A 72,089-nucleotide genomic window follows, 5' to 3' on the forward strand; every position below is an offset into this window, starting at 1 on the left:
AGGAAAAAAAGGTTAGACTTTACTTTATTGCCCAGATTCTATTTTTATCTCCAGGAATTTTTCATGGGCTTTGCCGGTGGCAAACTCCTCCTCTGCCTTTTGTCCCGTTCCTCATTCTTGGGGCGCTGAGGGTGCAGACCCCTCTTCTGTAAATGCTTCGTGCTGAGTTGGGAGTCCTCATACCTGGCGGGGAGGGGCAGAACTTCTCCTCAGCAGCCTCCAGGTGAGGTTGATTGTCCCCAGGGCTCCTGCCTCACTGTTCGTCCGCCTGAGCACCAGCATTGGAAGTGTTATAAATTCTAACGACCTTTAAGGGTCCAGGAAAGAGATGTGCAGAGACGCTAGAGTGGCGGTTTTACCCCGGCCCCACATTTGTTCGGCCACCTTAGGCTGACGGTTTCTGCCAGCCTAGATGCTCTGACCCGTAGTCTGTGCTTTCTTCATTTAGGCCACTGAATTAACTTAAAAACAGAACCAGGTGTCAGAGCCCTGCCTGGTCAACTCACAGACAGTCCAAGGCCGGTGGTGATCCAGGACCATGATGGCCACTGAGTCAACGGACTTTTGAAGTAGCTAGGAGTCCAGCCAGTCTCATTGGCCACCATCACCGTGGTGTCTGGTGGCTTTCCTATGGTGACAGCGTGATATACAGTTCCCCCGCCAAGCTTATTAGCTCCCCTCTGGATGCAGTAAGTCCTGCAAGCAGTAGTCTGCTCTTTTGGGGCACACTCTTGTTGTTTTCCGGAAGAGAAGCTCCAGGTCGAGTGATGCTCACACGAGTCGTCATGGGGGCCCCCAGTTGTCTCTCTGGAGGTTGGAGCTTGAGGGCCTCCTCACTCGAGGTCAGCGTGCCCACGGAGCGACCCCTGCAACTTCAAGGCAAGGTAGGTGGTTAGGATCACCACGTGGGGTCCTTTTCCCTTAGCAGGCAGCTGACCTTGCGGGCTGCTGATTTACAGGTTTTTAGATACCACCAGTATCCTGGCTGGATGGGGCGGCGGGCCCAGCTCTTGGTTACCGTAGTTTCTTCTACCTGGAGGGCATTCTTGAGTTGTTCCATTTCAAGTGGTCCGAGTTTTTGCACTAATACTCCAAGGGCAATTCACCTTCTACCGGGAATGTAAAGGTCAAAGGGTTTAGCTAAATTTGGGAGGGCCAGGGCCAGGGCCTGAATTAACTGCTCATTCCATTCTTGAAAGGCCGCTTCTGGATTCTATTCAAAAGGATCATCATCTTTTCCTTTCAATGTTTCATATAGAGGCCCAGCTATTAGACTGCAGTTAGGGATCCAGATGCAGCAATCCCCGGCCTCTCCAGGAACCCTTAAGCTGTCTTCTTGTTTTAGGAAGGGTAAGGCTGCAAATGGTTTCTTCCCTTTCCTGAGATGCACTTCATCGACCTTCTGTGAGAATGAAGCCCAGGCAGGTCACCTTAGTCTGTGATATTTGAGCCTTTTTCTTGGACACCTTCTATCCTTTATTGGCTGCGTAGTTCAGAGACCTCCTTAGTAGGGCTGGTGATCAGAATGTTGTCTGCATATTGAAGGAGGGTTTCCTTCTCCAGAGGTAGATCTTTTAGGTCTTTAGCTAAAGTTTCCCTGAAGATGGTGGGGGAATTTTTGAACCCTTGTGGTAGGACGGCCCAGCAGTATTCTTTTTGTTGTATGTTGAGTCCTGCCAGTCAAAAGCTAAAGTTTCTTGTGACTCTAGGACTAATGGAATACAGAAGAAGGCATCTTTTAAGTCTAATACAGAATAACAGGTGCAAGTGGAGAGTCAAATGACAAGCATTGTGTAGGAATTAGGAACTACTCGATATATATCCTCGGTGGCTTCACGGACTGTCCTGATGTCCTTTACCAGGTAACCAGCAGCCCACAGGCTCTCGTGGTCAGTCCCCTCCTAGGATATGGAGCTCAACTGGGCTGGCACCCAGCAGCCCATGGGGCTCTCATGGGCAGGGCCCTTCCAGGATACGGAGCTCGCCTGAGCAGGTACCCCAGCAGGGGTGGGAACACAGGAACCATGCACATAGCCTTCATTGCAGAGCACCCCCAGCTCACCTGTTGGTCAGAGCTGACCCAGAGCACCGCAGAGCAGGGCTTGAACTAACAAAACAGCAGCTCCAACAGGTCTGTGACCCTGGGTTTCACTCTGTGTGGCCTCACTCCGCCTGGTCTTCCAGAGGCTTCCACTGCAGCTGGGGCACCAGGCCTATGTCTCCACCCACCACCCCTCCTCTGCTTGACTCCTGGCTTCTTCTCATTAGGAGAGGGTTTTCTTGAATTGTCTCCCACTCATGGACCAGATAAAATGATTAGAAAACAAGCCAGAGCTGCAGCCCCTTGTCTATCCTGACTCTCAGAACTTGTTCCTTCGACCTGGCCAGTGCAGCAAGGCCCATTTTCTGCAACTATGAGCCCTTGATGGGTGAGGATTGGCTGACCTGGCGGGCCAGCCCTCCCCAGGTGTGCCTGGGTTGAGGTCAATATAAAGACCCCCCCCTAGGCAGCCAGATCCCCTGCAGCTGTGCCTGACGCCATATTCTCTGTCCCGTCAGCAGTCTGTGGGCTGGGCTGGTGGGAGGGAGTGAGGGACCACGGCTTTGTGGGTGGCCCAGTGTGAGTGGGGCTCTCCTGGACTTTCTTCAGGAGTTGCCAGTCTGCCATCTGCTAAAGAAGACGATGTGTGGAGCTCCCCTTGTGGCGCAGTGGTTGAGAGTTCGCCTGCCGATGCAGGGGATACGGGTTCGTGCCCCGGTATGGGAAGATCCCACATGCCGCGGAGCGGCTGGGCCCGTGAGCCGTGGCCGCTAAGCCTGCGCGTCTGGAACCTGTGCTCCGCAACGAGAGAGGCCACAACAGTGAGAGGTCCACGTACCAAAAAAAAAAAAAAAGAAGACGGTGTGTTACCAATACCTGCCGTTGGAACTTCTCCCCGGGCAGAGGTGAGGAAGGAAAAAAGCAGTGGGGGCCAGGACAGGAGGGTTACCTCAGGCAGGGAAATGGAAAGCTTCCAGAAGAGCGCCCAGGGCCAGTACCATCCTGGCTGGCCTGCAGGCACCAACTTGGGCCTGCGTGCTGTCGCTGGTGTGACTCCAAGCCCTTTTCCTCTAGGTTTTAAAGTCTTTGCACACATTCAGGTGTTTTACCTGGGAAGGGTGGGAACAGTTTAGCAGCAGCTGGCCTGGGGCTCAGCTCACGTTTACTCAGAGACGCCTCCTCGCAGTCCCCCAGCTTTGCAATGAGAACGCTCCTTGCGGGGGTGCTGCTGGCTGCATGGGAGACGATTCCCCACCTCTGACCAACTTCAAAATTGTTTACCACTGGAGCAAGTGTCCTGATAGGGTTTTCGTCTTTATAACTGGTGGGTTCTGTTTTTTTTTTTTTTCTTTTTTTGGTTCAAGGTAGGTTTTATTCCTTTTTTTGTATTTATAGATATAAGCATAGAAATAATTCATATAAATATGTCTATGGGAAGAGAAGAACTTTTTCTTTCTATTTTTTTAAATTTTCAATCTTATTTTATTTATTTTTTTATACAGCAGGTTCTTATTAGTTATCTATTTTATACATATTAGTGTATATATGTCAATCCTAGTCTCCCTATTCATCCCACCCCCCCCAGCCACTTTCCCTGCTTGGTGTCCATACGTTTATTCTCTACATCTGTGTCTCTATTTCTGCCCTGCAAACCAGTTTATCTTACCATTTTTCTAGGTTCCACATATATGTGTTAATATACGATATTTGATTTTCTCTTTCTGAATTACTTCACTCTGTATGACAGTCTCTAGATCCATACACCTGTCTACAAATGACCCAATTTTGCTCCCTTTTATGGCTGAGTAATACTCCATTGTATATATGTACCACATCTTCTTTATCCATTCGTCTGTCGATGGGCATTTAGGTTGCTTCCATGACCTGGCTATTGTGAATAGTGCTGCAATGAACATTGCGGTGAATATATCTTTTTGAATTATGGTGTTCTCTGGGTATATGCGGGATTGCAGGGTCATATGGTAATTCTATTTTTAGTTTTTTAAAGAACCTCCATACTGTTCTCCATAGTGACTGTATCAATTTACATTCCCAACAACAGTGCAAGAGGGTTCCCTTTTCTACACACCCTCTCCAGAATTGACTGTTTGTAGATTTCCTTATGATGCCCATTCTAACTGGTGAGGTGATACCTCATTGTAGTTTTGATTTGCATTTCTCTAATAATTAGTGATGTTGAGCAGCTTTTCATGTGCTTCTTGGCCTCTGTATGTCTTCTTTGGAGAAATGTCTATTAAGGTCTTCTGCCCATTTTTGGATGGGGTTTTTGTTTTTTAATGTTGAGCTGCATGAGCTGTTTATATATTTTTGAGATTAATCCTTTGTCCGTTGATTCATTTGCACATATTTTTTCCCATTCTGAGGGTTGCCTTTTCATCTTGTTTATCTTTTCCTTTGCTGTGCAAAAGCTTTGAAGTTTCATTAGGTCCCATTTGTTTATTTTTGTTTTTATTTCCATTACTCTAGGAGGTGGATCAAGAAAGATCTTGCTGTGATTTATGTTAAAGAGTGTTCTTCCTATGTTTTCCTCTAAGAGTTTTATAGTGTCCAGTCTTACATTTAGGTCTCTAATCAATTTTGAGTTTATTTTTGTGTGTGGTGTTAGGGAGTGTTCTAATTTCATTCTTTTCCATGTAGCTGTCCAGTTTTCCCAGCACCACTTATTGAAGAGACTGTCTTTTCTCTATTGTATATCCTTGCCTCTTTTGTCATAGATTAACTGACCATAGGTGCATGGGTTTATCTCTGGGCTTCCTATCTTTTTCCATTGATCTATATTTCTGTTTTTGTGCCAGTACCATATTGTCTTGATTACTGTAGCTTTGTAGTATACTATGAAGTCAGGGAGTCTGATTCCTCCAGCTCTGCTTTTTTCCCCCAAGACTGCTTTGGTTATTTGGGGTCTTTTGTGTCTCCATACAAATTTTAAGATTTTTTTGTTCTAGTTCTGTAAAAAAATGCCATTGTTAATTTGATAGGGATTACACTGAATCTATAGATTGCTTTGGGTAGTACAGTCATTTTCACAATATTTATTCTTCCAATCCAAGAACATGGTATATCTCTCCATCTGTTGGTATCATTTTTACTTTCTTTCATCAGTGTGTTATAGTTTTCTGCATATAGGTCTTTTGTCTCCGTAGGTAGGTTATTCTAAGGTATTTTATTCTTTTTGTTGCAATGGTAAATGGGAGTGTTTCCTTAATTTCTCTTTCAGATTTTTCATCATTAGTATATAGGAATGCAGTAGATTTCTGTGCATTAATTTTGTATCCTGCAACTTTACCAAATTCATTGGTTAGTTCTAATAGTTTTCTAGTAGCATCTTTAGGATTCTCTATGTATGGTATCATGTCATCTGCTAACAGTGACAGTTTTACTTCTTCTTTTCCAATTATTATTCCTTTTATTTCTTTTTCTTCTCTGATTGCCACGTCTAGGACTTCCAAAACTATGTTGAATAATAGTGGGGAGAGTGGACTTCCTTGTCTTGTTCCTGATCTTAGAGGAAATGCTTTCAGTTTCTCACCATTGAGAATGATGTTTGCTGTGTGTTTGTCATATATGGCTTTTATCATGTTGAGGTAGGTTCCCTCTATGCCCACTTCCTGGAGAGTTTTTATCATAAATGGGTGTTGAATTTTGTCAAAAGCTTTTTCTGCATCTATTGAGATGATCATCTGGTTTTTCTTCTTCAATTTTTTAATATGGTGTATCACACTGAATGATTAGTGTATATTGAAGAATCCTTGCATACCTGGGATGAATCCTACTTGATCATGGTGTATGATCCTCTTAATGTGTTGTTGGATTCTATTTGCTGGTATTTTGTTGAGGATTTTTGCATCTATATTCATCAGTGATATTGGTCTGTAATTTTCTTTTTTTGTAGTATCTTTGTCTGGTTTTGGTATCAGGGTGATGGTGGCCTCATAGAATGAGTTTGGGAGTGTTCCTTCTTCTACAATTTTTTGGAATAGTTTGAGAAGGATGGGTCTTAGCTCTTCTCTAAATGCTTGATAGAATTCACCTATGAAGCCATCTGGTCCAGGTCTTTTGTTTGTTGGAATATTTTTAATCACAGTTTCAATTTCATTACTTGTGATTGGTCTCTTCATATTTTCTATTTCTTCATGGTTCAGTCTTGGAAGGTTATACCTTTCTAGGAATTTGTCCATTTCTTCCAGGTTGTCCATCTGATTGGCATAGCTTGAAGTAGTCTCTTAGGATGCTTTGTATTTCTGCAGTGTCTGTTGTAACTTCTCCTTTTTCATTTTTAACTTTATTGATTTGAGTCCTCTCCCTCTTTTTTCCTGATGAGTCTGGCTAATGGTTTATCAATTTTGTGTATCTTCTCAAAGAAGCAGCTTTTAGTTTTATTGACCTTTGCTATTGTTTTCTTTGTTTCTATTTCATTTATTTCTGCTCTGATTTTTATGATTTCTTTCCTTCTGCTAACTTTGGGTTCTTTTTTTTTTTGTTCTTTTTTCTCTAGTTTCCTTAGGTGTAAGGTTAGATTGTTTATTTGAGATTTTTCTTGTTTCTTGAGGTAGGCTTATAGAGCTATAAATTTCCCTCTTAGAACTGCTTTGGCTGCATCCCATAGGTTTTGGATCATTGTGTTTTCATTGTCATTTGTCTCTAGGTAGTTTTTGATTTCCACTTTGATTTCTTCAGTGATCTCTTGGTTATTTAGTAACATATTGTTTAGCCTCCATGTGTTTGTGTTTTTTACATTTTTTTCCCTGTAATTCATGCCTAATCTCATAGCATTGTGGTCTAAAAAGATGCTTGATATGATTTCAATTTTCTTAAATTTACTGAGGCTTGATTTGTTAGCCAAGATGTGATCTATCCTGGAGAATGTTCCGTGTGCAAGCATTTGAGAAGAAATGTAATCTGCTGTTTTTGGATGGAATTTCCTATAACTAGCAATTAACTCTATCTGGTCTGTTGTGTCTTTTAAAACTTCTGTTTCCTTATTTATTTTCATTTTGGATGATCCGTCCACTGGTGTAAGTGAGGTGTTAAATTCCCCCTCTATTATTGTGTTACTGTCAATTTCTTCTTTTATAGCTGTTAGCAGTTGCCTTATGTATTGAGATGCTCCTATGTTGGGTGCATATATATTTATTTATATTCGTTTTTTTATTTATTTTATTTTTTTAATTTTTATTTATTTTTATTTTTTATTCTTTTTTATTTATTTATATATTTATATTCTTGGATTGATCCCTTGATCATTATGTAGTGTCCTTCCTTGTCTCTTGTAACATTCTTTATTTTAAAGTCTATATTATCTGATATGAGTATTGCTACACCAGCTTTCTTTTGGTTTCCATTTGTATGGAATATCTTTTTCCATCCCCTCACTTTCAGTCTGTATATGTCCCTACATCTGAAGTGGTTCTCTTGTAGACCACATATATATGGGTCTTGTTTTTGTATCCATTCAGCAAGCCTGTGTCTTTTGGTTGGAGCATGTAATCCATTCACGTTTAAGGTAATATCGATATGTATGTTCCTATTACCATTTTCTTAATTGTTATGGGTTTGTTTTTGTAGGTCCTTTTCCTCTCTTGTGTTTCCCACTTAGAGAAGTTCTTTTAGCATTTGTTGTAGAGCTGGTTTGGTGGTGCTGAACTCTCTTAGCTTTTGCTTGTCTGTAAAGCTTTTGATTTCTCCGTCGAATCTGAATGAGATCCTTGCCAGGTAGAGTACTCTTGGTGTAGTTTCTTCCCTTTCATCACTTTAAATATACCATGCCACTCCCTTCTAGCTTGTAAAGTTTCTGCTGGGAAATCAGCTGTTCCCTTGTCTTTTATTTGTCATTTTTCCCTTGTTGCTTTCAGTAATTTTTCATTGTCTTTAAATTTTGTCCATTTGATTATTATGTGTCTCGGCATGTTTCTCCTTTGGCTTATCCTGCCTGGGACTCTCTGCACTTCCTGTAGTTTGGTGGCTGTTTCCTTTCCCATCTTAGGGAAGTTTTCGAAAATAATCTCTTCAAATATTTTCTCAGGTCCTTTCTCTTCTCTTTCTGGGAACTCTATAATGCGAATGTTGTTGCGTTTAATGTAGCCCCAGAGGTCTCTTAGGCTGTCTTCATTTCTTTTCATTCTATTTTCTTTTTTCTGTTCCATGGGAGCGAATTCCACCATTCTGTCTCCAGGTCACTTATCTGTTCTTCTGCCTCAGTTATTCTGCTATTGATTCCATCTAGTGTATTTTTCATTTCAGTTATTGTATTGTTCATGTCCATTTGTTTGTTCTTTAATTCTTCTAGGCGTTTCTTTTTTAATTCTTCAAGGTATTTGTTAAACATTTCTTGCATCTTCTTAATTTTTGTCCTCATTCTTTTTCCAAGGCCCTGGATCATTTTCACTATCATTGTTCTGAATTCTGAAAGGTTTCCCACTTTTGAATTTTTTGGTCATTTTCGACCCCAGGATTTTTTTTAAGGGCAGGTGTCGTTTACAGGCCTGCAAATATTGTTAATATTAAGTGACCATTAGCACTGGGTTTAAAGCTGCTATTGTGAGAAACGGCCACAAGGTGGCAGCCTTTCTCCATTCCCAAATCTGGTTACTAGGGCAGTAGACCTTTCCTGGAAGTTGTGTTTCTAGGTTGTAAATTAGAATGGAAATTGCCAGGGAAAACCTCCATAAGTTTATGTCTCAGTACTTCTTGTTCTAATTTATTTTTACTAATCAGGGTAATTATTAGAATATTATTTGTACTAAGTGTACACAATCTGTTTCATTTGTACATTTTATATATATATATATATATATATATATATATATTCATGGACAGATCCTCTTCTCATGTAAATTAATATACAGTGATCTGTACCCCTGCGTTGGTATATGGTCGGTCTTTTTGATATACGTATTTAATATGTATTGGTATAGGTTTGGTAACCCTAATCTTAATTTATCCATTACTCCCACCTTTCGTTTCAGATAACCAGAGTTTGTTTTCTGAGTCTGTGTCTTCTCTGTGGAAATAAGTTCATTTGTGTCAGTTGTTAGATAACACCTAGAAGTGATATCATAAGCTATTTGTCTTTTGCTTTCCGACTTACCTCATGTGTTGTGATTATCTCCAGGCTCATCTGTGGTGCCTCAAAGAGCAGTGCTTCATTGTTTTCCATGGTTAATATTCCATTGTGTACATGGACCACTTCTTCTTTGCCCATTCAACTGTTGATGGACATTTTGGTTGCTTCCACGTCTTGGCTTTTGTGAATATTGCTGCAGTGCACCTTTGCCAGCCTGTGTCTTCTTGACTCTGGTCTTAGGTGAAAGGCCAGCGGTGGACCTGCTGGATTGAATGGTACCTCAATTTTTACTTTGAAATGCAGTTCTTTTCTGTTCTCATTATTGGCTCTTACCACTTTACATCTCACCAGCAGTTAGAGTTCTCTAAAACCTCTTCAGCATTTATTGTTTGTAGACTTTTTGCTGGTGGTCATTCGCCTGGTGTGTGTTGAAACCTTTTCGTAGATTAGATTTGCATGAGTCTAATAATTCCTGATGTTGACCTTTTATCCATTTTCCTTTTTATTTTTTTAATCAGTGTGTAAAACTTACCTCTCATACGATCTTCTTGAAAATTTTCCTCTCTTTTGAGTTTTTTTCACTACTCCCTACCTCAGAACATTTTTTTGAGGGCAGGTGTCCTTTACAGCCCTGAGTCCTTGTGAATATTAAGTGACCATTAGCTGTGATTTAAAGGCGATCTTGTGGGAAACGGCCACAAGGTGGCAAAATTTCTACATTTACAACTCAGGGGAGTTGGGCAACAGAGTCTTCCTGGAAATTGTGTTAGCAGGCTGTGAATTAGAGTGGAATGTACGAAGGCAAACCCCCGACAGCTTATACCTCCTTACTTCTTGTTTGTTTTTTCAATTTCATTTTTATTTTTTATCAGAGCAAATTCGATAAAAATGTTGTGTATGTTCCAGGTGTACAGAATCTGTTTCATTATATCTATGTATTCATCTTTGGATCCTTTCCCATGGACGTTTTTACAGAGTGTTGAGTGGACCTCTCTTGATATTCCATATGTCTTTGGTGATTATATGTTTCATATGTATTAGTATAGTTCTGTCACCCCCATATCCTAATTTATCCATTCCTCCCCCCTTTCCATTTGGTTCAACATAATTTTGATTTGTTAATCCATGAGTGTCCTTTTCTTGGAAATAAGTTCATGGGTATCAATTTTTAGGTAACACCTATAAGTGATATCAAAGGATATCTTTCTTTCGGTTTCTTTCTTACTCCAAGTTGTATGATTATATCTAGGTCCTTCTGTGGTGGTGCAAACAGCACTGTTTCATGCTTTTCCATGGCTAATATTCCATTTTGTCCATGGACCAGTTCTTCTTGCTTCATTCATCTGTTGATGGATATTCTGGTTTCTGGTTGCCTCCAAGTCTTGGCTGTGGTAAATATTACTGCAGTGTAGGATTGCCAGCCTGTGTGTTTTGGATTCTGGTCTTCTCAGGTGATAGGCACAGCAGTGGGCCTACCAGATCATATGGTAGCTCAATTTTTACCTTGAAACTCACATTCATTCTGTTCTAACTACTGGCTGTTACCAGTTTACAACCCACCAGCAGCTAGAGGGTCCACAGTTCTCTAAAACCCCTTCATCATGTATTGTTTGTGTACTGTTTTGCTGATGATCATTCTGACTGTTGTGAGGTGAACGTTTTTATAGATTGGTTTTGCATGTCTTTATTAATTTCTGATGTTGAGCATTTTTCCATGCCCTTTTTTTGGTGAAAGAAAAAAAAAAAAGAAAGAAAAGACAAAATGTGTGTAAAATGTGCCTCTTGAAATGGTCTTTTTTAAAGGTTGCCCTCTTTTGAATTTTTTGGTCAATTTTCGACCCCAGAATTTTTTTGAGGGCAGGTGTCATTTACAGGCCTGCAGTTAAGTTGAATTTTAACTGACCATTAGCACTGGGTTTAAAACTGCTGTTGCAGGAAGGCCAAAATGCTTCAGGATTTCTCCATTCTCAAATCTGGTTACTAGGTCAACAGAGCCTTCCTGGAAGCTGTGTTCCAGGGTTGTAAGTTAGAATGGAATGAGCCAGGAAGAACCCCTATAATTGTATGCCTCATTACTTCTTGTTCGTTTTTTTAATATAATTTTTATTTTTACCACAGCAAATTTGATTATAATGTTTTGTTCTAGGTGTGCAAGATGTGTTTGTTTTACACCTATACATATATGTATTCATCTTGGGCTCCATTTGCCGTGTAGGTTATGACACAGTATTGAGTAGTCTTCTTTTGGAATTATGTAGGTCTTTGGTGATTATAAATTTCACATGTGTTTGTATATCTCCGTTAACCCTGATATCCTAATGTATCCAGTCTTCACACCTTTCAATTGGTTAACCATAAGTTTGTTTAATAAATCTGTGATTCCTGTTATCGGTGGAAATATCTTCATTGGTATCAATTTTTAGGTAACACCTATAATTGATATCAGTGGATATGTGTCTTTCACTTTCTGACTTACTTCCAGTTGTGAGACTACCTCCAGAGTCATTTATGGTTCTGCAAACTGCATTTTTTCATTTTTTTTCCATGCCTAATATTCCATCTGTACACGTACCTGTTCTTCTTTGTCCATTCATCTCTTGGTGGACTTTTTGGTTGTTTCCATGTCGTGGCTATTGTAATACTGCTGCAGTGCAGTTTTGCCTGCCTGTGTCTTTCCATGTCTGTCTTCCTAGGTTACCGGCCAAAGAGTGGTCCTGCGGGATCATATGGTATCTCAATGTTTACCTTTTAAAGGCAGCTCCGTTCTGATTTCATTAGCGGCACTTACCAGTTTACGAGCCACTTAAAGTTGAGAGTATGCATATCTTCACAACCTCTTCAGAATTTATTGTTTGTATATTTTTGCTGATGGTTATTCTGACCGGTGTGAGCTGATACCTTTTTGTGGCTGGATTTGCATATGTCTAATAATTCCTTATATTAAGCTTATAGCCATGTACGGTTTTTTTTGTTTGTTTTTTAAAGAGTGAGTACAGCTTACCTATTCAAATCGTTTCTTGAAGTATGTGCCATAGTTTGAATTTTTTTGGCCATTACCTCTCTCAACACATTTTGTTGACAGGTGTCATTTATAGCCCTGCAGTACTTGTGAATATGAAGTGACCTTTAGCACAGGTTTTAAAGCTGCTGTTGCGGCAGTCGGCCACAGGGCGGCAGCATTTCTACATTGCCTACTCTAGTTACTAGGGAAACAGTACCTTCTGGGAAGTAGTGTTCCTTGGTTGTAAATTAGAGTGGAATGTGCCCGGATAAACACACAAACCTTATGTCTCCTCAGTTATGTTTGTTTTTTATATTGAATGTATATTTTTTATCGGAGTAATACTCCATTGTGTACACGGACCACTTCTTCTTTGTGCTTTCATCTGTTGATGGACATTTTGGTTGTTCCAAGTCTTGGCTATGGTAAATAGTGCTGCAGTGTAGGATTGTCAGCCTGTGTCTTTTTGACTGTGGTCTTCTCAGGTGATAGGCCCAGTAGTTGGCCTCCCAGATCATATGGTAGCTCAATTTTTACCTTTAAACGCACCTCCTTTCTGTTCTCACTACTGGCTGTTACCATTTGACATCCCACTAGCAGCTAGAGGGTACACAGTTCCCTAAAACCCCTTGAGCACTTATTGTTTAGAGATATTTTGCTGATGATCATTCTGACTGTTGTCAGGTAAAAGTGTTTGTAGATTGTATTTGCATGTCTTTTTAAATTCTTGATGTTGAGCTTTTTCCATGGCCTCTTTTGTTAAACTAAAAAAAAAAAGAAAGAAAAGAAAAAATGTGAGTTAAATATGCCTCTTGAAATTGTCTTCTTGAAAGGTTTCCCTCTTTTGAATTTTTTCGTCGATATTTGAACAGAGGATTCTTTTTGAGGGCAGGTGTCATTTACAGAGCTGCAATTCTTGTGAATATTAAGTGACCCTTAGCATTGTGTTTTAAGCTGTTTTTGCAGGAGATGGTCACAAGGCTGTGTCATTTCTCCATTCCCAAATCTGGTTACTATGGCAAAAGAGCCTTCCTGGGTGTAATGTTCCAACTTGTAAATTAGAATGAAATGTGCCAGGAAAAAAACCTGTAAGTTTATGTCTCATTACTTCTTGTTGGTTTTCTTAATTTAATTTTTATTTGTTATCACAGCAAATTTGATTCCAATGTTTTGTTTGTTCTAGGTGTGTAAGATGTGGTTCTTTTACATGTAAACATATATCTATTCATCTTCGGATCCATTTTCCATGTGGGTTATGACATAATGTTGAGTACTCTTCTCTTGGTATTCCGTAGACCTTTGGTGCTTATATATTTCACATGTGTTGGTATATCTCTGTTTACCGCAATATCCTAATTTATCCAATCCTCACACCTTTCCATTTGGTTAACCATACGTTTGTTGATCGAATCTTTGATTGCCTTTCTCTGTGAAAAAATCTTCACTGGTATCAATTTTTAGGTAACACCATTAAGTGATACTATAGGATATGTGTCCTTCGCTTTCTGACTTCAAGTTGTGATTACCTCTAGACCCATCTATGGTGCTGCAAACAGCATTGTTTCATCTTTTTCCTTGGCTAGCATTCCATCTGTACATGTACCAGTTCTTCTTTTCCATTTATCTTTTGATGGACTTTTTGGTAGCTTCCATGTCTTGGCTATTGCAATACTGCTGCAGTGCAGTTTTCCTGCTTGTGTCTTTCTAATTGTCTTCTTAGCTCATAGGCCCAGGAGTTTGCCTGCTGAATCCTATGGTAACTCAATGTGTACCTATTAAAGGCACCTCCAGGGCTTCCCTGGTGGCGCAGTGGTTGAGAGTCTGCCTGCCGATGCAGGGGATACGGGTTCGTGCCCCGGTTCGGGAAGATCCCACATGCCGCGGAGCGGCTGGGCCCGTGAGTCATGGCCGCTGAGCCTGCGCGTCCGGAGCCTGTGCTCCACAATGGGGGAGGCCACAACAGTGAGAGGCCCGCATACCGCAAAAAAAAAAAAAAAAAAAAAAGGCACCTCCATTCTGTTTTCATTAGTGGCTCTTAACCAGTTTAGTCCCACTTAGAGATGAGGGTACGCATTTCTCCACATCCCCTTCAGCATTTATTGTTTGCAGAATTCTTGATGATGGTCAGTCTGACCGGTGTGAGCTGATATGTTTTTGTAGACTGGATTTGCATGTCTTTAATAATTCCTAATGATGAGCATTTTTCCATGCCTTTTTTTGTTGTTGTTAAAAAAAAGTGTGAGGAAAATATACGTCTTGAAATTGTCTTCTTGAAACCTTGCCCTCTTTTGAATTTTTTGGTCGATTTTCGACCCCAGAACTTTTTTTGAGGGCGCGTGTCACTTAACAGGCTTGCAATTGTTGTTAATATTTAGTGACCATTAGCACTGGGTTGAAAGCTGCTGTTGTGGGAAACGGCCACACGGCGGCAGCGTTTCTCCATTCCCAAATCTAGGGAATGAGAAACGGGCAGCAGAGCTGCCTGGAAGTCCTGTTCCTTGGTTGTAAATTAGAATGGAATGTGCCAGGGAAAAACCCCATAAGTTTATGTCTCAGTACATCTTCTTCCTTGTTATAAATTAACTTTTTTAATCAGAGTAATGATTAGAATATCATTTGTTCTAGGTGTACACAATCTGGTTCATTTGTACATTATATATATCTATTCATGTACAGATCCTCTTTCCACGCAAATTAATACGGAGTCTTCAGTAGACCTCCCTTGGTATATGGTCGGTCTTTTTGATATATGTATTTAATATGTATTGGAATACGGATGGCAACCCTAATCTTAATTTGTCCATTGCTCCCACCTTTCCTTTTAGATAACCATAGTTTGTTTTCTAAGTCTGTGAGTGTCTTTCTCTGTGGAAATAAGTTCATTTGTGTCAGTTGTTAGATAACACCTAGAAGCGATATCATAAGGTATTTGTCTTTTGCTTTCCGACTTACCTCATGTGTTGTGATTATCTCCAGGCTCATCTGTGGTGCCTCAAAGAGCAGTGCTTCATTGTTTTCCATGGCTAATATTCCATTGTGTACATGGACCACTTCTTCTTTGCCCATTCATCTGTTGATGGACGTTTTGGTTGCTTCCATGTCTTGACTTTTGTGCATATTGCTGCAGTGCACCTTTGCCAGCCTGTGTCTTCTCGACTCTGGTCAACTCAGGTGAAGGGCCCAGCGGTGGGCCTGCTGGATTGAATGGTACCTCAATTTTTACTTTGAAACGCAGTTCCTTTCTGTTCTCATTACTGGCTCTTAACCACTTTACATCTCACCAGCAGCCAGAGGGTACACAGTTCTCTAAAACCTCTTCAGCATTTACTGTTTGTAGACATTTTGCTGATGGTCATTCGACTGGTGTTTGTTGAAACCTTTTCATAGATTAGATTTGCATGAGTCTAATAATTCCTGCTGTTGACCTTTTATCCATTTTCTTTTTTTTTTAATCAGTGTGTAAAACTTACCTCTCATACGATCTTGAAAATTTTGCTCTCCTTTGAGTTTTTTTCGCCATTCCCTACCTCAGAACATTTTTGGGGGGCAGGTGGCCTTTATAGCCCTGAGTCCTTGTGAATATTAAGTGACCATTAGCTGTGGTTTAAAGCCACTCTTGTGAGAAACGGCCACAAGGTGGCAAAATTTCTACATTTACAACTCAGGGAGTTGGGCAACAGAGCCTTCCTGGAAATCGTGTTAGTAGGCTGTAAATTAGAGTGGAATGTACCAAGGCAACCCCCCAACAGCTTATTATCTCCTTACTTCTTGTTTGTTTTTTCAATTTCATTTTTATTTTTTATCAGAGCAAATTCGATAAAAATGTTGTGTATGTTCCAGGTGTACAGAATCTGTTTCATTATATCTATGTATTCATCTTTGGATCCTTTCCCATGGACGTTTTTACAGAGTGTTGAGTGGACCTCTCTTGATATTCCATATGTCTTTGGTGATTATATGTTTCATATGTATTAGTATAGTTCTGTCACCCCCATATCCTAATTTATCCATTCCTCCCCCCTTTCCATTTGGTTCAACATAATTTTGATTTGTTAATCCATGAGTGTCCTTTTCTTGGAAATAAGTTCATGGGTATCAATTTTTAGGTAACACCTATAAGTGATATCAAAGGATATCTTTCTTTCGGTTTCTTTCTTACTTCAAGTTGTATGATTATATCTAGGTCCTTCTGTGGTGGTGCAAACAGCACTGTTTCATGCTTTTCCATGGCTAATATTCCATTTTGTACATGGACCAGTTCTTCTTGCTTCGTTCATCTGTTGATGGATATTCTGGTTTCTGGTTGCCTCCAAGTCTTGGCTGTGGTAAATATTACTGCAGTGTAGGATTGCCAGCCTGTGTGTTTTGGATTCTGGTCTTCTCAGGTGATAGGCACAGCAGTGGGCCTACCAGATCATATGGTAGCTCAATTTTTACCTAGAAACTCACATTCATTCTGTTCTAACTACTGGCTGTTACCAGTTTACAACCCACCAGCAGCTAGAGGGTCCACAGTTCTCTAAAACCCCTTCATCATGTATTGTTTGTGTACTGTTTTGCTGATGATCATTCTGACTGTTGTGAGGTGAACGTTTTTATAGATTGGTTTTGCATGTCTTTATTAATTTCTGATGTTGAGCATTTTTCCATGCCCTTTTTTTGGTGAAAGAAAAAAAAAAAAGAAAGAAAAGACAAAATGTGTGTAAAATGTGCCTCTTGAAATGGTCTTTTTTAAAGGTTGCCCTCTTTTGAATTTTTTGGTCAATTTTCGACCCCAGAATTTTTTTGAGGGCAGGTGTCATTTACAGGCCTGCAGTTAAGTTGAATTTTAACTGACCATTAGCACTGGGTTTAAAACTGCTGTTGCAGGAAGGCCAAAATGCTTCAGGATTTCTCCATTCTCAAATCTGGTTACTAGGTCACCAGAGCCTTCCTGAAAGCTGTGTTCCAGGGTTGTAAGTTAGAATGGAATGAGCCAGGAAGAACCCCTATAATTGTATGCCTCATTACTTCTTGTTCGTTTTTTTAATATAATTTTTATTTTTACCACAGCAAATTTGATTATAATGTTTTGTTCTAGGTGTGCAAGATGTGTTTGTTTTACACCTATACATATATGTATTCATCTTGGGCTCCATTTGCCGTGTAGGTTATGACACAGTATTGAGTAGTCTTCTTTTGGAATTATGTAGGTCTTTGGTGATTATAAGTTTCACATGTGTTTGTATATCTCCGTTAACCCCGATATCCTAATGTATCCAGTCTTCACACCTTTCAATTGGTTAACCATAAGTTTGTTTAATAAATCTGTGATTCCTGTTATCGGTGGAAATATCTTCATTGGTATCAATTTTTAGGTAACACCTATAATTGATATCAGTGGATATGTGTCTTTCACTTTCTGACTTACTTCCAGTTGTGAGACTACCTCCAGAGTCATCTATGGTTCTGCAAACTGCATTGTTTCATTTTTTTTCCATGCCTAATATTCCATCTGTACACGTACCTGTTCTTCTTTGTCCATTCATCTCTTGGTGGACTTTTTGGTTGTTTCCATGTCGTGGCTATTGTAATACTGCTGCAGTGCAGTTTTGCCTGCCTGTGTCTTTCCATGTCTGTCTTCCTAGGTTACCGGCCAAAGAGTGGTCCTGCGGGATCATATGGTATCTCAATGTTTACCTTTTAAAGGCAGCTCCGTTCTGATTTCATTAGCGGCACTTACCAGTTTACGAGCCACTTAAAGTTGAGAGTATGCATATCTTCACAACCTCTTCAGAATTTATTGTTTGTATATTTTTGCTGATGGTTATTCTGACCGGTGTGAGCTGATACCTTTTTGTGGCTGGATTTGCATATGTCTAATAATTCCTTATATTAAGCTTATAGCCATGTAATTTTTTTGTTTTGTTTTTTAAAGAATGAGTACAGCTTACCTATTCAAATGGTTTCTTGAAGTATGTGCCATGTTTTGAATTTTTTTGGCCATTACCTCTCTCAACACATTTTGTTTTCCCGTGTCATTTATAGCCCTGCAGTCCTTATGAATATGAAGTGTCCTTTAGCGCAGGTTTTAAGGCTGCTGTTGTGGCAATCGGCCACAGGGCGGCAGCATTTCTACATTCCCCACTCTGGTTACTAAGGAAACAGTTTCTTCCTGGAAGTAGTGTTCCTTGGTTGTAAATTAGAGTGGAATGTGCCCGGATAAAGCCCCAAAGCTTATGTCTCCTAACTTATGTTTGTTATTTACATTTAATTTATATTTTTTATCGGAGTAATATTCCATTGTGTACATGGACCACTTCTTTGTGCTTTCATCTGTTGATGGACATTTTGGTTGTTCCAAGCCTTGACTATGGTAAATAGTGCTGCAGTGTAGGATTGTCATCTTGTGTCAGTAAAGATGTTAAATAACTAAATAAGACATTGCCAGAAAAAAACAAATCTGAGAAACAGTTTTTTCCCAGCTGAGTTGCCCTTTGGGAAATACTGAAGAGAATTCTGCAGGCTGAAATGAATTTAATTGAGACATTACCAACTAGCCATATAGAACAGGAAAGGGAAGCTTTATTTTATGTTAGTTTTTGTCTTTATGTAGTAGTTATAACTGTAATTTGTCTACTTTTTTGAAGTAGAGTTGATTTATAATGTTGCATTAGTTTCTAGTATACAGCAAAGTGATTCAGTTATACATATATATATATATTGTTTTTCATATTCTTTTCCATTATAGTTTATTACAAGATATTGAATATAGTTTCCTGTGGTACACAGTATGACCTTCTTGTTTATCTATTTTATATGTAGTAGTTTGTATATACTAATCTCAAACTCCTTATTTATCCCTCATCCCACCACTATTTTTTTAACTTGAATATAACTAACTGATAGCTTCATTCTGTCTTTGATTTGGATCATTAGACCTTCATTGTTATTTAATGACAGTATTATGGGACAAGAGGAAATGACTGCCAAGGGTATATCTCTAAATCAGCATTTGCTAATGAAAATAAAACACTGTCTTTTATTTTCTATCTTCTTTAATATCCTGGAGTATCACCTTTTATAAGAGAGTGGTTATTTTTTCAGGCAGGTGGCATGAATATGTCAGTCCATTCTGGAGTAGGTAACAGAGAAAGAAGGGTGGGAACTATAGTGAAATGAAGAGTGAGGTCCCACCTAAAGCTATCCCCATGCCATTTGTCAAACAAAACATGCCTTCTCGGTGGAATTTGACAAAAAAGCAGGCTAATGTGCTACTCGTATTCAATTCCTAGCCCTTTCATTAAATTACTCCTAATTATTATAGTGGCCAAGACCTTGGAATTTACTACACTTCTGAGGTATTATTTTCACTTTAGTTCTAAGATTATTTTCTGCCTCATGTTGTTAATATATTATGGTATAGCTCCTCTAGTTTTTATTCTCACATTTTCTTCCTTATTTCTGTTCCTAACTTTTTTCTTCCTGTCTTTCTTACTTTCCTGCTGTATCCTTCATTCTCACTCTTGGAATCAATGCAGTCAAGTCATGGTTGTCTAGAATGCAAGGTAGAGTTGGTTCTCTTTCAGTGTCACACTTCAGTGAAATGTCTAGAGTTCTCTTGTTTGCCTTTTAAGTACATTCACCTGCAGTTCAACTTTGGCTATAATTTTTATTTTTCTACATGTTGGTATCAATTGAATTAGGCTAATAGCAGACTATTCTGACCACAGCATTACTAAATATGTGTAGCAGGTGTGTGCATTGGAGCCCAGAAAAGTAGAAAAGAGTAAAAACATAGAACGGTATGAATAAGGAACTATCACTTTGAAATTAGATATAACTAAAGTTTGCATTTATAATTTGTCTGCTAAAATTCATTTAGCTTCTCATGCAAAAATCATGGCTCAGATTCTTCTGAGTCTTCTATGACAACCAAACAAAAAACTCTAGTCATTTTTCAAAAGGAATTAACTGATCTTCTGGATGACCAGTACTAGGTGTGTATCTCATGTTAAAGATGATAGCTGTCTGGTCTTTTACCCTCATTTAGACCTGCTATTGAAATATTTTCATGCCTTCTGTACCACAGAATTATTGCTGTGTAATATAGGATGCCGTAATCTGCCTGCTCTAGGGTGTTAGCAACAGCATAAGAGCAACCTCCTTGGTTTGTCTGTTTTCTGCTAGAGCATGTTGCATCATTACATTGTCAGCTAAGGATATTTCTTAACACATAGCCAAAAGCATATTTTTGCCCATCTCATTGCATTATAAATTAAATGTGTTATTTAGTTGGGGAGGTGAATCTTGTACCATCTGTAGCAACAGGGTGATGGGAATTTTAGTCCCACCCAGAATATTAGTGGTACAGGATTTTTGTCTGTGACATTAAAATTCAGCATCTTTACTAAACCTGACACGCTATGGCCCAAAAGAGGCAGTGAATATTAAATATCTCAAAGAATAGTATTACTACAACCCTTCTGGTGCCCAGAAGCTTTCTGTTTCTTTGCAACCACATAATTATGGCAACCAGTAAAATTTGATACTGAGAAAGGTTGCTTGTTATGACTGGCTCTCTCATCTCCAGATCTCTCAGACTGATACGTGAAATGAGTTTTGTTTCAAAGAGTTAGTGTCATATTAGAACAGACGTTATCAGTCACTTTACTCAGAAGCTTCCTCTCTTTTATCCAGAGAAACCAGAGGAAAATTGTCAGAATGACAATGATTGTCTATATTTAACTTAGAAGAGAACATGTTTTCTGTAAATGTAAATAATGGTCAGAATAATCTGGGATGTATTAGATTACAATTTAGAAGATCTAGAGTCACTTTTTCATCATATCTTTCATCTTGAAATCACTTTCATCATCTGTTCGAGAATTGTCAATGTGGAAAGGAATTATACTGATGAGGTACTGACATTGTAAGTTAGGCTGAGGAGGCCAATGAGCGAAGTCCTTAAGAATTTGGATTTGAATTTCAGCCCTGCCACTTAGAAGTTGTTGAAGTTTCTCTAAAACTATTTCCTCTTCCACCTAGGAATCATAATAGCCCCCCTCCCAGGGTTTTTTGTGAAACACAGGGAGAATGCACCAAAAATGATAAGCATAATGTCTGGCACATAGTAAGCTCTCAATAAATGGCAGTTGCTATTATTGCTAGAAACATGTATAATAAACTCCATGTAGCCAATGATCAGTTATCCCTGCAAAAATGAAATGCAGAATGCTTGGGCTACTGAATTACACCAAATTATTTAACAACACTATATAGAAAATCAAACAACTTTTCTTCAATAATAAGTGTACTACGTCCTTCATTCTTAAATTTTTAAAAAAAAATGTCCTGTTAGCTAAAAGAATTTCACTGGTCCAGTTTTCTTGTCTCCTTTCATTTCCTCTTGCCATCCTTTAATCAAGATACTCATAAGCTCTGACAGTCCAATGTCAGCCGAGATGAGGTGAAAGAAATACAAGGAAATAGCCTGAAGAGTCCATGAACTCAAAACTTGTCCCTGGATAATTAAGAAATGGAAATGAGCATATCTGAAGGATTTCGTTGTGGTTTTCTCTCATTACACTGTTGGAGAGAGTACAGATTTTTTCCCACTAGTGAGATTTTGCCATGGCTGAAGCTGATTTTTGCTATCATGATACCTGGAAACCTAATTCCTGGCTGGACTTTCTCTAAACACCCTTGTTAACATCTCAAACTATTTCCTCTGGAAAGAATGTAAAGCAGATTCAGGTGTTGTATGTATTTACAATTTGAAGGCCCAAACATTTTATTTCAATAGATTTTAAAGGAAAAAGAGAATTACAAACATGTTTTAAAGATCCATCCAAAAACCATTTATTTAGCACAGACTGCTCCAGACTCTGTGCTGGGGTTGGCATTGAGAACACAGCCATAGTGTCAGACCTCAGGGAGCACAGAGGACAATCAAGTGACAGCCCATAAATGCACTATTGCACACAGAGAAACAGAGCTTATAAAATGGGATATGCTCTGTGCTTCTTTCTAAATTAAAGGCAACATATTCAGAGGAGTAATTTTGAAAAAACTACACACACACACACACACACACACACACACACACATACATACATATATGAAGACCTTCAGTACTTTAGATAATTCTATGAAAGTTAAGAACAAACAAGCCATTATATTCCATTCTTCTTTCTCAATTTTTTTTACAAAGAAACTCAGAGAAATATTTTTGTTCTGCTGGTTTAGGAGAGGGTAATTGAATTTTAAGTACCTTTTTCTGCCAGCCTTAAAATCATATCTACCTATGAGAAAATGATTGTCCAATAATAAAAAAGAGAAAGAATGATAAAAGAAATTAGTCAAAACTTTAAGGAAATAAAGGTTTAGATTTTTTTTTTTTTTTAAGTTTTTGGCCGCACCCCCACGGCATGTGGGATGTTAGTTCCCCGACCAGGGACCGAACCCGCACCTCCTGCATTGGAAGGCAAAGTCTTAACCACTGGACCACTGGGGAAGTCCCTAGATTTTTGTTTGATAAGCACCATGTTCCATCTTGATTAATTGACTTTTTATTTTCCCTTATAAAAAACTTCTCTGATTATTACATATGGCTTAATTGTCCTAAAATAATGTCTTTATTGCAATCTTCCCATGAGGGATTGTAGTGTGTTTACCAGACACGGTAGGAAAGGAAAAGGAACTCCACTTATTTCTCAGCCTGGATTTCAGCTCACATTCAAGAATCCCTCTGCTTACCTGGCCACCTTCAACTCGTAAATCCACAGATTTTGATATGGCGATGAGCACTGTGGAGTTTTCAATTGTGTAAAGTGGGAACACAGCCCATTGACATCATGCCCAAGATGGTCAGTACGTGGTAGCTATCAAACAAGGGTTCTTGAAGGAAGAGCTTTGTGTGGCCATCTCTGCGTGTCAGGAAATTCAAGTGTACATTGCAAAGTGATTGCAAGTGATCCTTTACATTGCAAAGGATCTCATTGGCATTTACACAGGTCAACCAGGGCTGGTAGAAGCAGGATCAGGAGAAAGGTGTGTTTACCCTCGTTAACCCTAAAGGCAAAGGACTCAGACCTTGAGTCTTGAGAGAACTAGAGATTCAAACTTATTAGTAAGATTAAGATAACCTAGTAAAGTGAACATCTAGATTTTTCCCAACTAATTGGGGTTATATGTGAGTGTATCTGAGGAAAAGTAAATTTTTATAATAATTATCCTTAGTTGTTCCACAGCACTCTCTTAGTCTTAGGATATACCATTCAATATTTCCCTAGGCAACTCTAAAGCTGTCCTCATTTTTGATAGGTGTATATATACACATACTATAAATAATTTATGTTATATATATAAAACATATATTTAATTTGAATGCACAGTTTTTGACTGTAAAATAAAGAAGACAAACTAGACACGTCAGCTAATGAAACCTGCAATTAAGAAATTTTATGATAGGCCTAATCAAGTGAGTTCATATAGCCCATGTTTCAGAGCAAGAAATTAGTTTCCCTGTGTTTGAAACCTGGTCCTATGAATTAATAACTATGCAACCTTGCCAACATGCCTGAATTCCTCTGAGCTTCAGTTCTTATCAGCTATAAAATCGGATAATAAATAATACTGGACTCATAGAGTTGCTTTGAGGGTTAAATAATGTAAAACATGAAAAGCACTTAGAACTCTGCCTGTGAAAAAGCATTTCGTGAATGTTAGCTGTTATTATTTCAATGTGCTTACTTTTTAAAGTGCTTCTCATGACATAATGGTATGTCAGTACAATTAAGAGTTCTGCAGTTGTACGTTTTGATAGAGCATAATTCCTGGTGCAGAGTTGGCATTCAATAATTTTGCTACATATGGGTGAAAAATGACTAAAGTATGCATGTGAAATATAACAATTATTAATATTTATAAATTAAGAAAATATGTTGACTAATACATCTTTTTGAAGACATTTCAATAGTTCAGGCTATTTTAATATATACTGACATACATAGAATTTTAGTAAAAATACATGAGTTTGCATTTGACGTTAATTCCCATCTTCAATCTTATTTTAAAATTTTGTGCATTCAATTTTTCAGAATTTGAAAAAAATAACAATTTTACCACTGTTCACTGTATTATGAATCTTATCCCTAATATGTTTTTCCCATGATCTTACCACTTGGATAATTAAGTCCAAAACAGATAGAAACGTTAAAGCTCATACTGCACAATGTGTTTTTTTCTTAGTATACCTACTACAGGAATAGCCATGAATCCTACAGTAGCAACCAAAGTTGGCTATTAACTTAAAAGTGGTCATATCCATTCTTCTTATGTCATTAATTTAAAGAATCAAAATCATAAAGTATAAAGGGACATAATTTGCTAAAATAGTTTTGAATTTTGTTATAAAATATATTAGACTTACTGAAAATTATAGAAAATACTGTCACAAATACTTGTGTTCTTGCTATCCAATTTTACCAAATTGTAACATTTTGCTATATTGGCTTCAGATTTTAAAAAAATATATATATATATTACAGGTACCCCTGAAGTCCTCTGAAACCATTCCCCTGTCTTCCTGAGATAACCACAAAATAGAGTTTAACGTCTATAATTCCCAAGCTGTCTTATGATATTAATGTTTGTCATACATATATATACAAGTAGACATAAATAATTTACAGTATTATTTCATGTAATTTTAACTTTATATCATGATAACTTACTATGGGTTTTCTTCTGCAAATTATTTGCTCAAGATTTTTTTTTAAGATTTATCTGTCTTGATAAATGAAGGTGTATTTCATTTAATTTAACTGCTGCTTAAATTTCATTGAATAAATATATCATAATGTATTTATTATATTATTAACACACTATTAGAAACAATGTTGCAATGAATGTTCTTTGACAAATTCCTTTTGTACATGTGGGAGAATTTCTCTAAAGTAGAAGTGGAATTAAGTCAAAGGGGAATTTTCTGGGTACTTGAGTGCATAAACTTCACTAGACATAGACAAATTTACCTAAAAAGTATATGTACAAATGTATACTTTCTGTCCACAGTCTATGAAAGTTCCTGTGTCTTTGAATCATTGCCTATACATTTCCCCAGAATTATTTGCACTTTATGCCGAATGACAAAATTGTCAAATCCTACTCTCTTGTTCTGTACATTCAGATAGGTTGGTTACAAATGAGAATAGTGCTGCTTCATTTCTTAAATTGGATTCAGTTCACAGTGGCTGAAATGTGAGGTCTTAGGAGACATGAGCTCAGTGGTTCTCAGTGGTTCTCAGTGGTTCTCAATCTTGAAAATACTTTAAATTTACCTAGATCATTTTTAAAATTCTGATGCTCAAGCCTCACCCCAGACCTGTTAAGTAAGACTCTCCTTGGGGGTGAAGGGCAGGGGGATGTGGGTGCCATGCTAGTTGCCCCACCTACAACCCTTGGAACTCAGATCCCAGAGTGATCCTAATATGCAGTCAATGTTGGAAATTATTGCCCTTGTGTATGTCTGATAAGAAAGAGAATAAAGCCAGAGGGAGAAAAAAAGATACTTGGCAGTAGACACAACTCTAAAAGTGAGTGGTGAACTGGAGCTTGATTCTTAATAGTTTTATCTAGAATGAATAAGTAAATTAGCATCTGGGGAACAGTAGTAGGTATTCCAGAATTTGGCAATGCTTGAGACCAGGAATATAACAAGAGTTAGTCTGCCGACAGTTGAGAATAGAACTACAGGTCCAGGGTCAGGAAGCAGTACCTTTAGGGTAAGGCAGTTTATGAAGTCCAGGCACGTGAATGGACCCCAAACAAGTAGATTTTTTTTCTAGGCAGAAAATTTGGAAAAAGCCAGTGAGTGCTAGAGAAAAGCTTTGTCTATGTGGGCACCATTGGCTCATAGCAAATGGCAATAATTCCAACCCTATTAGCTGGTTGATGCCAGTTATAAATGTTTGGTCAGACTTAATTAGAATAAGTTTTGAAAATAAGTTATGCTTAAACGTGTAAGGTATAAGCTTCTAACTGGTGATCAGAGGGCATGGAAGAGTCAAGGATAAACTGAAATGCCCCAAGTTATAATGAATGAGGAAAAGTTTTGATTTGGTTCATCATTTGTAACATAAGCTATTGACATAAACCAAGAATTTGTATTTAATTAAGATTATTTCGTAACTAGATTAAGTATTCTACTTTACCAAGAGTGTCCAAATCTACTATAAATATAAGGTAACACGGGCTTCCCTGGTGGCGCAGTGGTTGAGAGTCCGCCTACCGATGCAGGGGACACGGGTTCGTGCCCCGGTCCGGGAGGATCCCACATGCCGCGAAGCGGCTGGGCCAGTGAGCCATGGCCGCTGAGCCTGCACGTCCGGAGCCTGTGCTCCGCAACGGGAGAGGCCGCAACAGTGAGAGGCCCGCGTACCGCAAAATAAATAAATAAATAAATAAGGTAACAAATGTTCATGGAATCTCAGCTATAGCAACAGCCATTTTTCATCCTTTCCTCAGTCAGTACAGTTATTTCAGTTTTCTATAGAAAAAAATGAATTGAAAGACCATTTGGCTTTGCTGACATGATCAATTGCAAAACTATTGGAAAGTTAAATATCAAATTATTTATAGGACATGAAGATATTGACGTTACTGTATAGTTCATGTAATTATCTCACACATTCAGGAGAGATTAAGATTTCTAAAATTGTATTCTAGTTAGAACACCTAAAAGCTTTTCTTTAAAAAAAAAATACCTTAGGGAAAGTAAAACTAAAGGCATCCAATATATTTTTAAATTGTCATTGTGCATTCAACTTAAAATACAGTTTAAGACATGAGTATGATGAGACGATTACAAGGTGATTCAAAACAAAATACCTTTAAAAGTCTGCATGCCCTTCAGGTTGACTGTGAAGTCATCGGTCAAGGTAAATAATCAGGGTAATTCTTTCTTTTTTTCCAATTCAGTGCTGAGTACAAGAGAAGGACTAAATATGTTCAGAAAAGTCTTAATCCTGAATGGAATCAAACAGTAATTTATAAAAATATCTCCATGGAACAGGTATGCAATGATTATTTTCTATATGACAGATTCAGGCTAATATAAAAATAGTGATGACAGAGTTATTGAAAGATTGTGATTCATATCAATTTTTCCATACAAACAAAAAAAAATATAGCCAGTAAAAGGAACTGGGTGCAGTTCGAAGATACAGTGAAAGAAAATGTGCACATTTTGACAAAACAGCTAAAAAATAAACAAAATGAATAAGACTAGTGGACATTTTCCACTGATTATTTCAAAATTAAATATTTCAATAGACTGGTCTCTATCATATTTTGAGGGAAAATATTTTCCAACTAGCTGTATTTTGACTTTCATAAACAAAGAAAAAATAAGATTCAGATGCACTGAAACGAATTACTCCTCCTGGCAACAATTTAGGGATCATCTCTTTTCTAAATTGAGGCTTCCTACGGATCTAGCATTGTGCAACTAAACTGTACGGAAGAAAGCATGAAGAAGACTAGTGTAAAGGATTGTCATAACAAATAGATGACTCTAAGCAGAATTGCATCAATGTGTTTCTGAAAATCTTCATGTCATAACTTTGTATCAATAATAGAAAATAACTGATGGTTTATAAAGATGAATTCAGAGAGAAAAGAATACAAATAGAATAGGAAGAAAACATCCATGAAAACAATTTACAAATGAGTTGTCTTTTAAAATGTGGTTTCTAATTTATCCTTTGGAAGATTTCTAATTTGACTATGAAATTGAAGCTGGATATAAATTATAATCTGGGTTCTTGAATTTAAAATCAGTTAAATTTCACCTGCAGAAATAAGACAGTGCTACTAATGTGTTTTGGCAATTTACTGAAACAAAAAACTATAATCCAAATACTTTGAATAACCTAGACATTTTTGCAACCTATGAATTTCATGTATTTAAAGAGTGTATGTAGATTCTGCTTGGTACTTTTAATAATGGGCAGGGGTAGAATAACAGGAAATAAGTAAAAATCACCCTTTTTTTTTGCAAAATAGTGAGGTATCTTATGATCAAATACTTGGTTGGACCACAAAATGATTGACAGTTTACATAATATTGAATGTAAGTATACAGTTTTATATAAACTTAAAGTATTTTTACATAAGCGGAAAGAGTTCAAGGAATGAAAATATAAATGAGTCTATTATATGAGTATGATGAAAATTTATGATGAGAAATGAGGTTAATGACATTCTGATTTGAACTGTAGCTCAAGAAGAAAACACTGGAGGTGACAGTCTGGGATTATGATAGATTTTCTTCCAATGATTTTCTTGGTGAGGTGAGCCTATGGTTTCCTTTTTTTATTTGCTTCATTATAAACCATCAATTAAATCTTTATGGAAAGCATATTTCTTAAGTGTATAAGATAACTGTTTCTGGATAAAATTCTTTGGTGGATAGAATTTATTTATGAATGACTCTTTGAATAGATGAATAGCAACTGGAGAAATAATTTTCACTTTACCACTTGATGTACTTTATAATTAATTTGCAAGATGAAATATTAATTGTTTTGATTGAAAGTTATATAATCGTGCTGTGAATCCAAATGATTATGTAAAAGATTTGAGATAAATTTATTGTAATATAAAATGAGCTGGATTTTTTTCAAATGCATTTTCAGGTTATTTAATTGCTATTCCTCATTGCACGTATGAATGACTTGATATGACATTTTACATTCTTATTTCTTTTAAGTGTCCCACAAAAAAATCTCAAAATATTTTAAGAAGCAAAACTAGAAGTAGGAGAAAACAGTAAAAACAATTTTTATAAATTCACAAGGAGTGTAACCTAATTATGAAATGTGTGGCAGGATGGTCAGATTCTGTGATATTTTTCATCTATCATATTCCAAAAATACATATTTTGTTTAGTGATTTTTGCTTAAAGCAGAAGTGATGAATTAATGTTAAAAAAATAAATCTCCAAAAATATATAACACCTAGAAAATACAATATCCTTTTGATAGAGACAATAGAAAACAGTTGAGTAGTCTAGGTGACATGAGGTCTTGTTTGGTTCCTACACTCTGTACCTCTTTCCCATCAAAACTAGATCATTTGAACTTCACCTGCAGGCTCCATGCGGTATAGCCACTTGGACTAATCTTGGTCTTAGGCAGGACTACTCTAGAGTATGGTTATATCTGATTTATTGTCCTATTTCAAAAAGCTGATTTATTGAAGTCCTTATAATTTATTGTTCTCATGAACCTAAAGCATATATCCATTGTGCGGTTTGATTTTTTAATATCTGCTCAAATTTAAGATGCCAACTACTGTAAAATGCACCATTTTTTATGTACCACTAAGAAAGAAAACATGTTGCCAATTAAACCATGACACAGCGCTTTCTTATTGTAAACTGTTGGTAATATCTCTGTTTCAAATGTGAACTAAAGTATGTTTTAAAATAGAGGGAATAAGTTAGTAATTGAAAATTAGCCATTCTTTTTCATTTTTTTCCCTCTTGTAACTAAAATCAAACAATCTGTAAAAAAAACACTAGCCCAGTTTAAGAATATAACGTGTCCATTTAACAAAAGAAGACTTTATTTCATAAAGAGATTGACTTGTGACTCTACCTTTTTGCATCATCTCCAAATAATTTAATTAATAGTCAGATGTCATACAGTTCGATTTAAGCAAACGTTTATACAGCGTCTGATATGCACAAGACATTCTCAGTATCATGGGTGAAGAAAAATGAGGAAGACCTCATCATCCTAAAGGTTATACTATATCCTTTGACTTATGTCCTTGAATAAATTTCAGATCACAGAAAAAAACAACAAACGAATTACAGCTTAATCCATACATTTTATTCACTTATTGCACTTTTTTTGAGGTATTGATTGATTTATCTAGCACATCTCACCTCGATAACATGCCTAGGTGATATCCTGTCAAAGAACAAACTGAAAGCATTGATCATGGCAAGTCCCGTTCCAGTCAAAGCAGCCAGCAGTCCCCAAAGCTGTCTGTCATCAAAAGTAGAAGCCATGGTATCTTCCCTGACCTATCCAAGGGTAGGAGATATTTCAAGTAGAAAAAAACTTTTGTCTGTTTGTTCACTCAGTATCTTCTTGAATATGAGTGCCTGTATATTTAATATCTTTTGAAAAGTATTATATTGGGAAATATTTAATATAATATCATGCAAAGATAATGGATATGGAATCAGGAGAAATGGGCTTTAGTCTCAGATCAGCTCATAATTAGGTTGATGCCTTTGTGATCTTCACCTCTCTGGTTCTCTGTTTTTCAACCTATAAAATGGAGGAGGTTGGGTTATATGAGCTATTGGGTCTTTTTCAGCTCTCAAAATCTAGGTTAATATGATTTTATAAAATACATTGGGGTATTTCATAAAGAAAACATAAAAATCCTCAACAGTTCATTGACTAGACATAATCATCATTACCATTTATGCATGTTTCTTCTGTTTAAATCCCTATTTTTTCATATGCATATTCTTACTCATAAATCATATCTGTAATATATGGACAAAACGGTTTTGCATTCTGCTTTTTAATTATATCAAAAACATTTTCCTCATGTCATCAAAACAATTGGTATGCTGAAAATTACTTAAACCTTTCCTAAATGGTGCATTCAAACTAATTCTATGATTTTTTTTTTAACTACTATTATTATTTTTAAATTGCAGCATCGTACATTGGGTTTTGCAACATGCACAGCTTTCCCATTGGAATGAGCTTTTCCTTTGGGAGGTTCAATAACCAGTTATCCTACAACACAACAGTAATCTTCATCATAAAATGAGTTACTGCCTGTATGAGGGAACCATGTAGTATGTTTCCAGGATATGCTGAGCTATTTATAAATGTTAAATAAAAATTTTTATATTGGATCTGAGTATTCCTTCCTTTTCGCCAATTCTCAGGAAATACAGCAAATTGAAAAGTGGTTCTTTACAATTTGGATTGGAAATGCAAGTGTTCTAGGAGATGAAAAACTGAGGTCACGTCCAGGAGGCCACTGAGTTGATACAATAAGCCACTGACTACAATAAGTGCTGTAGATTACTTATGAGTTGTATAGATCATTTCTGGATTCCACTTAGCCAGATCAACTCTGCACTAATTAACATTCTGGAAGATGATTGGTATAAAGACCTCTCTCTCTATGACTACCACAGTAAATGTGTGATCTTATATATACATTCTCTAAAATCACCTGAGATGATGATATAATAGCCTCCACTTCCATGTATCCCAGTGACTCACACACCTTCCTCCAGGAATTTTACTTAAAACTCCTCCTGCGGCAGTGTCAGCCTATTGTTTCTTACCTGGTCTCTACTAGAATTAGCAGAGTTGCTTGGTGAAACTATAAGTTAATATATTCATTTATATGAGACTACTTAGAATGTATTCATTCCTCTTCTCAAACCTCTCTTCTCCAGATTATAATCCTCTTGCCTTTTCTCCCAAAAATTGTCTCCCAAATGTTGAATCACACAGCTGTATGGTGAGCAGTTGAATAAACGCGCCAAAAAAGAAACAGAATTAACATAAATCTTAGGTGGTTTCAAATTATGTGAGACCCAGCTTGACAGGAGGAACGCTGGAGCAACTTCAACTCATGTTTTACCCTTTTGTAACCAGACATGCAGGTTCCCACCATTGAGAAATCCCATAGTAGTCCCGGTAGCTCGAAATCCTCATCCAAAGGCCATCTCCGCTCTCATGGACCATCTCGCGGTCAAAGCAAAACCAGCGTCACTCAGACCCACCTGGAAGATGCAGGGGCTGCTATAGCCGCTGCCAAAGCCGCCGTGCAACAACTCCGCCTTCAACCAAGTAAAAGACGAAAAAAATTCCTCAGCATGGCAACTTAATGTTCATCTGTTGCCTTTCTTTCCTGCTGTCCTTCCCCATTTGCTTTGTTTTGTGCTTTCCCTGCTCCCTCTGTTCTCTGTCCCTTTGTGTAGGAACAGTATCGATACATAAATATGCTGTCTCTCATTTAGTTCTTTTTTGTTTTAATTTACATAGAACGAAATAAAACTGGCTGTTTCTCCTTTGTCTCCACCATCCATCCAACCTGGCTCATAGTATTTGGTAGCTGTGTCTGTGATGTGTGCAGGCAAAACTATGTTGTGTGTCCTTTTTGTGTGCACTTAAATATCCTTTAGAATACAGGAATTATAAGCACAAGTGGCTGCCAGTTTTCCGGGCATTACACCAAAAAAAGGCACACACATAAGCATTTTGAGCAGACTAGCAATGAGAGTCTCACCTCTGAAAAATACTAAAAAATTTTAGGCAGAAGAGTCATGTAACCAACAGTCAAGTTCTAGAACCTAGGGGAAATGGAAAAAACATTTTATGCTTAAATTTTTTAATAAATTATGCATGTGAAATAATGAAGCTTTCCGTGTGAGAAACTTTCTAGTCTTTTGGAAAAAAAATCTAAAGAAAATAATGTTTCTTATATTCTCAAAAAAGTATGTAGTATTAATATATGTCTGAGCATATTCAGTGAGGCCATGTTACCTCATTAAGGAGCACAGTGGGGTCCATTCTGTTGGATCACACTTTGTATATGATACAAGAGAATTTATAGGGTTATTCTTTTTTCTAACCATTGGAAATCCTTTGGAAGTCACGATATCAATTAAAGCATAACAATTCACCCATCTTAACTGCTGTAATTTCAAATGATAGAATTATATAAGAACTTAATGAGTATAGAGACTTTAATAATGTAGGGGCACTGTTACTTCCAAGAGGCATCAGGCAAACAACGGAGATAGATGAATGTTCTCTCAATCTCTCAAAGTCATCATTTCCAAAGAAACAGCCAGTTTTAACCCCCTTTAGTGCTGTGCATGTTGTGTCATTTTGGCATTTGAAAACACAACTTACTTCAATAGAGCAAAAGATCACTTCTGTTTGCATGAATAACATTCAAGCTGGTTCCATCTAAGGATACATACTCTGGGTTTCCATTTCACCCACAGCAGCACATAAAAGCGGTCAGTCTAATCATGCCAGGAAGCAGCACAGACACAGCATAGCAGGAGTCCTCCCCATTCAAAGAACTCAGTCTGATAATCTGCCTCCACCAGCTAATGGCAACCAAGACCAAAGCCAGCTAGCCCTCAAGAAGGTGATGTCTGATGGACCAGTCAAGCCTGGAGGTGAGCAGAAATGCACTATTCAAAGCACACAGCAAGAACATCCCTCAAATTTAAAGCCCTCATCTTTTAATTTTTAGAGATTGTCTAATAAAGAATGTTTATCCACTTTTTAATGTGCTTTTGTGGGCATGGCATTTCAGGACTTCATCATCACTGTGTAAGTCCCAAGATCAGTCCCATAATGTATTGACTGCAGTGATTTGTATTTTTCTATGCACTGGGCATCTTTTGACTTTTGTTGGGAAATAGATTAACAGTATTCATATTGCAGAATGGAACACGTGCTTCTAACCTAATCTGTTCAAGCATGACTATAAATATATTGCACTATGATAAAAGTTTAAACTACTCACAATTCAAGTTAGCATACCAGTTGGAATGTAGATCAGTTTTTGTTGAATATTATTTCAAGTGTAACTTCAAAAAAAAATTCAGTGGATTTTGGAACTTCTCAGAGAAGGTAAAGGAAAAAAATGTTAATGCACTCATTCACATTTACATGGTGAAAGTTCTTTCTTGACCCTATGAACACATTTTTTCCACTCATGTTTCCGTAGTTGTCAAGTGTATCAGATGTGTTGGGCATGTGAATATCCAAGTGCCTGTGTAATAAAGTATCTTTATTTCATTCATAAACCACTGGGTTCTGATCCATTGTTATATGATGCAGCTTAAAATGAGTGTCAGTTTTTGCTTTCTCATTTGATTCCTTGCAATAGAGAATTTAAGGTTACTGCTTCATTGCTAGCGTGAGCTATAATGATAGAATATTGAGTTGCAGGACAAAGTTTCATGTCGGAAACATAAGATGGATGGGGAATTATTACCAAAGAAAAGTACCAGAGCTTACATAAACATGTCAATAAATAATGGGGTTGGGCTACTCTAGGCAATGCTTCCACTCTTCCTTTCTTGCACATCTGATCTACTTCACAATCTTCTCAGCTTACTGGATAGAGGAAGACAATTCCAATGAGTCTTGCTCCGGACAGGCACCTAGACTTGATTCTGTGGCTTTGTTAGGAAGGAAATCTAGTTAATATCTGTCCCTAACTTGACACCAACAATTTGTGGAATTTTCCCCAAGAAAGAATGCCACTCACTGCCAGTGACAGGGATCAAACCAGGGTGATTATAAAATCATCTTCATTGTAATTCAAATTTAAATTTAATTGATTTAAAAACATATATCAAAGAAAGGATTAAAAAAAACGATAGCAGTGTTTGCCCCCTTAAGTCCCTTCCAGCCCGAAAACACTTAATTCTATGATCCTGTACTTTCCACAAAACTAAAATTAAGACTTGTACTTTCCTATTGCATTTCTCTGTATTCTCAGAAAATTTTAAAATTTAATATGCTTTTGTCCCAACTAATCAGATATTCAGGAGCAATTGAGGATGTATGTGGCAGTACAAAGGGCAAACCACTGTCATGTTCCTTGAATTAGCAGGCAATTAAGGAAACAGCTTAAATATTAAGATAATTGTGGATATGCATTTACTGAGCCCAGTTTATAGACTATCACCAAAGCAGTTTCCCTTTTCTAGTTAGCCTTACTAGTACTGTCCAAGAGTACTTAAAATTCCACCTCTCACCTTTTTTTCCATCAAATAAGTTCAGTTGATTTCTTACTTCATTTTCTTACTGCAAATATTTCATAATTGTGAATGTCATAGTAGTCAAATGCTTCTCTTATTTCACTCTATTTTTAATTATCATGATTTAAGTATTCCTATGATACTTTGAGATTTCCTAGGTGTGGGTCTTAAAATTTGCAGCAAAATGCATTTAACTCCCTTTCTTTGAATAATGCTCTAATGGATACTCTTATACATTTAGAATAGTTCTTCACATTGTGCAAAGTGTTTCATCACCCATTTTCTCATTTTGTCACACCTAGTGGATGAAGGATTCGTTGCAGATATTTTCATTTTTGCTTTCTGAGTGAGCCATCAGAGAGTCGGGGTGTGTGGGTGGCGGCATGACTGATGAAGAACACATAGGTGGAAATTGTCAGAATCGGCAATCTAACCCTTGTTTATGACTGCACCTAATAAGCCTTTGCTTTTGAAATACATTGGCTCCTGAAATACAAACTCTCCTGATTTCACTAAAAACAATTGTCATTTATTTATTTGCTATTTGCACTCCAGTCCTTACAAATGATTAGAGGTTGCTAGAAATTATGGCAGAATACGATTTAGACTTGGTCTACCTACTTGATCCTCTTTTCTGAAGGCTGATAATTAAGCTGCCACAAACCAGGGAAGTAAAACCCTCCCACTGCACAAGCCAAGTGCAGCAGTAAGGAGGCTCTGTAGAGGAGGCTGTGTGTACATCTGCAGTCATTTCTATCAAGGGTGACGAAATTGTCCCTAAAGAGCTTTTCATATATATATGAAAAGCTTGTACTTTTCATATATATATATATATATATATATATATATTTTTTTTTTTTTTTTTGGCGAGCTTTTCAGCAGATTTCTGCTTGAAGTAGAAGAAAATATGGGTCAGGTGAGAATAATGGAGTAAGCCAGGAGGAACTTTTTCTCTCCCTCCAGGGTTTAGTTGCGTGCTAGGGAACCTGAAGGGAAGGATTTAGACAGTTTGTGCCAAATCATCCTGATACCTAAACAACTCTCTGTTTGTATTTAGAAATCCCTGGAAATGTTTTTTTCCAAGCCAGTTGGTTTGGTGGAATATAGGCCCGGCTGTTTTAGAAGGTAACGCCAACCAGGGAAAAGAGTTTCAAAATAGGTTGTTTTTTAAAACCATACCCAGACTAAAACAAATTGAAGTGTTTTTAAAACCTTGAAAATTAATTTAGTTGCTCTGGATATATTACATTTTATATATATATTAAGGGCATTTTAAAATTCCTGAGCTGTTTTTGTTTGATGCTGAGATTTTAGGTAAGCTTTAAGTTTAGAAACACTCATACAGGATGGATAGAAGTATCCCTCCACCCTGGACAATAAGATGAGAGCTTGGAGAGGTTAGTAAGAAGATCAATCATTGACTGAAGGCCCCTTGTTGTGGCCGAATTGTAGGAGAAGGTCCTGAAGCTACTTCCACAGACCGCTGCTGGAAACTCCACTTTCCGTAAGGCTCCTTTGCAGCACCTGTCAAAAGAGTTTCCTATCCATATTGCCGTGGTGAACTCTGACTAAGCCATCTCTCTGTGAGAGCTGCTGTCTTGGGCAAGTGGTATGGGTGGCTGGGTTGGGAAACAGGGCGGGCACTGGGAGTGGAGAGAAATGTTGGTTACAAAGGCAGTAGCTGATCAGTGGTCCATTCTGTTCTGACCCGAAGCAGATGGTCACTTTTGATCAGAAGGAATTTGGTGTTCTCTGTTTCTGGAAAGGAGAGGGTTCAAAAGGGAAAGAAATCAGAATGAGATCATTTGGAGGTGAAGTCTTCTGGAATGTGTGTAAGAGGTTAATAGAAACAGACTTAACATTCCTCGTTTCAATGTGTTTGTGCAAAGAAAAGAAAGGCAGCAGAGAAAAGCTTTAAAAAGGAAACTTTGGGTAGTTTAAAATAAAAAGAAAACAAACTGTAATGATGTGAACACAGCAAATAGCCAGCAAAAATCTGAGAGAATCAAATTGGATTTCAGCTGTCAAAGTTTTCTGCCTATTTCTCTGGGGGCAAGGGTTGTATTTCTTGGTTGTCTGTGAAAATCAAAGTGTTCTTCTAAAGTTTTGGGTTTTTAAGCGTTTCCATATTTTCTTAGAAGATTGGTTATGCATTTTAAAATCTTTCTATAGTCATTTAACATTCATTGCCAGAAATATCTCTGCTACACATGCGGAGGCACAGACAGTAAATATATAGCTCTGAACATACGATACTGTCTCTTGTTTATGCACCTTCCTTCCCAAAGGTGAATTCACTGACGTATCATCAGTGGATACTTTTGTTCTTTTCTAGTAGTAGCCATGAGTGTGTCAAGCCATCCACGTAAAGAATTACTGGTTCATACTGAGGACTTCTATGTGCATTTCATCTGACATGAATAGCAGGACCAACTGGCCTATCTAAGTATCAAACTTGGCTTCAGTATTGCTGTGCCTTTGTCACGTGATCTAACTATGGGCCTATATGATTGAGCGGGACTATTAATACATGATCCAAGAAGAGAAAGGCCTAATTTTTAACATGTCAAAGTCCCTTAAATGCTATTTATGACATGTCTTTAGCAAAGTTAAACTTACTTTTTTGATTTCAAATTATTTTATTTTAGGTGTAAACAAATTTATTTTCAAAAAGTTAATTTACCAAATTACCAGCAGAGAGCAGGACCCAGAGCAAATGAGACAGACAAGTAAACGCTGATGGAGGAAAGAAATGAGAAGCATGGAGCACGAGAAGGCTGATGGGGACGCAGTGCGGGACCATGGACAGAGGGTACAATCTGAGCTTGGGGCTGGGAACGTTATCACCTGGGCAGGAAGGATCCTGGAACTGGGTGAAATGCCACCTGGGGAGAGGTGGAGTAATGCCAAAGGCTAGTAGGTAGCTACTTAAAAACATTGCCTAATTCCAGATATCTATCCATGAATTACTTGATTTTCTTCCCACTTTTCATCCGAATGTACTACATTATGTAAAATCATGATATTTTACCCATTCTCTGTTGTGCAAGATAATCTTCGGGAGGGAGGGGGACATACGGGGATGGGATAGGATGAAAGGAATCTTTATGTATAATGAGTCAGAGTGTGAAAAATAGCCGTTTTTATTTTATTACTTTGTTGAGTCTGTAAATATATATTTTAATCATTGAGGTGACCAAAAAAACTTTCGGATTTCAAGTGAAAACATTTCAGCAATATTTTGATTGGGGTATTATGGTTTTCAGATGTATAAAGAGAAATAATGTAGATAGAACCGTAGCTTTATACCTCAATGTGTTTTAAAATACTGAAAGATAAAATTAATTAAATGATCATTTGAACAGAAACTAATCAAAATATTAATATTACAAATCAAACAAGAACAGATAAGTTTTTAAGAAGAAAATGCTTGATGAAAATCAGGAGGTAGGAATTCCCTGGTGTTCCAGTGGTTATGACTCCACACTCTCACTGCCAAGGGCCCGGGTTCAATCCCTGGTTGGGAAACTAAGATCCCACAAGCCTCAAAGTGCGGACAAAAAAAAAAAAAAAATTAAAACAAAAAGAAAAAGTCAGGAGGTAGGTCCCTATTTCTAAACATAAGAAAGACAATGAAATAAAATTTCTACTTCTACTTTATTTGTTCTTAAAAGAACACAGAAGCAAAATCTACTTTTCCTCATTAAGACATTTGAAACTAAAAACCACATTATTTTAAGTTCTATAGGTCACATTATTTTTTTCAGAGATCTTATAGCTTTTATTTTTATTTAAAAATTGTTTTTGAAGTATAGTTGATTTACAATGCTGTGTTAGTTTCTGGTATACAGCAAAGTGATTCAGTTATACATATAGGTCACATTATATTTTTATCTGACTCTTTAGGTAAAATGAGGTCGGAGTCTAGAGAGAGAAAATGTAATTTTTATACTACACAATTCAAATTTCTTTCTATATGGATATATATATACTTTCTATATATACTTTTAGTTTTCTGTAAAGCATTCTCATTGCTACTGACGTTTTTAAAGTAAATAACTACTTTGGCTCCATCCAACTATTAATGTACAAGAAAATTGAAGAGACTTAATGTAGAGAAAAGCCGTTTGGGAAAGAATTTGCATTGTTTTATGCCTGCCAAATTTCATTATCTGCTCTGGATTTCTGTGTAATATAGTTTTTTGTGGGGTTTTTTAGGCAAAATTAGAGCAGACAAGCAAATTTTTATGATACATATAATATTTAACTCAGACCTTATAATTCTAGAGTTGTGAAGTTCTGGGTGAAAGAAATTCTGAAGAAGCTTAGAGAAATTAAAAGGGTGATGATAATAATAATAAATCTTTCCAAGTAAGGCATTAGAACTTGATTTTTTTAGTGCAGAAAATAAAAAATAAAAGACAGCATAGAATGATTGTCATGTATATACTGGTTTAAGATGATTGTCAAAAAAAGCTGGTGCTAATTGTTTCTTTTTTTTTTTTTTCATTTTCACAGTTCATACCTCATTTTCATCACTGTAGATGTAGACCAGTAATTCTCAAAATGTGTCCATTGATCCCTAGGTGTCCCAGAGATCTTTGCAGGACTCTACAAGGTCAAAAAATTCTTAAGACTCTTAAGATGTTATTTTCCTTTTTTACTCTCATTCCTTCCTTAGTGTGCAGTGGACTTTTCCGACATTTCCATGAGATGTCATGACATCATTGCTTTGATGACTAATGGAATATGTATTTGTCAACTGCTTATGTTAAATTTTTCTTAATTTTGAATATGATAAATATTGATAGATATAACTCACATAAAGTGAAGTTCTTTAAGAAATTCAACAGTATTTAAGACTGGAAAAGGGGTCTTGAGACCAAAATATTGAAGAGTCACTGATTTATACCTGAGCACAATCGTAATTTTTCCAGTAGTCAATGATGTTGGATAATTAGAAATTTCTTATAAGATATAATTATCATATTTACCTCTAAATTTTCTATGCCTTTTATATCTTGTATTGCATTTTGGAACCCCTACTTTCTTTTCTTATTTAATGTTAATTTATAATTTAAGATTGAGAAATGATTTTTCATTTTATATTCTTATTTTAAATATTTTATTGGGCATGATTTTGATTAAGTTATGATTATATGTCCAATTTCATTATTTACATTTGCAGTTTGACTGGTAAGTTGTCTATCAACTTTAATCAAGTTGTTCCTAGCCTAAGGTAGAATGAGAGGGAGTATTATAAAGGTAGAACACATTTTATTTGTGTCCTTATTTTGGTGATAAAATTTATTGGAAAAACATTTATAAATTATTTGTTTCTTTAATCTTCTATTGTATTATCTATATTAGTGGTCCTATACATTGCAAATTCATTGTTGGCATAAATAACAATAGAAACTCTGAAGATCATCCCTTTGATTCAAATTTGAGGAAATGTTGTTTTCTTACCTCTTACCTAATCCTTGATCCTTAATTCCAAACATATAATTTATTGTGGTTTTAAATAATTAAAGCTAAAAAGGAAATTCTGAAAATATGTATTTATCATTTATAGAAAATATTATCTGAATTACCCATATTAGTTGCTCATCATTTATTCACATTCATACACACATTTTGTTTGTTTGTTTTGTTTTGTTTTACACATTTTTTTTAATGAATAGTATATTTTAGAAATTCTTCAAAGTGTTAGTGGTTCTTCAGTGGACACAATAGACAAAAATCACTGTCCCCATAAATCTCCCATCCTAGTAATATTTATCGAATAACTGATTAAAGATATGTGGGAAAAATTTGAAGAATGACAAAAGCATGAGTTTTGTCTGTCTTCAACTGAAATTGAAGTAGAACATTGCAGTTAGTCATTGACTTAAGTTTATATGCACAGACACCATCATGTTTAGAAATATTTGAAAATAGAATTATTTTGTTATTTGTTCTGGTATGGTACTCTCTCATAATCTTTACAGTTCACTGGGATATAACCAAGTATAGGAGGAGAGAAAGTGTTTGAAAATGATCTATTTGGAGAAGGTAGGAATATTAATGAAATTAATTAGAGATGTTGGATTCCATGGGACTGGACACGTGTTTACCAAATGATTGTCCAAATTCCTCTTTACTTTATGGCCATTGACTACATTTGAATGATATGAAAAATAATACTCAGTGTTTGTTGTAGCGTTAGCCATGTAAATCAGTATGCTATTATTAATTTGTATTTGTTTGCACTGGAAATGTCTCCTTTGGGCAGGATTTTTACATAAATCAAATTATTTGGATTCCGTTTAAAGATAACATCCTTGTTATCTTAGTATTCATGATCTAGGTGATCAGTTTCAGGATTATGTAAGAACATTTTTCAAAACTATTTTTATAATTACTTTCACTCAAACAGGACCGCTTGTTTTGCAAGCAAACTGTGAGAGACAATATTTCAATTTCAAAGGAGAATGAAATAAATATTGAAAAATTGAGTTGTCCTTGAAAAATTGAGGTAGATCTTGAGTATTTTTTTCTTTCAATTATGATTCTCCTTACTATTAATCTTTTAAAGGTAAAGATCTTTATTTTGTTATTTAAAGGTAAAGATCTTAATTGTGTTAACATTTTTTTAGTACAAAACCAAAACTGGGTCCTTGATAAACTCTTTTGTTCATTCTATTTATTTGGACATAGCTGGAATTATAAACTAAACTTATTAAAGATAAAATGAATTTACTTTCTTTATGATGTCTTAATCAAACTTTTATCCATTATTTACTGTGAAATTTTTGTCCCCACTTAAACTGTATTTATTTTAAGTGTCTTCTTCCAAAATAAGTTCTAAACCAAAAACCGCTTTAGAAAGGAAGATACACTTAAAAGGCAACATTATAGCATAAATGCAAGAACTATAGTACACTGAGCCATCACATATTGTATTTATGCAAGTAAAAAATCCTCTCTACCATGTTATTAAGCTAACTTTACTCTCATTTCAAATACGTGTTGTATTGAAGTTAATATATATGCTATTGCTTTTGTTCCCTAACGTGATCATTGATCCTATTATCTGTAAAGCTAGGGAGTGAATGGGAGACACCTGCAAAATGGTGATGCATTAGAGCAAAAAAGATTGAACTGATTATTAAAATGTCTTGAAAAAGTCAGTTGTAAGGCCAGTGTGGATGGAGAGGGAAGAGTGTGAACATGATTCAAAGCTTTACCACCTTTCCCAGGACATAGAAAATAGAGACATTGCATCTTCATCTCCCCCTCTGAAAGAAGCTACTATGTGAATAATATGGAACATCTTGAGGGACATATTTTGATTTTTATAAGTTTGTTATAACTTTCTGATATATATAATTATTTTTTCTGAGTGACCAAGCCCAGTGTTAGTGTTAATTTCATCCTCAATGACCCTGGGAGAGAGGTAATATGATCACCAATAGTTTTTCATTTAAAAAATATTTCAATGACATCCTTCCTTTCACTGACCCCACCCAAGGGTTTACAAAGGACTGATATATTGTAGAAATCAGAGTTGTCTATTTAACATACTTTTATTTGTGAAAACTTGTAATTTGGAGGTATGTGAACACTCCTAGAATAGTTGTATTGAAGCTACCTATGCCATTTTTCTAGTGTCTTCCTTTAAATTTTTCCAAATTGGATAATGAATATACTGAAGTAAATTCAGAAAAAAGTATGTTAAATTTCTAAAGTCCTTGTAAGATGCAACACCCCTTCTTAATACCTCTGGATGATAGTAAAAAACCTAAAAATGTTATTGCACATAATTCAAGGGGAAACCTACCAACAGTGCTGGTAACAGTGGAAACTAAAAGTTGACATTTTTCAGGGCTACATCCAAATCCAATCAACAAATGAGATAAAACTGCAAAATCTCTTTAGTAAATATAACAACTAAAACAATGGCAATAATAAAAGGTAGATAGATAGATAAATAGGAAGAGTGAAAGGTAAAGGAGATAAAGTAGAAAAGGTCACTAAAGTTAATACCAGCTAGATTAAAGTTAAACTAGCTAAAGAACCAAAAAAAAGCATGCTTTAATTATATAATTTCTAAAATAAACAGGTAGTTATTTCAGTTCCATCATTATACTGTTGGAATAAACAAAAGAATTATTGATTGATTTCTCTTAATTTCAAGCAGTTGATCCTAAAATCCTATATATTGTATCTATGAAGATAATACTAATACTACATCAACCAAGTAATTTGGGAAATTACAGGTTACCTACATAATAAATTACTCCTGAAATATTTGGAAATACCTTTGAGCTAGACCAAAGATATAAAACCAATGGAAGTGAGGCTTCATACATTCCAAGCACTGACTCCTAAGGTAGGCAACCTCTCTTAATTTGAGACAATTCAATATGATAGAAAAGTGGATGAGCGCTTTTTAGTTTTGATTTGTGACCTGGAACAAGTCACTTAAACTTTCCAGGGCTTAGTTTTTCTATAAGCAAGATGATGGTTCTGGAACAGGTTGTCTTTAGAGTCCTTACCAGCTTTTAATTTCCATGATTACACAATTACAAAATCATCTACAGTTCTGATCCGAGACTTTGCGCATGGTGCTGCCATCGTGTGGTAGGCACAGTAATAGTTCTGTATTTTTTAAGTATGTATATATAGTAGAGGGGGAAAATCAACAGAGCAAACGTTGAAAACAGATGTGCAGTCAAAGAGACACTACCAGGTTTAATTAAGGTTAGCCACAGAGGAGTAATAAAACAAAATGTTTTCTAACCACCTAGCAGCCACAGAAAATGAAGAGGTCAAAGAATAATTTAAAACAGATTGAATTGCCTCACAGAAAATAAAATTCGTTTACCTGAAATGCCCCCTCAATAACTGAGTCACAAAATTATTCAACATGCTAGTATTTATTCTTCTAGCATATAGGGACCCTCTCTGTAGGAGTGGACTTCTTCCATCACATATTTATATGATACATTCTTTTCTCTACTTGGTACTTAATAGTACAAATAAAAATTCAAAAAGAAAGTAGGCCCCCCAAAATGTAACACTTTAAGAAAATGGCTCCAAAAATGTTTTTCATTATTAAATAAATCTCAGTTCTAATGTAAAATAAATATTTTCATATGTAATACACAGGTGCATAATACATGATTTCTGAAATTCTGATTTCAAGATTTGGAAAAATAAAGCAGATAGAATATTTTTAAATTGTTAATTTTGAAATCATAAAATTATGGAAAGTCATATTTAGTTTTAGTGTTTTAAAATAATATTTTCTACAAGAACATAGAAAGAGAGACATTACACTGAAATATAAACCAGAGCTCACCACCTGTCTGTATACCAAGAGGTGCAATCAGCCTAAGTACTAGTATCTGTATTAGCACCATCTAGTGCCTCCCATGGAATGTTACCATACAAATTATTTTGTCACTTCAACTTAGAAATATATATATAATATTAATGGTCTGTTATGAATTTTTTTAATTCACAAGTCTATGCTCTCCCATGTTTCATGTATTATCATTAAATATTTCTTTCAGTCAAACCAGTTTTGAGGGAATTGGGATAACAGAACATCTGGTTGAGTGATCACATTTTTATATATAGTATGACAGATTAAAGTTAAATCTCTGATTTTAAAAGCTACTAAAAAAAAACTAGGTCACCCAAAATTTCATTGACAAAGAACGTGGGGTTAAAAAAAACCTGTATTGTGGTGTCCTTGATGAGATTTTTTTAATTTGTATCAACAGAACTGGATTAAAAATGAAAAATCTACTAAATCACTCAGATGTTTTAAGTTGTTTGATTAAAGGAAAGAATTATTAATATGTTATCATTATTATAATTTTACTATCAATTTATTAAATATTGCTTAAACATAGTCCCAGGATTAAGCTTTTAAGAAGGTTACCATGGAGCAAACATAGGTAGGTTCTGTTTCCAATAGCCACATGAATGTATCAACTACAATTAAAAATAGAAAGTGACAATTGCCATAAAAGACAAAACTTATGTTCTATGAGAGTCTAGGTATAGAAGTTCACTTCTGATTGTAAAGATGAGGGAAATGTATGAAGCAGGTTCTATCTGAGCTGAGCCTTTCCAGATGAGTATAATTTAGATATGAGAAAGTGACAGGGTCAGAGGAGGGTATAACAAAACTGGAAAGAAGAGGCTTGGCTAGAGCTCAGGAGAAAAAATGCCAAACCATAGGGATTCAGAGTGAGTGGTCTGAATGGGCTTCAATGAAGGGTATACAAAGGAAAATTGTGGGAGGTACATATGGAAAGGAGCAGATGATAAAGGACTTCGAGAGGCAAACTAAAGAATTTGACTGAAATCATGAGATGTCTTGAAATTGCATACGATCTGGCCTCCAATATTGAATCCTAAAAGTGCTTTAGTCATTAAGAAGTTTGCAGTAATACAGATTTAGTTCAGTTTAATTGATTTGATGGTTTCTTATGTGGGGGCTGATTCAATTAAAAGAAATTAGCAAATAGACATGTTGTTTCAAGTAACTGAAAAAGAACTTTTAAAATATTTGGACTCTTAGCACCAGCTTATCAAAACCTCAGCATTTCTGTATTTTAAATCTCATTTTATGCTATGTATATATAGCCCTGTACAGGGAAGATCTACTCTGCATTTTAGTTTAAGTCATTTTCAGAAACGAACTAAATGTCAGGCTATCTCTATACTTACATACCAGGTTAAGTATAAAAAATTCAATCATGCACCAGATGTTTTGAGATAATGCCAAATATCTAGACTCATTTGAATTATTCACCTAACCACCCAAAATTTCTTTAGATTCAACATTACATGTAATTTTGTTTTGCAAAGATGTTAAGGTAGACTAGACTTATTCTGAAATATGTATATGTTCCCTATATTTAGGTTTTTTTCTTGTAATATTTCTTATAAACTATTACTTGTCTGCGTTTAAAATATTGACAACACTTGCACAGGTTTTCCAAATGAAATTTCTATTCACCTAGGCAGTATGACAAAACTGGCTTTCCTTAAATTTATTTCTATCCTTGTTCCTTTTCTTTTACTATATTGTTTTATGTTCTGTTCACATTTCTCAAATTTCCCAGAAGAGGAATAGAGCTAGAAATTGCATCAGGTAAAATCAAAGTTTGCAAGAGAAAAGATTGGATATTTTGATATGTAAATAAGAAACATCATTTCTATAATGTGGATATTTTGATATATTGTGAGATTGCTCTGGGCTAAAAAAGTTTTAAATTAGTAAAGATAAATTGATTTTAAAATTAATGTCTATTAATTAAGGTTTGTCTTTGAAAATAGTATATTGAGATTTTCCAGTTGATGAAATTAAATTTTTACATTCAATATCATACTAAAAATTATTAACTATCTAGTAGGTGGATTATATAATGACAACCAAAAGCTATGATAGCTTTTCCTTGTTTACAATCAGTTGACTTACCTGACTCATTATGTGGTTGGTTATACAGTTTAATCTTCTTTATAATGTTCATAATTTTATATCAGTCATATTACCTTTACATTTTTTAACTTATCCTTTTAAAAGGTCTTTAACACTACATACATCAGCTGGGTTTCTTCTACGTACGTTGAAGAAAATATTAAACAAACATTATGACTATTATTCTTTTCCTGGAAATCTAGTCCTGTGAGTTACTCTTAGTTCACTGGTGACTGGCTATGTAACAGGATTCAGACCCTTTTCTACCTAGCTATTCCCAATTTATAGATACCTGATATATAACTGACTGATTATCAAACATTTCTTCCTTCTCTATTCTGGGAAAGGAATCCTACTATCACTGGAATAGATAGTATGAAAATTTCTGGTGGCTTTAGAGAAACTGCTAGTTCACAAATGGAAGGGAAGAAGTGAGGAAAAGCTAAAGCCTCTGCAAGACTTGATCCTGGCTAATCTGATGGAGAGTTTCCTGCCCTCAGATATTTCCCTCACAGTATCTATGCTTTTCACTTTATTTGGGTATATTGGTTAAAACTCCACCGGATTGTCATTGTGTTTTTATACATTTCCTTAAGAAAAATGTTGATAATTTAGAATCATTAAATGATTATCAACACTTTACCCAGTTGTGTGGATCTATCCAACTGCTTGAGAAACTCCTGAGTGAACAGGAGGAGAGTATTTATGGAGGAGAGAGACTCTTAAGTACTTTTGAAGCCTAGAATACATCTAAAATTAGAAGAGAATCAAAGTGAATTCATTGTCTGGGACTAGGTGCTCTGTTCAATGGGGAACAGCCATTGACAATAAAGTCCTGAAGAAGAGCTTGGGGGTACAGCAAATTAAATCACAAGACAAAGAAGAATGAGTTACTGAGTTCCTGTTTTATCTCACTCCTCATAATCACAGTCTTATGAGGAGGGCTTTACTGACCCCATTATTTTCAAATGAGGAAACTGAGACCACCTAGAGTTAACTTCAGCAGGAGTTGGGATTCAAAACCAGATCCGTGTGATCAGAGCTCATGCTCTTAAACTCTGACCACGTGGCAGAAGACAAAAATTTGCCTAGAGAATCTCCACCCCCACAAAAAAAGAGGAAACACTTGCCTTCTTTTCTTTTCTTTTTTTTTTTAGTTATTTCTGAGATATACATTTTAAAGTAATAGCTAAAATTATATTTTATAACATTATACTAGGACATATAAGATTTTTAGAAATTTCATGTAATGTCTGAAACATTTATATTAACATATTTCCATACAAATAACCCCAAGAAAGTTTAGTATTCGTTGTTTTTGTTTGTTTGTTTTATTATACTGCAGGTTCTTATTAGTCATCAATTTTATACACATCAGTGTATACATGTCAATCCCAATTGCCTACACTTGCCTTCTTTTCATTCCTTTTGCATCAGAATTTCCTCCCAAATCTCTAATCTAGAACTCTGCTAACAATAGTACCATTCTATTACTGCATAATTTATAACACAAATTCATAACTCTTCTATGGGAATATGGATTCTTATATACAAAACATCAAACTCATGGGTTATTTAAAACAAGCCCCAGTCATAAACTAGGACATGCCTAAGGGGAAACAAATATTTTCAAATTTAAAAACCAGCTGGAGGTAGTTGGTAGAGCTACATACAAACAAGTCCAGGATTTTCAGTCATTTCCTGAAATTATCTATTCTATTTTGTATCTTCACTTCTCAGGAGAAAAACAAATTACTGGTTATTAATATGGGAAATAATTAAGAAATTTTCACATATTCTGTCACTTCTATCTACCCAAGTCTTCCTCAGTTCCTTTCTCCATGAAATAGCCACAATTCTTATTTGTTTGCCATATCGTTATTGCAATACTGTATAAAGAAATAACAAGTAATAATAATACTATTTAACTCAGTCTAAAAATCTGACGGTTGATTCCTAGAAGTTAATTTTTTTTTCGTTATATCCAACAAAACCAATCAAGGGCTTTAGTGTTGCCACTGAGAGTTACTGGTTAAGGAAAAGAAAATGAAAGGCAGGTTAAGATGTGGAGTTCTCGCTAGAGCTGTTTCTTTACACACGTAAAAGAAGAAAACATATAAGTATGCATTCGGAGATCAATGGGAGGTTCATTGATTGACTGTAGTGTTGATTCTTCCCACACCATGCAGCCAAGCCCACCAATCATTGGCCTGAAGAAAACTCCTTGTCCACTGGCTCCTTGGGCAGCAGCTTTGGCAGTGGGTATAGCGTGGACAGTGAAGGAAGCAGCAGCACTGCAGGGGGCACTAATCTATTTCCTATTCCAAGGATGTAAGTGGTGGTTTGTTTTTTTTTTCCACTGGAAAATTAACAGCCTCATGAGTAAGCTTTTCTTAACATTGAAAAGGAAATAACTAGATAATTATCCAAGTCTGAGTCAGTGTCCCTGAAGGACTTTAACTGTTTATGCCTATGTAAAAAATAGACTGTTCAGGAAAGATTGGATTAATTTAGTGAATTCTAAGCATGAATGCTGGTCACCACCAGGACTACTTAATCAGTACATTCTGTATTTAATAGAAAAACTGCTAAAATAATAATAACCTAGCTATGCCTGAATCAAGTTCAGCAGCAGTAATACATGGATGCTTTAATCGCATAATGCATAGATTAATTGATGTTGAATCAGGAGATATTTAAACATATTTAAAGAACTCATATATCACATTTAAAATAACACATTGGGTTACTCATATAGACCTTTCAACTATAAATTCCTCTACCATTAAAATGGAAGATTTTGAAGTGGATCCATATTTTCTAGAACAAATAACAAGCAGTACATAGGTCCCCAAATAGATACTCTTGGAGTAAAGTTAATTTATAATACGTTAAGCCTCGAGAAAATCATATTGCCAATAAAATGCAAAACTAAAGCAGACTGTATTTAAAATGTGTTAGAATGGGTTTAGTCATATCAGTGGCAAAATCTAGCAGCATCCAAGATAAATCCAAGATAAATATGTTATCTCTATTCCAATATCAAAATCTAAACTTCCTGACTTTCTCCAGTAACTAGTTTTCTAAGTTTTCAAGAACACCATTGGGCCATGCAGCTCCAGGATCTAGCCCAGGGTGAGTCCAGCCTGCTGTCTGGTTTTGTAAGGTCTGTGAAGAACTAAAAATGGCTTTTGCATTTTTAAATGTTTCCCAAAAACCCAGAAGAATAGCATTTTGTGACACATGATAATTACATGAATTTGAAATTTAAGTGTCCATGTATTAAGTTTTATTGGAACACGGCCACACCAGTTTGCTTATGTGTTGCCTAATGTTGTCTGTGCTCTAAGGGCAGACTTGTGTAATTGCAACAGAGACCATTCAGATCATTCACTGTCTGGCCCTTTGCAAAGTAAGTTTGAAGATCCCTGGTCTGGGCCCTTGTTAGAGGGTCTTTTTCATTTTCTCTGTTAAGTGAAACCATCTCTGGGAGTGGAACTTCTATTTCTCTTTGTTTTAATATCACGGTTTTTTATGAATCTTTTCTTTTGATCCCCAGAATAATTCTAATATTTAGATAATGGCTCAAGTTTATAAAAGCAAAATAATGGGGAAAATGTATTTGCAAGGTGAAAAATATGTTTATTTTGTGATTTTCAGGTTACATTTTTCCTACTTAAATTGACTAATTATTGGATTATCTGTCTATTTTTTTTGAGACCTAGGCTGTGGATTTAATGGAGTTATTTGTATTTAATCAGTTCATTTATTATTAGCAGTTATTTCTAAAAGGAGTGTGATCTCATTAGTCCGCAGACTCTGATGATCCATTTTAACTGAAGAGAATTTCTACAAATTCATTACATTCCTCTCTCTCCAAGCTGTGAATATCATATAAATTTGTAAAGGTTTTGCACCACACATCACTTACTATCCTTCCAATTTATCTGTACCTTTCAAAATATATAATCTAACACTGATGATAAAGTTATAACTTTCAGAGCGTAAAATACATTATTTCCTCAATATCTGAATGTGTGAAGTGGAAGTAGATTGTTTTTTTTACATACAAACCACATTTCAATTTTGCTTTTTCCCATTTTTCTGTTTCTCTTGTAAATCAAAAGCCTTTAAAACTGCGTAGGAGGCTATTGTTTTTGCCATATGAGCACAAAGAGAATTCTCTTTTCTAAAGAATTACAGGATATAAGTAAAAAGCAGTATTTGGTGGTTCTTTTCTATCTCTTTGTATCTAACACAGTTTTGCTTGGGCTAGCATAGGTGTTTAATAACTATTTGGTGATTGTTTAACAAAGACAAATTATAACCTGTGCAGTCAGAATGTTCTGAGATGAAGATTATTTATTGGGAATTCAGAAAAATTGCATCCTTTATGACCCACAGTTACATTTCCTTTGTACTTCATTTAGCTTAACAGTGCTGCAAGTTTTCTGTATAATCTTAGAAATGCTCCTAATACACATTTTGGCTAAATACCAAATGTTTAAATCAGTTTTCATTAGAAGCAAATACTGCAGCTGAATAGCATCATTAAAATATGAAATGTAGGCCTCAAGATCAAATAAAACTTATCCAAAAAATTTTTATTACAATTACTAAAAATTATACTTATTTTGTTAAAGTTTGGGATAGTATAGGATAGTAATTTTTCAGTACTCTCACCTACTCAATTAGCACTACTAAAACGATCCTCACTTTCAATTGAGTTTGGCTCAGTAACAAGATGTGTTTTGGCCCGCTCTGCTTGTATAGTATACTGCTAAAGGTGAGATTGCTACTAAGTTATTAAGCTTTCTCCATGTCTAATTCTGGCAGACAAAGTCAATTTTTTAAATTTATCAACTCTTTGTCTTGAATCTCATTGAAGTAATTACACAAATTGAAGTTTTGTGCATTGTTTAATCAAGACTTTTTTGTATATATTCAGATGCAAACTATATATAATTATATATATATAATTTATAACATTTCTTCATGTACTTTATCCTTCACATAATCACTTAATAAAAATTTGTGTTTAAAACTTTGACCTAGAATTGTCATCTTGGAACAATGTAATGGCTTTCAAGATAAAATGGTTTTGGAATTTATATCAGTTCCTCTTTCATTATGTGCAGAACCATTTCAGTAGAATGATGAGAGGATCTTTAGAGCAGTTTTCAAGTAAGATCTAATTGGAGTCTTAAGAAATAAGTATGGTTACATTTTCAGCTGGTTGGTCAAACTAAATATTTTTGTGAGAGTGTGAATGAATTGTTAGTAAATACTGCTAAGTTTGAATTATTGTCTAGAAAGTATAGTATCAAGACATTCCTTTGTTCAAGCACCATTTTTAACACTTAAGAATTTTTATTCCATCTTTTTATTTTGTTTTTATTTATTTTTTTATTTTTTTTGCGGTACGCGGACCTCTCACTGTTGTGGTCTCTCCCATTGCGGAGTACAGGCTCCGGACTCGCAGGCTCAGCGGCTATGGCTCACGGGCCCAGCCGCTCTGTGGCATGTGGGATCTTCCCGTACAGGGGCACGAACCCGTGTCCCCTGCATCGGCAGGCAGACTCTCAACCACTGCGCCACCAGGGAAGCTCTATTCCATCTCTTTAGAACATCTTATATAACTACATATAAAGGCAACTTCCAAATCTTTTGTACACCATGTAGCTTTTTCTCTGAAGAAATAAGAAACGACCTATAATCTTTTGGCTGCTACATTATCAATATTCTGAACCCACAGTGCGCAAAGTATAATGAATTCTTCCTCTGTTTGGCCTTCCAAGAAGTTTAAGGCTGAAATTAAAAATGGTTCACAGCCTTTGGCTGAATTCTAAAGCTGTTATGTACATATCTACCTATTAATAATTTATATTTATTGAATATTATGATGTTTCAGACACTATGCTAAGCACTTACATACATTTTCCATGTGATTTTCCCATAACTAAATGGTAGCTCATGTTACTATCCTTAAATTACAAAAGAAGAAATAGTCTTCACCAGATTAAGAGATTTACCTTACATGACGTAGAGCATAAAGTAGCAAAGCCAGAAGCAGAAACCAAGCTGTATGACTTCAAAAGCCAATGTGCTACACACAGCTGAAAATACAGGAGGGATCTGAAAGAAATGATAATCCATGTAGTTACAATATTATATTTATAAATTATTCAATTCAAAATTTCCCTTCTCACCAAAGGATCTATACAACTCATCATAACAAAGTGTGAAGACATAAATAACCTTTCTCCTTCTTGAGTTAAAAATGGCAGAAAAAAATTAAACAATTCTAAAACAAAATTTGAAGATTTCATGATGTTCATGTCTTTCATAAATGAGTCTATGAATAGGACACTGAATTTTGAGGTACTATGTTTGGAGTAAATAGGAACGATAAACAAATTTCCACTTTAAAATTAACATGATATAGAGTGATTTTTTGTGTTTGTACATTTGCCATTCAAGTAATTTGTTGCAGGTCTGAATATATGTCATTCTATTTTTTCAAACTTAGACTCCTTATTTGCATTTAGGGTCATAACTGAATATATAAACTTTTATTTCCTTTTTAAACAGAGGAAAGGTGGGGCAGAATGGGCAAGAGCCTATAAAACAGCCAGGAGTAGGCATAGGACTAGCAGACACTGAAGGTAAGTTGCAGTTTACAATACACTGGATTTTGGTTGTATCTGTATGCTATCCTGTTTGCTTTGTTTTTGTTTTAATATGAATGTTAATTTCTAAGTACTAATACCAAAAGCACCAAGAAATAAGTCACCATTATCTGTATGATCTATTAAATTAGAATGACTTTGTCACTTCACTTAACATTCATATTTAACATTTAAGCACTTTGGGGTACTACAAATTTTAAACGGAAAGAAGAATGAGGATTACAGAATGAAACTTGAAGACTTTCTCAGGGAAAAAATATCTTGAAATTAAAAAAATGTTTTTGTTTAAAATACTGTACAAATAGAAAATCATGAAACCTCATTTAAGTCAAAGGCAAGCCTTAAAAATGTGGAACTAAGAAGAAACTAATGGTGTAAAAATCTTTTTATAGAAAAAATAATGACTGAACTAACTTCTAAAGTGAAAACTTAATTTGAAATTAAATTTTGTTTTATTAAGTAGTATTATAAATATATTACAAAATGCAAAAAAATTCCTTTTCTTCCACACATAATCAGTATCTCTAAGGTGCACAATGACTTATCCTTCATTTAAAAAAAATTTTCCTAATGTTTTGATAAGATCTGATAGCACTGGTATCCATCATGACTTAAACTCTCAAGAATTTTAACTATTCCAAGTACTTAACACTATTCTAAGTACTTTTCACATATTATCTCATTTAATTTTTACAGTTACCTATGAATATACTTGGTTTTACATGAAAAGAAACTGAAGTGCGAACATCACACAAGGTAAGAGCAAGTGATTGAATCCAGGAAAATGATGCCAAATCACAAGCTATTAAAAAGAATGATAAATGGCATGGTATCACATGGACATTTGATGGGGAAATAGGAAACCCAGATTTAAGGTTTTTAGCTCTTTTGTGGTGTGAAAGGTAATATTGAATTATGTAAATAAATTTTGCTTATTCCATGTGATGAGGTAATAGTCAAGAAATTTTCCTGGAAACATTTGTTGAATAAGCTTTCCTTTCCTCACTAATATGAAATACCATATCAATCATACTCAAAATTTTCAAGAATATTCATGGATGGTAATGAACTTTATGGAATATTTCGTTGACCTTTCAGTCTATTTGTATCTGTCAGTGCCAGTCTCATTGTTATTCTCACTTTTAGTTTTTTTTTCTAAATTAAACTATTTTTACCCATTTATTTTTTTAATATTAAGAAAAAAATCTTTAGTAGGGCCAGACATTATAAAACTCTTAGAGGAAAACATAGGCAGAACACTCTGTGACATAAATCACAGCAAGATCATTTTTGACCCACCTCATAGAGAAATGGAAATAAAAACAAAACACACGAATGGGACCTAATAAAACTTAAAAGCTTTTGCACAGCAAAGGAAACCATAAACAAATGAAAAGACAACCCTCAGAATGGGAGAAAATATTTGCAAATGAAGCAACTGACAAAAGATTAATCTTCAAAATTTACAAGCATCTCATGCAGCTCAATATCAAAAAAACAAACAACCCAATCCAAAAATGGGCAGAAGATCTAAAGAGACATTTTTCCAAAGAAGATATACAGATTGCCAACAAACACATGAAAGAATGCTCAACATTGCTAAACATTAGAGAAATGCAAATCAAAACTACAATGAGGGCTTCCTCATTTTCAAGGTCCTACATTTTCTAGTTTGTTTTGAAAAGATGATACATATATTTATTACAGTATTTCAAACTACTCTTCTTCCCAGAATAAATCTGATGTGATTCCTTGTATAGTAATGCCTCCCCTCTATGAAGGATGTCTTTTCTAGACCTTATTATGCTTTACTAAATGGCCTGAGTTTAAAATTCAGCGCTACTGATTTCTATTCCTGGATTATTCACTGGGAATTTAGTATTGAAAGCATATCCTAAAAATTGTCTGTTGTTGAAATAAAAAATAATTCTGGGTCTTTACTGTGAGCCAGATTCATCACTGGAGGTTATTAGTTGACCGCTAAAAATGAATTAAATGAATTAAATTTCTAGAATACATCTTGACTGTTTCTTAGCCTTAAGCACACATCAAAGAACTGGCAATTGCTAAATTTAAGCCCAGAATATTTTAGACTTTCAGGGATTAATATCTCTAATGGCAGTTTTTAATATTTTTTGAAAATGTCTTCTTTGCCTAGAAGTCCCCAAACTGCTTGCGTTGGGAGTTGGTGCTCTGATTTATTTATGGGAGAGAGGCTTTTGAATCAAGATAAGGACATTAAAACATAGCAAAGGGTAGTGAATGAATATAAACTAAGAATATTCTCTTAGCATAGTTGTAGAAAATTAACAAAACAAGACATATAAATATTACAGATATATAGTTTTACTTTGTTCTAAATGCGTTTACATTATCCGGTTCATTGTCACAAAGCAGCAGGGGATATAAATATAGAATAATGATTTCGATTTTAAAGTTATGGAAACAGAGACATAGAAAAATGACACCATTCACCCAGAGTCAACTAATTAAACAGTGTGGGTTAAAATCTACAGTTATGTAATCTAATATCAACTGACTCTTGCCTATTGTATTTTCCAAGATTTTTTAACATTAATGGTTACAGTGCTATTGCATGAAAAATAAATTTATAAAACTAGCTGCAACTATTGGAAAGAAAAATAACATTGTTGATGATTATGGCCAGTTAACTAAGATTAATATCAATTACATTATAGGTATTATGTGGCTTATAAAACCATTTTAAATCTTTTTCTATCTGATATTAAAAATGTCCATAAAATTACTGTACTCAAAACAGCAAGAGATATAAAGAAGATTCCGATATTCCTATAAACCTAGTTAAAATACATTACAGGCAAAGGAGGAAGGATAAGAATCCATACGATGTCTCAACAGCAATAATAGACACTTAAAAGAGGGTCATGTGTAATGCCCTTGAAATTCCAAGTGGAAGAGAGTATAAACTAAAATTCTATCCACAAACTATCCATTAAGTATAAGGGTTGAATAAAATCATTTTAGGATGTCTAGTTCTCAAAAAATTTTAGGTCTCTATGCTACCTATCTGGAAGTTACTTGAGGGTATGTTCCACCAACATAGAGAATAAACCACACTCAACACACACGGACCCCTCTCCCCCCACCCCCCCACACACAACTTGGGAACCAAGAGACAAGAATGGTAGAGAAAAGAAGAGTGGGACGTCAATGGTGAAATGAGGAGATTCTAAGGACAGTAGTCATGCAACAGGCAGAGAGAACACATGAGAAAATCTGATCAGACATTGTGAGTTCTAGCTGCAAGTGGATGACGAGTGAGGTGTTAGTGTGGGAAGGAAAAGAGGAATTGACAAGCGTCAGTATCTAGCCAAGTGAAAAATGGTCTTCAGAGGGGTTAAGTACTCTTGGAAATTTTGGGAAGAGTTAGGAATAGGTACATAGAAAGCAAAGCAAATTGTAAAACACAGTAATTAATAACTTGAGGATAAAACACAAAAGAAATCTTTAAGTAAAGAACTCCATGAAATACCCAATGGTCTCAGAAGTGAACAATATTAGTCACATTAATGTAAATTCCAAACATTAGTTTAATCAAGATTGTGACATAACTATATGTCAAGGAGGAGGAAGGCTAACTCTTCATCTACCAAAATTTAAATGTCAATAAATTATGAAGGCAACACAAAATTATTCTGAGAAATACGAATATAAAGAACCAAAGAAACATAAAAAGAGTTGACAGTAGATTTTTCTTGGCAATTTTATTAAGGGTTTGGGGAAATGAAGAGTTGGGCCAAGGGAGAATTGAGTTTTGAAAAAGAAGTCATAAAATTATGTAAAAGGATTCAACCTTTTGATATATGAGGAAATAAAAAATGAGGGATAATGATCAAACAGTGTTAAGAAGTATGAGAAAAAAGTGGCAGTTTGAAATAAATAATTTCCTATTATTACCCTAAATGATTATGAATATCCATTCTCTTAAAACTTTTTTAGTAATAGTTATTGCAACTAAGTACTCTCTTTAACATACTCATTAAAGATATTCTGATAGCACCAATGCTATACACAGGGAGCTTTTTCACTTTTAAGAAATTTAACTGTAACCAATAACAATAAAATACAAAATCTCTGGGGAAAAAATGCTATAGAATTCAAACTACCAAATAGTTTTAACCTTTTTTTCACTTCACTCAAAAGTCAAAATGAATCTTCTAAATGCCCAGCAATAAATAAATTTCAGAATTTTGGAAAATGCAAAATTCATTGAAGATAATTCATTTTTCTACCATTTAGATTATTAGTTACTTTCTCCAACTGAATCATTCTGATTTATTTTATCCAGAAAGTCATTTGGAAATTTATATAACTTTCTACAGGAAAAAAAAAAAAAAACCCTACATTTAAGTAAAAAAGAGTAGAACTGACCAAAAAACCCCCACAAAAACAGCATATTTCACAAAAGTAGCCCTTGCTCAACCAAGTAACACTTTCCCTAAAGGAACCAATTTTACAGGTAAGAAAGTAACCCAGACATGAGATAATACACTCTGAGGAAAGTTCACACTGCTTCCTTATTAAGTGACTGTTAGTCTCTAAAAAAATCAGTATATTCTACTATTTGCTTTGGGACAATACAGCTGTAGAAAAGAAGCATTAGCCTGTTTAAATCTTTTAAAAAATATGCTTTGCTATCTACTCAAGTCTTCTTTTGCATTTGAGTATTTTCCTGCACCAAGCAAATGCAATTTTAGACTGTTATCACAGAAGATGCTTCTTATCCATTAAATAACATACCACTGTGAGTTCTGTAATTTACATAACCCTCTGAAGCACAGACAACTATCACTGGTGTATGAAATACTAAGTAACAGTAACAGGGCTTTACCTTACATGTTTTATTGTGACATTGTTGCTATTGAATAAATAAATATATGTACATATACATATTATCCATTCTACTTGATGACTCATCCTCTCAAAAAACCCAACACATCCTCCTTAACAGCAATAACCACAGCAACATTACAACTGACATTTATTTGCTAAACAGTTTGCTGGGAACTTTAAAAATTTGGCAGCTCCATTCTTACAATAACCCTCTAAAATAGATACTATAATATTTATGATATTCCCAATGTCTAGCACTGAGACTTCTACAAAATACCCACACAATAAATATTTTTTGAATCAAGACATTAAGACTCCAAGAGACTAAAGGAAAAATCAAGCCTAGTAATACACCTGTGAAATTGAAGTGAATATTTACACAAAAAATATTTCGTAAGATGCTGTGGAAAACCCGAACGAACTTTTTGGCCAACCCAATGTATCAGATTTTAGTGTAGTTTTGTTTTGCTAGAGGATAGAATGGAAAGCTACAGCTCTTAACCTATAAACTCTTCCTCTTCCTATATTTTATAGTTCAAGTTTGGTTGCATTAGTCTTCCAATCACTTTCTCATTTCCTCACTTAGGCAATTGCCAAATTCTTGAAGATTTTACCTCTTAATTATTTTTTAAATGTCTTCCCTCTTTTCCATCCCAGTGACTGCCCAATTTTAGGTTTTCATCACAGCTCACCCAGAAAACTTCCTAGTTTCCTAATTGTCCTCTTAGCCTATAGTATCTTCTACAAAATCATCTTTGATGGCACTGTCTAATCTGGCTTTGTCACTCCTCAGTATAAAACATTTCTGGGGACCCCTATTGGCTACCTGACTCTAGCAAGCTTCTAATACAACAAGCCTCTCCTTCTACTTCTCCAGTTTATCTCCTGGCATGTTCCCTCTCCCAGTCTATATCCTGTTATATCAAAACTGCTTACATTTGTTCATGCTATTTTCTTTACTTAATATGATCACCACTTCTCAAACGATTTTATCTCGGAAGACATCTATTCATCCTTTGAGGCCCACTCCTCACCTTACCTCTTCCAAGAAGCTATCTGTGGCATGCACTCCCGCTGGCTCTGTTAGGGAAGTCTTCTCTTTGTACCCTCAGCGTCTGTATCATCGCATCAACCACATTGTATTGTAATGATCTTGTTAAGTTCTATCTCCTCACCAAACCGTGAGCTGAAATGACTGAGGTGAAGAGATGGAGGGTTAGAGAGATACATGGAAGCATTTCTTAGCTTATATCATTGAAGGTTTTTCTTTCCTCAAGGACAATTAAGAATAATTGCTTTCTTAAGCTAAAGGCAAAAATAAAACATTAAATACTACTGATGAAACATAAATTATTTGGTATGTAAAGACTTACAAAGGCATTAATAAAGTAATGCTTTCCAGTTTGTGTAGTGTGTGTGTGTGTGTGTGTGTGTGTGTGTGTGGCTGTGAAAAGTTGGAGTCAATATATGTGTCCATTGCTGAAAAATGCATAAATAAATCACATGATATGCAGGTAAGGGAATACTATGCAGCTGTCAGAAAAAAAATGACCTAGATATGCATATAAGAAAATCAGTAGGGCTTCCCTGGTGGCGCAGTGGTTGAGAGTCCTCCTGCCGATGCAGGGGACACAGGTTCGTGCCCCGGTTTGGGAGGATCCCACATGCCACGGAGCGTCTGGGCCCACGAGCCATGGCCGCTGAGACTGCACGTCCGGAGCCTGTGCTCCACAACGGGAGAGGCCACAATGGTGAGAGGCCCGCGTACCGCAAACAAACAAACAAAAAAAGAAAATCAGTAGATTTCAAAAACATAACTTTGAGTGGGAAGGAAATGAGTAACAAGAGATTTTTTTATTGAAGTATAGTTGATTTACAATGTTGTGTTAATTACTGCTGTACAGCAAAGTGATTGTTATACATATACATTCTACATTTTTTATATTCTTTTCCATTATGGTTTGTCATAGGATACTGAATATAGTTCTCTGTGCTATACAGTACAACCCTGTTGTTTATCCATTCTATATATAAACGCTTACAGCTGCCAACCCCAACCTCCCACTCCATCTCTTCACCAAACCTCTCCCCCTTGACAGTCACCAGTCTGTTCTCTATGTCTGTGATTCTGTTTCTGTTTCATAGATAGGTTCATTTGTGTCTTAGTTTAGAGTCCACATGTAAGTGATATCATATGGTATTTGTTTTTCTCTTTCTGACTTACTTCACTTAGTATGATAATCTACAGTTGTATCCTTGTTGCTGCAAATGGCATTATTTCATTCTTTTTTTATGGCTGAGTAGTATTCCATTGTATATATGTACCACATCTTTATCCATTCATCTGTTGATGTACATTTAGGTTGTTTCCATACCTTGGCTATTGTGAATAGTGCTGCTATGAATATAGGGGTGCATGTCTCTTTTTGAATTAGTTTCATCTGGATATATACCCAGGAGTGGAGTTGCTGGATCATGTGGTAATTCTATTTTTAGTTTTCTGAGGAGCTCCATACTGTTTTCCACAGAGACTGCACCAACTTACATTCGCACCAACAGTGTAGGAGGGTTCCCTTTTCTCCACAGCCTCTCCAGCATTTGTTATTTGTAGACTTTTTAATGATGGCCATTGACTGATGTGAAATGGTACTTCATTGTAGTTTTGATTTACATTTCTCTAGTAATTAGCGATGTTGAGCATCTTTTCATGTGCCTGTTGGCCATCTGTATTTCTTCTTTGGAGAAATCTCTTTAGTTCTTCTGCCCACTTTTCAGTTGGATTGCTTGTTCTTTTGTTGTTGAGTTGTATGAGCTGTTTGCATATTTTGGAAATTAAGGCCTTGTCAGTCTCATCATTTGCAAATATTTTCTCCCATTCTGTAGGTTGTCTTTTCATTTTGTTTATGGTTTCCTTTGCTGTGCAAAAGCTTGTAAGTTTGATTAGATTCCACTTGTTTACTTTTGTTTTTATGTCTATTGCCTTGGGAGACTGACCTAAGAAAACATTGATATTATTTGTGTCAGAGAATTTATTCCTAAGTATTTTATTTTGGGGGTTCTGATTTTAAAAGGCATTTTAAAAATATTTATTTATTTATTTATTTATATTTTACTTTTGGCTGCGTTGGGTCTTCGTTGCTGCATGTGGACTTTCTCTAGTTGCAGCAAAAGGGGGCTAGTCTTTGTTGCAGTGCATGGGCTTCTCATTGTGGTGGCTTCTCTTGTGGCAGAGCACAGGCTCTAGGCAAGCTGGCTTCAGTAGTTGCAGCGCATGAGCTCAGTAGTTGCAGCATGCGGGCTTAGTTGCTCTGTGACATGTGGGATCTTCCCGGACCAGGACTTGAACCCATGTCCCCTGTGTTGGCAGGCGGATTCTTAACCACAACACCACCCAGGAAGTTCAAAGGCATTGTTTTTTTACATTCCCTTTCTCATATTTCATTGTTGGTGTAAAGAAATGCAACTGATTTCTGTATGTTAATCTTGTGTCCTGCTACCTTGCTGAATTCATTTACAAGTTGTGGTAGTTTTTTTTGTTGTTGTTGTTTTTTTGTGGCACACGGGCCCCTCACTGCTGCGGCCCCTCCCGCTGTGGAGCACAGGCTCCGGACACACAGGCCTAGTGGCCACGGCTCACGGGCCCAGCCACTCCACGGCACATGCGATCCTTTTGGACCAGGGCACGAACCCATGTCCCCTGCATCAGCAGGCAGACTCTCAACCACTGCGCCACCAGGGAAGCCCAGTTGTGTTAGTTTTTGTGTGGAGTCTTTAGGGTTTTCTTTATGTGGTATCATATCATCGGCATAAAATGACAGTTTTACCTCTTCCCTTCCAATTTGAGTACCTTTATTTCTTTTTCTTGTCTGATTGCTGTGGCTAGGACTTCCAATACTATGTTGAGTAGAAGAGGTGAGAGTGGACATCCTTGTCTTGTTCCAGATTTTAGCGGGAAGGCTTTCAGCTTTTCACAATTGAGTATTATATTGGCTGTGAGTTTGTCATAAACAGCTTTTATTATCTTGAGATATTTCCCTCCATACCCACTTTGGTAAGAGTTTTTATCATGAATAGATGTTGAATTTTGTCAAATGCTTTTTCTGCATCTATTGTGAGAGGATCATGTAGTTTTTGGCTTTTCTTTTGTTTATGTGGTGTATCACATTGATTGATTTGTGTATGTTTAGCTATCCTTGTGAACTTAAGATGAATCCCACTTGGTCATGGTGTATGTTTTTTTTATGTGTTGTTTCATTCAGTTTGCTAATATTTTGTTGAGAATTTTTGCATCTATATTCATTAAAGATATTGGCCCATGATTTTCTTTTTTGGTGGTGTCTTTGGTTTTGGTATCAAGCTGATTGTGACTTCATAGAATGCCTTTGAGAGTGTTCTCTCCTCTTCAATTTTTTGGAAGAGTTTGAGAAGGATCCATATAAATTCTTCTTTGTTTGTTTGGTAAAATTCACCTGTGAAGCACTCTGGTCCTGGACTTTTGTTTGTAGAGAGTTTTTAAATTACAGATTCTATTTCTCTTCTAGGCTGTATGTTTCTAGAAACTTGTCCATTTCTTCTAGGTTGTCAAATTTGTTGGCATATAATTTGTCACAATCAAGAAAGAGGTTTATAGCACAATATTTTTCCATTAAAAATAAATAAATACAAAGTAATACTAGATTTTTTATAGCTACATCATTATGTAAATATTCATGTAAACAAATATATGGAAGTTGGATTGAAAGGATTATAGTAAATACACAAGATTGGGTGGCTGTTGTTGGGAGGGTGATGAGTTGAAGTTATTGGGATGAAAGGGAAAACTATAAAAATAATTAAATATCAAACAAAGAAGGATCCTGGCAGAGACAATGCTGATTGAATGCTTGTGGGCTATGAATTGAGGAGTGTGAGCAGCTCAAGTCTGGGCACCTGCAGCTAAAAAAATAGTTGGGAATAGTGTTTTCTGGGAAAGCTTCACTGAGACAGTTGTGTCCACACTGGAGGAGATGAAAGAGAGAGCCATGCGGATACCTGGGGGGAGAATTGTCCATGCAGAACAAAATGTTTTTAAGGAGAAATGAGCCCCACATATCCAATGAAAAGGGGGCTAGTGTGGCAAGGAAGAGCAGAGGTGAGGAGGTCAGAGGAGAAACAGGAGCCTAGGAGAACACAGCATGAACTTTGCCTCCTATTGAAAGTGGTGTGGGACATTGTTGGTGGGTTTTGAGCCAAGGAATGCAACAGTCTGACTTAAGTTTTAAAAGGTTCATCCCAACTACTCTTTTGAGACTATTCTGCAGGGAAGAAAAGCAGAAGAAGGAAGAACTGATGGGTATTTATTACAGTTATCCAGGGAACAGATGATGATGTCTCAGACCAGGTTTAGGGTCCAGTGCAGTGAGAAGTGCATAGATGATACATATATACATCGTAATAGTATTAAAATAGAGTCATCAAATTAATAATGATTGCTTTGGGGATGTGGGAGAAGGATGCAATTGGGGGAGGGTTCCATAATTGGCTTCATCTGAATTTATGTTTTATTTCTTAAGCTGGTCTGTCATTACACGAGTGCTTACTATGTATTATTTATACTCCATTAAACCTACCTGAAGTATTTTAAATTTTTAGAAAATAATATTGAGTAATTTTGACATTTATTTGTTCATTACATCTAGGGTGCAATTTTTTAACATGATATTTACTCAACTATACCTATATAAAGCAGTATCTTTCACTGTTGAGAGACAAATAACCACACAAACTAGCTTAAAAGAAAATAATGTTTATAGGTTGCTATAATTGAGAAGTTCATAGCTGGAAATAGCCTCAGGAAATACCAGCCTCTAGCCTGTTCTAGATTCTCAACTCTTTTCTCAATTTTCTCTGCAAGTTAGCCTTGTACTCAGGCTGTTCCATGAGGCTGGGGACAGAGCTCCCAGATGTTCTGGGACCCACTTTTAAGCTCTTGACTAAAAGGAAAGAGAGAATATATCTCATATATCCTCAGTGAAGGACTCTGCTTTTTCCTATGTGGGTCAGATGCCCACCTCTGGAACAATCACTGTGACAAAGAAAATGAAATATGGTGGTTTTCAACCTAACAGACCCATTTGGATTTGGGGGCAGACATTCACAGTGTAGTGGTAGAAGAAGACAAGGGATACTGGAAAGATAAAATAAGAGATGTATGCTAGAATATATCTGTGTATACTTTCAAAAATGTACTGAAATCCATGAATCTGAATGGAGCAGTCAGGGATATGGCAAAACACACACACACAAAAAAAACCTCTTAAATAGATGCTAGAAAATTTTCTACTAAGTGTTAAAGGGAATATTTTTAAATAGATAAAGAATGTAACTAATAAGAATAATAATGAAAAATAAATATGGTAACTACTTATTACATAGAAACGGTAGAAGAGTTTTGCTTGGAATGAAATACAGAACAGGGTGCTAGAATAAATTTCTGAAATGTGTTTTGATATTCTATAATAACGTGAAAAACGTTTCAAAGTTCATCAAGTATTAATGCATAATTCATTTAGCGTATCATTTTCAAATGTGGCATGGGGACTATTTCCAGAAATTCAACATTTTACTCTTTTTTTATTTCGGCTTCTTCTGGCTAGACATATATCACCACAATAGATTTACAGTCTTGGATGCACTGCATTGTCAGTCCTCTTAAAACTGACATAGCCAGTCCCTATGGTTAAGAAAAAAAAAAAATAAAAATAATAAAACAAATTATTGTAAAGAAGATGCTGTTTCAACCCAGTCAAAAAAATGGGCAGAAGATCTAAATAGACCTTTCTCTAAAGAAGACACACAGGTGGCCAACAGGCACATTTAACATCGCTAATTGTTAGAGAAGTGCAAATCAGAACTACTATGAGATATCCCCTCACACCAGACAGAATGACCATCATCAAAAAGTGTACAGATAATAAATGCTGGAGAGGGTGTGGAGACAAGAGAACCCTCCCACACTGTAGGTGGGAATGTAAACTGATGCAGCCACTATGGACAACAGTATGGAGGTTCCTCAAAAAACTAAAAATAGAGTTACCATATGATCCAGCAATCCCACTCCTGGGCACATATTTGAGAAAGATGAAAACTGTAATTCAAAAAGATACATGCAACCCTAATGTTCATAGTAGCATTATTTACAATAGCTACATATTTGAGAAAGATGAAGACTGTAATTCAAAAAGATACATGCAACCCTAATGTTCATAGTAGCATTATTTACAATAGCCAAGACATGGAAGCAGCTTAAATGTCCATCGACAGATGATTGCTTTAAAAAGATGTGCTACACACACACACACACGCACACACACACACACACGCACACACACACACACACACACACTGGAATATTACTCAGCCACAAAGAAGAATGAAATATTGCCATTTGCAGCAATATGGACGGACCTAGAGAATATCATACTAAGTCAGACAGGGAAAGACAAACATTATATATCACTTATATGTGGAATCTAAAAAATAATACAAGTGAATCTATATACAAAACAGAAATAGACTCAGACATAGAAAACTAATTTATGGCTACCAACGGGGAAAGGGGGGGGGAGGGATAAATTAGTAGGTTGGGATTAACATATACACAATACTATATATAAAATAGATAAGCAAGAAGGATTTACTGTACAACATGGGGAACTATATCCAATATCTTGTAATAACCTATAGTGAAAAATAATGTGAAAAAATATATACATGTATAACTGAATCACTTTGCTGTACACCTGAAACTAAGACAATATTGTAAATCAACTTATATTTCAGTTTTTAAAAAAGATATTGTTTTGCAGGATGAGGGATATGCAGTCATAGATACAGCAATTCCTTTATATTAAAACAGGATTATAAATCATAATATAACAAAGATGATTAGCTTATACTATAATGTTTAGGAACATGATCTTCATCTTACCTTAAAAAGATGATATTTTTGGGATACGGGCTTCCCTGGTGGCGCAGTGGTTAAGAATCTGCCTGCCAATGCAGGTGACATGGGTTGAGCCCTGGTCTGGGAAGATCCCACATGCCACAGAGCAACTAAGCTCGTGCACCACAACTACTGAGCCTGCACTCTAGAGCCCACAAGCTGCAACTACTGAACCCATGTGCCACAACTACTGAAACCATGTTCCACAACAAGAGAAGCCACCGCAATAAGAAGCCTGCACGCTGCAACAGAGTAGACCCCACTCACCACAACTAGAGAAAACCCGTGTGCAGCAACGAAGACCCAATGCAGCCAAAAATAAAAATAAAATAAATAAAAATAAAATAAATAAACTTATTTTTTAAAAGATACTATACTATTATTTGATACTAAATTTCAATTAAAAATTTATCAGGTCATTGCCTTTCTTTTCAAAAGCGCTGATTATTTAATTTTTAAAATATTTATTGGTGTTTTGATTATTTAAAAATAATTTACTCCTCTTTTTCAGAAAACTCACTCATGTCAATCCACTATTGATGAAGCATTTTTATGTGAGTCTGATTTCAAGGATTATTTTACTGTGAGCTAAAATTACGTACTGATCTTTGCAGTGCCTAGCAGTATATTCTCAATATACTTTGGCCAATCCAAAATTATGGTTCATCAATTTCCTATAATTTCAACCTTTAAAAAAGAAACCAAAGAAAGTCTGATTTACTAATTTGGGGGATAATAATGCCAAGTGCTTTTGTACCAGATACTCTCTTTGTCATTTGAGGAAAATGATTGACTTATGAGGACTTAAAAGAGAGCTAATATTAACTACATATTCAGAGTATCACTGTGTAAACTGAGTATAGAGAGAATATAAGGGGGCTTTTATTTTGAAGCACTTGGGGAAATGATAGCTATTTTTGATTAGAAAAGGGCTTAGCTTCAGTCAATCAGAAATAGTAAAATTGGTAGCAGGTTTTCAAAGGTGGTGGCAAGCAGTAGCAATTAGTCCATAGAACATTCTATTTTTTGTTCTTTGAAGGTAGGTTACTAAATTCTCTACTTAATAATTTCAACTTTAATAGTAATTGTGTTTTGTATTTATCTGGAGTATCAATGATCTTGCATGCTTCATTTACTAAGAAGCCTGAGTTCAGTGCTGCTCATGTATATAAGATGAGCAAAGCCCAGTTCCAGGAGGCGCTGTTCACCTAAGCCAATTAGTGGTGGGTACACTCTGGAGGTATCAGTGTGAAGTTCCTGCCAGAAGGATAGGGTAGAATATACTGCCTGGACTTGGGGTCCAAAATGATTTGGAATTTATAAAAATTGGATAATAAGAAATGATTTCCATTATAGTAAAGAGGAAATGTAAATAACTTACATCTGTCAAGAGCTTAAATATGCTGAGCACTGTGTTAGCTTATTTGGTTTTTGGGAGAACCCTGTGATGTAAAATCTTTTTCTCTCTGACCTGTATTATTGTGTTTGGAAGGTAGACGTGATGCCTGGATATGTAGCATGCATCTTGCAACCATTAGGCAAAAAGGGCAAAGAAACAAGTACTAAAAATGACACAGTAGAAAGAAAGAAAGAACTTGGGTGCCTGCCTCATTACTGAAATGACAAACCTGTGCCTATCTCTGGATTTCTTTTATATTAAGAAAATGAATCCCTATTTGTTTAATCATTCTAAGTAAGTTTTTCTGTTACTTACAGATGAAAGCATTCCTTAAGGAGGCAGAAGGAAAACAATAGAGAAAAGTGCAGTTTTTAAAAGAAGGAGTTAAACAGAAAGTAAAATTAATTCCAAATTACTTCTAACTTGTTGATGTATTAAAATCACCTAATGAAAGAGAAATTTCATCCAAGTAGTTAAACACATCTAGCTGAATGCTATTTACAGAAAATCTACCTAAAATAAAAGTCTCACAGATGAGTTGAAAAAAAAAGAAGTGGAAATATATACATCACACAATTATTATTCAAAATAAAGTTGATGAAGTGGTATCAGAGTCAGAAAAAATAGAAAAATCAAGGCAGGAAATAATAGCCTTCTTATGTCACCTATAATGACCACTTCAAAAACATTATTTAAAAAGAGAAACTCTTCACAGTAGAGATAAAGTCTAAGATTCCAGTAGATAAATCTAACAAAATACTCACATTTTTATGAGAAACTTGCAAAATACTGTTGAAACTCCAAAAAGAAGGTGTGAATGAATAGGCATATAGAGCATGTCATAAAGATTAATATCATAAAGATTGCTATTGTTTCCCACCTAATATGGGAATACCATGAAAGTTCAATTAAATAACTAAAAGTTTGTAGTGGAATTTTGAAAGCTGATCCTGAAATTTATGTAAAGAAAATAAAGCCTAAGAAATTTTGAATAAAAATGATAAAGTAGGGTTATTCCTAGTTACCAAGATTAATTAGAGAGTTATAGTATACAAAATACTGTGGTACAGCACATGTATTATCTAGTAGAACAATGAAACAGAGCAGATGGACCAGAAAATATTTTCATGTGTATGAAACTTTAATTTATAACAAAAATTGCATTGCAGGTAAAGAAATGATTAAAGGAAATTTGGCTGCCTGCAAAGAAAAATAAATTCCTACTACCTCACACTGTAAAAAAGCAATAAAGAGGGCTTCCCTGGTGGTGCAGTGGTTGAGAGTCTGCCTGCCGATGCAGGGGACACGGGTTCGTGCCCAGGTCCAGGAGGATCCCACATGCCGCAGAGTGGCTGGGCCCGTGAGCCATGGCCACTGAGCCTGTGCGTCCGGAGCCTGCACTCCACAATGAGAGAGGCCACAACAGTGAAAGGCTCACGAACTGGAAAAAAAAAAATTTAAAAAAAGGCTGGGGGAGTGTCAGTGTCCACCCACATACTCCTGGTACAGCAATGAACCCCCTCCCTTTCCCAAATATAGATCTACCTATAAGCATTCAACTCCTGTGGCTGGGAGCACCTGCAATACCAGAGGGCAGAAATCTAAGTGACACCTGGCACTCTGTTTCAACAAACTCCTACAAAGAGCTTTCCAAACCCGGGCCCTCACCATTTAAAAACCAATAAAGAGTAACTGAGGATGGTTTGAGTATCTAACATGAAAAACTTTTAGAAGAAAATAGAGACTTTCTTCCTAATGGCAAAATATGAAAGAACTGTTAACAAACAAACAAAAAACAAAACTATTTAAACACAAAACCAAAACTGTAGTGTAAAAGACTAACAAATTTGACCACATTACAATTAAAATAAACTTTTGTTCAAAAAATTATAACATAAACAAAAAATATGAAGACTGAAAGTAGATATTTGTTATGCATATAAAAGAAATGGATCAGGATTCAGTATGTGTGTGTATGTGTATATATTATTTTTCTAAAAGTCCTTAAAAAAATTCAGAATTTGCAGAAGTGTGACAAAATTATTATACTGCTGATAGAAAAGCATTACATAAAATGTTAGTATAAAAGGTTTCGAGACTAATTTGACAGTAACAACTAAATTTGAAAATTAGCATCATGTTTGATTAATCATTGGCTAATGATTCCAACATATCCTAAATATTCTACTATATCCTAGCTAAATTCTTTTATCTATGTGTGAAGAGTTGTGTAAAAAATGTTTATTTTAGCTTTGTTTATAATAATGTAAATTGGAAAACTATATTTATGACAGATTGATACATAATTTTAATATATTCACTAATAAATTAAACTATATGGATGAAGAAAAATCATTTGATTTACATTAAACATCTGTTTTTGATGACAGTTCCTAGCAAATTAGGAAAGGTAGGGCCTTTCCTTAATTTTGTAAAATTATATTAAAAATTATTTTACTTACAGGTGAAATTTTGGCACATGCCTTTTAAGATCAGGATTGACAAGGATTTCTACTATTAATATTTAGCATAGCATTGGTCTCGGTGAATATATAGGGAAAGAAAATGGAGTAAGAGGTACAGTGATTGGAAGGGAAAGAATAAAACAAAATATTTGTATACAATTTGAATATGTACACAGAAAATCTGATGGGATCAACAGATAAATGTTAGAACTAATAAGAATTACTCTAGATCACCAAAAATTAATCATAAATACAAAATAGCAACAAAACAACAAAAATGATATCACTCATAATATCAAAACGAAACAGTATCTTAGGTTTAACTTGAAAATAACCAAGATATCCATGGCAACTTTTAGACTCTATTAAAGGGCATAAAAGGAAATCTGAATAAATGTAGACTCATTCCGTGTTTTGTAGTGAAACAATTTAAATATAAAAATATAAATCTAATAAAATTCTGATTAAATTACCAGCTAGATATTTTTGAGGAACTCAGTATAATTATTCGAACATTCATATGAAATAATAGAGAACTTTCAACATCCAAGTCAACTTTGAAAAGGAGCAAAGAAAGTTTTGGTGTTCATTAGTGTTGCTCACTAATTATTTCTGTTTCTCTGACTCCCAGACTGTTTGGCTCCTTTGTGGCACCGTTGGCCCTTTGACTAGTTCTAGCCAATGAGTCATGGATGGTCAAGATGTGTGCCATTTTTGGACTGAACATTTAACTGCTGGTGTGAGACTTGTAGAGTTCTCTTTTCCTCCAGACGTGGCAGTCAGCAAGGGGGAAAATAGTGACTCCCCATCAGCCTGAGATGGTGTGACTAAACAGAGCAGAGACCCTGCCAACCTTTATTGGATATGTACAGTGGGAGAGAATAAAATCTTTCAGTTTTTTTAAATTAACATTTTTTATTGATGTATTGTTGATTTATAGTGTTTTAGTTTCAGGTGTACAGCAAATTGAATATATGTACATATATATATATATATATATATATATATATATATATATATATATATGCTTTTTCAGGTTCTTTTCCATTATAGGTTATCACAAGATATTGAATATAGTTCCCTGTGCTATATAGTACATCCTTGTTGGTTATCTATTTTATATATAGTAGTGTGTATCTGTTAATCCCAAACTCCTAATTTATCCCTTCCCCTACCCCTTTCCTCTTTGGTAACCTTAAGTTTGTTTTCTATGTCTGTGAGTCTTTTTCTGTTTTGTAAATAAGTTCATTTGTATCTTTTTTTTTTTTTTAGATTCCACATGTAAGTGATATTATATGATATTTGTCTTCCTCTGACTTACTTCACTTAGTATGATAATCTCTTTTGGTAGTGTTTCTTACTACAGCAGAATCTAATCTATCCTGACTGAAACCAGGGTGAAGTTACCCTGCAAGGTGTTAAAACATAAAGACAAAAGAATCTGGTACTTGTGCAAGATGAAAGGAACAATGACATAGAATACAAAGCATAGAGATAGACCCAGGACTATATGGGAACTCAAAGTGGCACCACAAATCAAAGGGGACCGTCTCATAGATGGAATTGGGAGAATGTCTCCCTATAGAGAAAAAGCAAACAAACAAAACAAAACAAACTCTGGATTACTGTCTGACTTTATGTGCAACAGGGGATGTCCCGCGAAGCCCTAGTGGGAAGCAGGTAACACATTCAAAGGGGTAGTTTAAAAGAATTTAATGACCATTTACAAGGTGGGGAAGGTTAAAGGAACTAACAAGGAAAGGTGATGCGTATTAAGGACAAGCCACAACAAAAAGCCATTCCTACCCTGGGTCTAATGAAGCATGGGGAGGGAAGCTATTGCCAGAACTCAGCAAGATATACAACCACGGTACAGGAGATCACAGACAGGGGTGGTAGCCTTTGTAACAAGGTACAGCCACTGCAAAACTAGCTGACAGAGAGGATGGAGTCAAAGAAGGCAGAAAACAGCCCAGCCTCTCTCCTCCTACCCTCACATCTCCTGCTGGTTCTTCATTTCTAAAACCTCACAGAAGTCATATAAGGTAAGGACACCCAGGTGATGAAGTGCAAGCAAGTGTTCTTCTTGGGGCAAAGCAGGTAAGACTGATGAAGAAGGGAACTGGAATGGCAAATATATACACATACAGTCCAAGTGGGCTGAGAATACAAGACTGAGGTAGAATTATAGTGTGCTCTTTTATCTAGCATGCAGTTAAGGACAAGGAAGACAAAGTGATTGCT

General features: G+C 35.7%; 1 pseudogene; it reads left to right on the plus strand.

Moving 5' to 3' along the window:
* The first annotated feature begins 785 nt into the window (after positions 1–785).
* Positions 786–32,047, plus strand: LOC136142056 (protein piccolo-like; annotated as a pseudogene).
* The last annotated feature ends 40,042 nt before the right edge of the window (positions 32,048–72,089 follow it).

Source organism: Phocoena phocoena, chromosome 1 (genome assembly GCF_963924675.1).
Source record: "Phocoena phocoena chromosome 1, mPhoPho1.1, whole genome shotgun sequence".
In the NCBI taxonomy this organism is placed as follows: domain Eukaryota; kingdom Metazoa; phylum Chordata; class Mammalia; order Artiodactyla; family Phocoenidae; genus Phocoena; species Phocoena phocoena.